Source organism: Primulina eburnea, chromosome 3 (assembly GCF_022965805.1).
Source record: "Primulina eburnea isolate SZY01 chromosome 3, ASM2296580v1, whole genome shotgun sequence".
NCBI classification, from domain to species: domain Eukaryota; kingdom Viridiplantae; phylum Streptophyta; class Magnoliopsida; order Lamiales; family Gesneriaceae; genus Primulina; species Primulina eburnea.
In genome coordinates, this window is record NC_133103.1 from 50,959,258 (window position 1) to 51,031,346 (window position 72,089).

Sequence of the window (72,089 nt, forward strand, 5' to 3'; positions counted from 1 at the left end):
AGATTGACCCGTCTTACAGATAAAAATCCGTAAGACTGTCTCACAAAAACTTACTCTTTGGAAAAAGCCATCTTATATATTTTGGCATATATGTTGGAAGGGAACTTTGTGTAATTTTATAATACTTGTATTTTTGGGGATAATGCCCATTTTCGTCCTTTTCGTTAACCGCTTTTCCCGTTTCAGTCCCTCGTGATTTTTGACTGCTTAATTAATCCTTCATGTTTTCAAAATATTCCCGAATTGGTCCCTACCGTTATCCTGACATTAAGGTTAACGTTGACTTGTGAAAAACGGTAAACATTAGCGACGGTTTTTCAAAAGCCGTCGCTAATTAGCGTCGCTACTATTTCCATAAAATAAATTTTAAGTTTTTTTTAAAAAACGGTGTTAAACACCGTCGCTAAATAGCGACGCTGTTTTAACGCGTCGCTAATTAGCGACGGTTTAATATTTCCATAAAATAAAAAAAATTAATTTTAATAATTTTTTAAAAAAAACTTAGAATCGGACTATGCTAACAATATTAATGATCTTAACTAACACTTAAAAATTTACAAAAAATTAAAGCAAAAAAGTTTACCTTTTCAAATTAAACAATTTAACTTTTAAATAAGTAAATTTATAAACCCACATATATATACATATAAGGATTAAACAATTTAACTTTTAAATAAGTAAATTTATTTATTAATATAAATATTAAAAATTGAATATGTTATATATGTCAATTAATTATTGGTTCAAAAAAATTAATAAAAAATCACATGTTATAGTTAAGTACAAAATTTATAAAATTCTATTAAAAAAAATCTACAAAAGTCTATAAAAGTCTTGCAAAAAAATCTACATAAATCCACATAAATCTGTTTATAAATCTGTGAGATTCCATAAAAGTCAATAAAAATTTATCAAATCCATAAAAGTCTATCATTTAAAAAAGTCATTAAAAGTCATCAAAACTCTGAATTGAATACACCCCACTTAAAATTTTTCTCTCTTATACGATTTTAGTTTCGACTTAGGTTAAACTTTTTCGCTTTAATTTTTTGTAAATTTCTAAGTGTTAGTTAAGATCATTAATATTGTTAGCATAGTCCGATTCTAAGTTTTTTTTTTTACATTATTAAATTTTTTTTTTATTTTATGAAAATATAAACCGTCGCTAATTAGCGACGAAGTTTTGAAAACCCGTCGCAAATTAGCGACGGTTTTATAAAACCGTCGCTAATGTCAAGTCAAACCGTCGCTAATGTCAAGTCAACGTTAGCCTTAACGACAGGATAACGGTAGGGACCAATTCGAGAATATTTTGAAGACATGAAGGATTAATTAATCAGTCAAAAATCATGAGGGACTGAAATGGGAAAAGCGGTTAACGAAAAAGACGAAAATGGGTATTATCCCTGTATTTTTGTCCTTAAAATAAAAATAAAAGTTGTATTTTGGCTAAATATAAATCTCCAAACCCGTTCTTAATTTTCTAATCCTATCCTTTGCACGAAGACTGCGCTCGGGGTTTTGGATCCAAACCCTAAACAACCAGCAATGGCTTCTCTAGCCAGATCAGGCGGCAGAAAAAGCGGCAGCGACGGCGTCATATCCCGAATCTCCAATTCCTCGCTCGCGAAGAAGGGAAAGGCCGCCGCTTCCGATGTGTCCTACGTCACGAAGCGCCTCCTGAAAAGCACGGGCAAGGCGGCTTGGATCGTCGCAACCACCTTCATTGTGCTGGGGCTTCCTCTGATCATTGAGATGGAGCGCGAGGCGCAGTTCAACGAACTTGAGCTCCAGCAAAACTCCCTCCTCGGTGCCCCTCCGGCGCAACCTGCTTTCCCCGGCCCACCGAAGTGATGGATTTTAATTGCTTGTTTGACTTTATAATGTTTTTTGAGATTTAGGATCTTGATAGATAATATTGGATCTTGTCGCTTTGTTTACTTATTTGGGTATAATTGGCGTTTGCTTGAATATCTGCTTAAACCTGATTTTACCTTGTGGAGATGAGGCATTGTAGTTTGATTGCTTTATGGTTTATCATGTGTGCTTCTGATTGGAATTGAGCACAAAAGTTTCATATTTTATTTCTGATTGTTGGGTTTCATTCTCCTAATTATGATGTCTAAAACTTTATGTTTTGCCACGGATATTTTATGCTTTAGTGGTGCTTGTGATTGGAATTGAACGTATAAGTTTCAAAATTTATTGCTAATTGTTGGGTTTTCGTTCTGCCTAAGTGATAATAAGTTTAGAGTTATTTATTGCAACAGACATTTTTAGTTTCAAAAGGTGTTCCATTTTTATTTCTATGAGTATATGATTGCACATGTTCTTGAACCATGTTAATACTTTGTACATAGAAGTCATCCGTCTGTGAATACAATATACAAGACCAGTTTGAAATGTATATTTGGACTCTTATGTGCTTTGTAATGGTTCTTAATTCTGTGGTGTAATTTTCAGTTATGATGCCAATTACTTTCGTGTTCTCGGGTATTATATATTGTTGTATATAGATCGTATGCCTGTGTTTAGACTTAATTACTCCAAGATTAAATTAGGACCCTCTCGTGCAAAGTGATTGTAATTTAGGTTGGAGTTAGTAATTTAAAGGAGTAGTAAGCAAGAAGAGATTGCTACAGTGTGTGTACGTGTAATAGTTTGGTTATGTGTGGTGTTGTTTAAATATATCTGTGTAATACTATGCTTTGTGTTATTCGGTTTTATTTGATGATTAGTTGTCTTAAAATATATCGTTCAAGCTGGGACGCCTATGCTTGTCTTTTAGAAGTAAAATATATCTAGTGTTCAAGCAAGGGGATTGCCTATGCTTTTGTGGTTTATTTCGGTTTTTAGTAGCTTTGTGTGATAGGGATCGAATGATTCAAAACAAAAGATTAGGCAATTTGAGGCTCCTAGCAACTCCAGAGAACTGTGTTGGAGAATAGAATGGAGACACTCTGATCTTGTGGAAAATTGACATTGTTCTGTGGTCTTTATTGCTCTGTTTATAAGTGCTACAATATCATCACAAATGGTACAAATGTACAACTACTTATTACTAACTAGAGAAATCTGGGAGTAGTTCGTGTACTTTTATTGCTTTTATGTTCTTGTATATTCATTTTGTGTCCTGTGGAGAGCCTTCCTTTGTTTGTGTTTAAGCTTGGTTTGTGTAATATTGAATTGGGACCGTCTTGTGCAAAGTTAGTGTAATTAGGGGTGGGATTGGGTCGAGACCCGTCTCGTAGCTTTCCTACAAATCTCCGTTTCGATAAGAATCGGAAATCTTTTTTTCTCCCGATCCCGTACTCGTTAATATCGGGACCCAAAAGTTCAGCATCTTGTCGGGTAGGAAGAGGATATCCCAAAAGTTTGGGACCTCCTCGGGTACTGAGAAGATATCACGATATATATAGGAGTGAGAATAACAATGTGGTCATTTTACTCTTGAGCAAGTTTAGGCTGAAGGGAGGAATTAATGATAATTTTTTATATATAATTAAGCCTTAAATTTGTCATCTATGGGCTAATCCTTTAAAATATGTTAGTCAATTTCTATATAGGATTCAACCTAATATTATTTTATTTAAAATGACAATCTTCAAACCTGTTAATAATATCATAATATTTTTTAAAAAAAAATTAAAAAAATTGAGTCGGATCGAGAATACGTTCGGGAGGATATTAGTTTCTCGATTCCTCTCTCGACACTGATCGGGATGGAAAAATCCCGACAACTGAGGTTGGGAAAAATGCAGGTTGGGATTTTTTTGGGGCGGGATTCGGGTTGTGTTGGGATTTTCAATGTGGGTATTTGTGTAATAGTTTGAATTCTGAGATGTCGATGCCATGTTTTTTAGAAAGTTTCTAGCATTCTAGTAAGTGAATTCCTTTGCCTTTGTGGTTTCCTTTGGTTTTTCATATTTTTGTGTGACAGATTAAATATCAAATCAAACCAAAAAAAGTATTGACAATTTGATACTCCCTAGCTACTCCAGAAGATTGGGTTGGAGAATAAAATGGAGACACGTGTTTTGTGGCAAATTGACATGCTTTCCTGATCTTTTTTGCAATTGCTCAATTCACCAATCATCATCAATTTTAATCCGAGTTGTTCGAGCATGGTGTCATAAATCTTTGTATGTATTCTGTCTTTTTTTTTAGGAGGATGTGTTCTTAAGATTTTATGAGAATAAACTTACAGAGTAATTGAACTCTTTGCATACCCGTGTCTTGTTTATGAAAATTCTATCCCATCCAATGCAGTTGCAACTTGTAAATAAGTGACAGGTTTAGAAAATTGTTTCCTTGATTATGTGTATCTGCACCATTTGGACCTTATGCCCGAAGGGAGATATGTAAAGTTGAGTTGTTAGCTGGGCGGTCCACGTCGTCTTTTGGTAGATCGAAAATTATCAACTCAACTTATCTATATTATCTAGTAGGACCAGTGGGTGGTAATTGGAAATTCTTTCAGACTTGGTGTAACCTTCCCGTGGCTTTCTTCAAAAACCAGGAAATATATTTTTTAGATTTTGGAGTTCGTTGTGATTGAATCATGTCTTCCTGTGTCCGTGTACATAAGAACACAGACAATTGCATAATCCACAAGACTTGGCTCACGCAAGCGTCGATAGAACTGAATCAGGGATGCGATTGATGGCGCCATGGATGAGTTATTGACTGGGGCTGATGGTGAATCCACAGTCTGTGGATTTTATCAAGCTTGGTTGCCGTGAACTTTTATCAATAAGCTTAGTAAGTATTAGTCATTTATCTAACCCTTCGATACATGGTAGAATCGAACATTCGTAGCTTTATTAAAAGTTATAGTTAGTGGTAATGATACAACTCTAATTTGTTCGAACTGTACAATAATATCAGGGTCGTGTTTCCATCTTCATTCTTAACACATGCTATTCCTTTATCAAAACAAGCATGCATTCTGAAAGTTGATTCTGATCTTCATTCAAGTTAACTTCTATTCATTATATTTTTGCCATTTATGTTCTCATTTTACCACATACAAACACATAGTGCTAATGCAATGTTTTTTGCTTTTTCAAAAAAAAAAGTATTTTCATTTTAAAACAAAAACAAAAACAAATATAAATACATTTTTTTTATCCATTCCCCAAAAATACATTTCTAATTGCTTCATCCCCAATGCAAAACTATTCAGGATTCAAATTTTCTACCATTTTCAAAAATAATTATATTTTTATAATAGGGAAAAAAAACTGACTAATCCAGTGTATTATGACATGAAATTGATGTCTACAGCAATAATAAATCTTCCCCTATTTAGGAAAATATATAGTTCACAAATTTCAATTTATTTTTCGTTTAAAAAAAATAAGAAAATTACAATTATAGTCAGTGTATATTTGTTTTTTCATTGCGGTTTTAGTAAATTTATGTCTCATTCATATATATTTCAATTATTTTTCCAATTTTAATATTTTTAATCAATAATGTTGATATGATTCTAAACGTGTCATGGAACATAGCTCTAAATGCCTACATCGGTGTCACATTCAATACCACGTAAAAAATACTAAAATTACTTAAAAAATCTAAAAATAACAAACAAAATTAGAATTTGACAAAAGAGATAATCAAATTTTCAAAAAGATAAATATAGATATGTAAGTTTATGACAATGGAAACAGTGAACCAAACCTTATTTGTGATAGAGCCTTGGATTTTTAAAGAAACCCAATCATATAAATTGAAATAGGATTGTAAAAACAATTTAAAATATAACATCAAAATTTGGTCAATTATTAGTTGTTGTTTTTTTATTGGAGTATGGCCATTTTCACTACACCTATTTTGTTTTAGGGAAAAAAACAGTGTGACATTAATTCCCTCATTTCAAGGTAAAGAAAATAATTTTTTTTTTGGGGTTAGAGTTGAAATTATTGACATTATATTATATACTCATAATCTAAAAGTGACAGATTATAATTTTATCCAAAGTCGTGAGGGTGAGTCTCATGTGAGACCGTCTCACGGATCATAATCTGTGAGACGGGTCAACCCTACCCATATTCACAATAAAAAGTAATACTCTTAGCATAAAAAGTGATACTTTTTCATGGGTGACCCATATAAGAGATCCGTCTCACAAATAATACCCGTGAGACCGTCTCACACAAGTTTTTGCCAAGTCGTGATATATCCCCTTGAAATTAGGCTGCATTTCTTGAAATATGCAAGTGGTTGACGTCAGCATAATTTGAAGAAACTGCATTTGTTTGAACTCAGTCTATCTATATATATATATATAGTTTTGATATTTCATTCACTCATCATGAGCATCTCGATGCTTATCAATGAAGTAATATTTATATGTTGGATGTGATGAAACAAATCCAAATTGTACATCTAATATATGAGTATCACCTCATTGATGGATACGAATTTGGATACGATAGCTGAGCATCATATATATGTATATCATGTCATAATTGATATCGAACTCAAAATCTGACAGGCTCTTCAGACTTCAATGATATTTTAAAATGCTCAAGTAAGAATCTCTTATTTTTCAATACAAAATCTAAACAAAACTCTACAAATCAATTTGCAATAAAATGTAATTTCTATCACTTTATCTAAACAATTTCACATGATATTTCTTTCTTCTTCTTCTTTTTTCTCAATTCAATTTTATCCATTACATATTTAGATTTAATTTCACTATTATATCCTTGCTACTTATCACACTATTCAAGTACATAACGATCATTTATTACTCGAAAAAAAGAAGATAATATCATTTAAAATATTACTTTTCAAGTATATTTCTACACGAAATGAAAAATTAACAATTTTTTTAGGAAAATAAGATGATGAGAAAATTTCAAGGCAAAAAACTTGTGAGAGGATCTCACGTGTCGTATTTGTGAAACGGATCTCTTATTTGGGTCATCCATGAAAAAATATTACTTTTTATGCTAAGAGTATTATTTTTTATTGTGAATATCGGTAGGGTTATCCCGTCTCACAAATTAGGATCTGTGAGATGGTCTCACATGAGACCACTCACTCTTCAAATTATCAGTCTCAACTCAACAAATTTTAAAATTTTGAATATTTACTAAGGTTGTTAATTAGGGGTTGTAGATAATTAATGTTACCCCAATCAATAAAATTCAAAATACAACTACTTCACACTTCATTCATCCCATTTGAGAATAATTTAATAATTTATCAACGAAGCAAACCACTTTAGAATAAAATAAAATTTGGTCCAATTTTAATGTATTTTTTAATATTTGAATTTAAAAAATACCGGGAATATATGTCTGGAAAAGTTATTAAAAAACAAGCAGACAGGACAGAATGCCTGAAAATTGGGATAATATTTTTTTAAAAAAAAATTGTTCAAAGAAAATGGAAAAAAGCATAAATGGACACATAAGATTCAGAAGCTATCTGAATTCGTTTGTCAATGCTTTTGGAGGCAACTTAATATTTAAAATAAATTTGGACTTCCAAATTTTGCAGTATATATATATATATATATATATATATATATACACACACTGATCGAGAGGCTCGTTTTACCATGTTTCTTGTTTAGTTTCATTGTTTGAATTATTATTTATTAAAAATCTATATAATAGATATTACACACACACGAAAATGATGAGACGTATCTCTTAATTGAATCATTTATAAAAAAATATTATTTTTTATGTCAATAATATTACTTAGTAGAGTTGATCTCATGTGAGACTGTCTCACATATCTTAATATGTGAGACGGGTCAACCCTACTCATATTCATAATAAAAAATAATACTCTTAACATAAAAAGTAATAATTTTTCATTGATAACCCAAAAAAGAGATTCGTCTCACGAATACGACCCGTGAGACCGTGTCATACAAGTTTTTGCCTACTTAGTAAATATGAGTAGGGTTGATTCATCTCACGGAAAAATATTTGTCTGATTCGTGAGAAGAGTCAACCATGTTCATATTTCGTGAGACAGGTCAACCATGTTCATATTTAAAACGAAAAAAATAGTGTATATTGTACTATTAATATAACAACAACAATATTTAATGCTAAAGTCCTAGAAATGTTTGTAAAAAGTTTGGTATGTGGCATGAACTTGAATTTGTGCACCTTAAGAAAAGGTTAAATATTTTTTTAATTACAAAAGGATAACTAGTGTTGGATACACTAGAAAAGTGGAACTTTAGATAAAGCACAATGAACCAATTAAAATCTTGAATCATGCACTATATTTGAATATAATGGCCAACCCAAATTTACAACATATGCAAAAAAAAACTTTAAAAAACTGGTACAATGAATTTTGAAATTTTCAATTTAAATATAAATCAAAAAGTTATTTTTTTTTGGGAAATTTTTTTTGATAACATTATCAAATTAGGTGGATAATAAAATGTAACAATTTTTCTAACATTCACATGTTTCTCTAGTTTAGTTTAGATTAGATTCCTCTTCAAATTAGGTGGATAATAAAATGTAACAATTTTTCTAACATTCACATGTTTCTCTAGTTTAGTTTAGATTAGATTCCTCTTCAAATTAGGTGGATACTCAAATTAATGGATAATAATAAACCACATCACAAGGAGACAACTTTATATATATTTCTATTGGCAACAACTTTAATATTCTTTTAGATTTTATTTAATTTGGAGTAATAGTCAATGTGTTTTCCACATGTCATACCTAATTCTATCCAAAAAAACTTAAATTTAATGAAAAAAAACTATTCGCAATCCACAAAAACTATTATGAGATGGTTTCGTGGATCAATTTTATGATATTTATTTACAATCTGATCTGATTCATCAAAAAATATTAGTTTTTATTGTAAAAGTATTATTTTTCATTTTAATTCTGGATCGGATTTTTCTATCTCACTAAAAAAAATCAATGATACCGTGTTACAAAATACATATTCTTCTCAATCACCATCGTCATTTATTTGTATTTATGTGCCCAAACAGTTGATGGGCAATGCATACTTAGGATTTTTTTTAAAAAAAATCCGTAAAGTGAATTAAAATTATATAATTTTCAAATTATTTTCTGGACAACTGTAGTTAGTCGATGTCGCCCTCGCTTCCCTCATTTAAGACAAATACAGAGTTTAAAACATAAATCATGTTCGGGTACGATAATTGTCTATTATAGCCTTCTAGGAAAGAAATTATCATTTGATGTTTGAATTAACATATCATTTAAAATTTTGAGTTGCATCGTTATCATTAACTATAATTTTTAATAAAATAATAAACTTTCAATTGATATCAAAGTCATGGTCAAAAGTTTAATTTTCATGTATTACAAAGAGTGTAACGGTACATTTTGGTAAAATGATAAAAATATATTTGTGAAATATATAATTTTTTTTTTCTTTACTCATGAGAAAATGCCGCAAGGAAAGCGCCTAAGCTAGTTCAGTTACATCGTCTTCCTGTGTTTATGTTTGCGATCCATTTATAGAACTTGCTTCAATGTTCAAATATATTTTTAGTATCTTGGTGTTTTTGAACTTTTTAAAAAAAAACAGAAAATAATTAATTTAACTAAAGTCCAAAAGCAGTACTTTTGAGTTTTGAATTGTCTTCAGCATTTCAACAGTCTCCTAAAACTACTTCAAATTGCTTTTGGATATTAAGTCAAGTATATATATGTTTCAAATATTATTTATAAAACTTAATTAATTTCACTTGAAAACCATGTAATTAATTACTGGTTTAATACAAAGTTAAAATGGCATTTGATAATTAGCAAAAATTATTGGCGCGAGCAGCATTAATTAATCATGAAGCACCTCTAAAAGAAGATTAAAATTTATTTGACTCATTGTTCAGCAATTTTAAAATACAAGCCATGTAGCCTTCAAAATTCGAAAATTTAAATGGACATAAGCAGCTGGTTTGGATGAGTTGTAACAGATAATTTAAGGTCCATTAACAGTCATTATTGAGTGGTAACAACTGCCTATTCAGCTGATCATTTCACCTATAAATAGTGACCAAATGTTGAGGGGAAACACCATCAAAATATCACCAAATCTTTGCAATTTGAAAAGCATCAAAGTGTGCTATATTTCAAACGAGAAGTGCTGCTGGAATTACGATATTTCAGCGGCATCTTGAAGCCAAGTTTATGCCATCTTGAAACTTTGCAAAAAGCCAAGTTCGAGGCAATCCAGCAGCTTTCGTGTTCGACTTTTTAGTTGTTAATCTCTCATTTTTTTGAAGATAATAATTAAGTAAGTGAGCCTTTTTATATTAAGTTTGCACACTTATATTCTTTTTAAGTGGGCTTAAAGTTTTTATAAAAATTCAATTACATATGATTTCGAAAATTCGATCGGCATGACATATCTGTTTCTATTTGATATGCTATCTTTGAAACCCGTTTGTTACTTGCTATTAACTATGATATTCGAAGAATGTTTGAATTATTTGAAATGCACTATAAGGAGTCAAGCTAGAAGTGGCAAAAGAAATTCCGTTGTTTGATTTGATATGACCCTAATGCGGTGTGATATAATAACTGTTTATTTGGCCTCGTCCTTTAGAGGAGTAACATATAGGAGACTGATCCGTAGATCATGGAAAAAATAGATGATTTTCAGTGTTATGTTCGTATTTTGTTTGTATTGGATTCAACATGCTTATTATTAAAATAATGATAATTTATTTGTATATACATCCTTGATAAGTGTTAAGCACGATCGACCCTCATTTATTGAGTATTTCTCCAAATACCTACCCCTTATTTCCTACTATCATATAAGAACAAAGAACAAATTGAGTAAGAAGAACAAGAATACTTTTGGAGATGGTGAAGATGTCAAGTCATAATAAGATCAGTCATGTTAATTCGTTTTATTATTTTTATGCTTCCACATTCTGTTCAAGTTTTGTAAAGACAATGATATGATTTATGTAATAGACTGACCTTTGGCTATTTTATATATTATGTGGCTTGTTGTTATATGATTTTAAATTGTTAAATAACCCTGATGACACGTCTCGATTTCGGGGCGTGACAGTGCTGCCGCACAGGCCTCCGTCGGAGTTAACAATTTTTCATAAACTATTTTTCAACAGATTAATAGACAGAGTTGTTAATATCACACACAAACTAAAAGAAAGTTTAATTAAGTTTCACAAATCTAATGTTCTAAAAAGTAACATGCAGGGTAGCCATTCACCGTGTAACTGATAAAGACTTAAGCAGCAGTCATGACATATTTTTTTACATAAATATCTATTTTTTCTTACATCATATAATAATATCATACTTTCAATATTTTGTACCGATTTTCATATTAAAAGATAAATTTGTCATTAATATCAATACTTGTTATATATATTTAAATACTCAAAAATCATATATCAATATCAAATTTGAAACAGCTGGTACTCAAATATCATATAATAATACCGATATTTTTTTTATCGATTTTCATCAAATAAAAGAGATGTGGGCTCAGAAATGCAAACATTTTGTTTGTGTGCATCAAATAGTACAAACACGTAATTTTTCTGTTAGTGACTGAATGCACGTTTAAGTTAAGTTGGGAGAATTTAAAGCAAATTTACATAATCCATTTTATAACATTGATTTTATTATTATTTTTATATATAATTACAAAGGGCTCAAATTTTTTTTCGCACGGGACCTATAGAACCTAAGATCGGCCCTTATATATACGTATAAAGTTTTGACAGGGCCGGTCTTAGACTTTGAAGGGCCTGATGCAAAAAAAAAAAGTCCTTTGTATTTATATAAAACTAATACTAAAATCAATAATATAAAGAAAATTTCATTATTTGATTAGATAAACTAATATCTATAATAAAAAAACATTATATTCCACATTGTTAATAATCAGTATCGTTACTCTATTTTGGTGGTTCTTTTTAGATGTAAGGATCAACATGAAAATTTGAAGTGTCCGATTGATAAACACACTACCCACTATTAAATTTTAAAATATTTGATTTTAAAAAATTTGAAGATAAAATCCAAAGTCCAAATATTCAACCCAATATACTCATAACCTCAATTTAATTGGGCCCTATTCAGTCCATTCCAGCTGGGGCCCTGTGCGGTGGCCCCATGTTGACCACCCCAGGGCCGCCCCTGAGTTTTGATATATTGTACACTTACTATGCATATTTATTTAAGCACCGTTGATGTGACATTCACCTATTAGATATGTAATTTTTCTATGTTTTATAACATCTAATATGTGCGTGACATATCATTAATACTCACATAAATGTATATTATGGATGTGCATCATATCAAAACTATGTGTGTGTGTGAAGTCTCTCTGAATAATAAGGGCTAAAAATCATATGAAAAATGGATATCAAAGTTAACTTATTAAAAAAATATTTTAAAAAGTGCTTATTTACCAAGCTATGCATGGAATTTCTGTAAAAATTATAAATGAATAAATACTTTATAAAATACAATTTCGTTGTATACAAGATACTGTTAGCAAAATAACTTTTATATAAAAGGTCGTTACAATTATTTTTTTAAAAAAACTATATATTAATCCTTCGACCTACAAATACATAAATATTATTTTTAAAAATTTTAAAATAATTGGAACTTATGCCCGTCGAAGTATCTTTACAAATTATCCGCCCACATGAAACTCAATAATTGAATATATGGCTTTCAATAAATGGTAATTAAATTATATGAAAAGGGCCACCTTTCTTTATTTCGCAAAATAACTAAATAAATAATCTATCAAAGTTTTTTTTTTTTGCCAAAAATAATCATTTAACCCCACCCATCATATATAAAATTTTCAATAAAAAATTTAAAATAAAATTTTATATATATTCTATTTTAAAATTAAAATAATTCCAACTCATGCCCCCTCAAAGTATCTTAAATCTTGGACTTTTTCATATTGCAATCTTTGTGAAATCATTCTCCCACAAACTCAATAATTGAATACTCCATTTGGCTTTCAATCCCCAACCAAGAATGCTATGTTTTTACAAAATAGATTTATTTTCCAAACTTTCAAAAATTGAAGAAACATATACTTTCTTGAAGAGGGATGGGCACAATAAATGCCACCCTTAATCAAATCTATTATTGCAAAAATAATATGAATGAATTAACTTGCCTCTATAGAACACAACATCTCATAAAAAGTTAATGCAAAGCTTCTATTCAACTTTGGAAATATACTTTTACTTTCCCAAAATGAATTAAAGATTGTTTTAGTTCCATTTTCTTTTTTTTTTTGGAATTAAATATTCACCAACTTTCACTGTGTTATGTATAAAAATTAGTATTTTCAATTTAAATTTTCATGGTTTCTAAAAAATAATTTTATTGCGAAATTTATAATCTACCAGCGATTCTATTTATTTTTAAATAAAAAAATATCTCCGAAACATTAAAGAAATTAAAATAGCAAACTAAAAAACTAAACACTAAAATCAATTTATTTTGAAACTATATGTTTTTGTTTAAAAAAAAATCAGACATATCACCCATTGCAAAATGTGTAAATATGCTTTGGTTTTATAACCACAATCTTTAATAAGTTGGCTAGGATCGGAGATTTGTTTAGAGGAGATGAATAAATAATCTAAGCAAATTATCAAAATATTTTAGTTGTGTTAGTAACATTGGAATGTAATTTTTTTCGATTGAATATCAATAATCAATAAGTCAGCAGTTTGTCAATGTGCGAAATTTAGGTCTGAACACTAAATGACTAAAGTGTGTGATCAGCTAGGTTATTAAATAGAAAGTTATGGTAGAATAACTTATAAGTAAATAACATAAGTTTGTTTATGGATGTTTGGAGATTTCAAAAGTCTTATTTTCACTTACAGTGATTTCTCAAATGAAATTAGAAGCACAATCGATCCTTAATGATCATATTGCTGAAAATCAGCACGTGCTTATTATGATAAGTTGGGCTCTTGAAAATTACTTTGAACTCGAAAAACTTTTCTTAGACACACATAAATATTGAAGCGAGAAGGAGAGTTCGTAAATATGCATGAATGATTTATTTATAGGCATCGTCTGCAACAGTCGTCTTTTTTAATCTTGAAATCCGTTAGAAATATAGATGTCGTTGTGCCATGTCATCGTCTTTTTAGACATATAATACACTTAAGAATAGTGCACATGAACTGTGAGATTCAACAGACTAAAAAAGCTGTTACGCGAGATCTTATGCTATTATTAGCTGGGATATGCTCTTTAGGAATGATCAACATATGTTCAGGGAATGTCCGTTGTTTAGACTAACTGATCTACCGAGCTGTACTTTTCTATTAGTTGTTCTTTGGTCATCTCGGCTTTTGTCAGCGACCATCCTTTATATCAATTTGACTTCTATCATTTATCCTTCGCCATTGATTAATACACTAACAATATAGCTTAGACAATCGGTAGGGTTCTGATTAACAATTTTGCTTCCGAAACACATGTACACATGAATAATCAATTTTCTTCGTAAATTCATTTCGACTAGGCTATGTAATTATATGTTGGATCAACAGAATTTTTAAATCTCCAAAACATAAATGTTCTAACAAAGTGTGTTTGATATTTTATAAAACAAAGATGTAAAAGCCTATTATTTTTTTGTATAGAAGATTTTGCGTTCTTTTTTTTTTTACGAGGGTATAAAATGCTATTTTTCTAACATATATATGTAACAATTATTCTTTGAGTAAGTCTTTCATAAGACGGTCTCATTAATCTTTATTCGGGAGACGAATCAATTATGTCCATATTACAATAAAAATTAATATATTTGACATAAAAAATAATACTTTTTTTGTGGATGGCCCATGTAGAATATCTGTTTCACAAAATTGACCCGTGAAAACATCTCATATCAATTTTGTTGTTATTTTGTTTTTTAATCACAAAAAAAATACGTAGCCACACCACATCACGTGTATGAGAAATAACAAAAGGGTCCCATTATTTATTTGTCTCTGTCTTTCCTTTTTATATGTGCTTTGTTTTTCATGGCGTTAGCTTCCCTGTGGCCCCATGAGGCATGTGAATTTTGTACTTCTTATGCGTAACAGCTCATACATCTTTCATCCTTCAACCCCTTTTATTTATTTTATTTCATTAATATCATATTGTAAATTTTTATTACATTTTATAATCATCAAAATATTCAATATAGGACTGTGTCATAAATTAATCTATTAATCCTTTTCATAATCTTATAAAGTACTATAAAAAATTTAATTCAGAAAGCGATATTTGGACTAAACATTGTTCGTTTCAAGATCTTTTGCCTCCCTAAACATTATTTGTATAGAAAAATGTATCAAGAAACACCCCGTCACTTTCACTAACAAATCCCATGTACGCACACAATGCAAGGTGCATATAGCCTATAGGTTTAACCATTTGGTGTATTTTCTAATTTTAATTTTTTTTGCTTTCGATTTGACCATGAAATTTGCAAGAATCGGGCAAGAGGGGGACCTACCATTAAATTTTTTTCCAAGATTAAACGCGGCATAAGTTGATTTATAACCATACTATTCAGTGAAAATTTTTCTTTCCATTTCCTCAAATCTTATGTTCTTGCAGTCTTTTGGTTTCTGTGCTTGGATTTTTTTTTTTGTTTATAGAAGAATCAGAGTCTATATTCTGTGTAAAATCAGTAATTTCTTTCTAGTTGTGGGTTTAATAGATTCGAGTGGTGCAGCTCATGCTCTGGTTCTTTCATGTGAAGATCGGTAAAGTTTTTTCCTTTGAAACCCATATTTTTTTCCTATGTGAAATTGCATTTTGAGCTTAAATGATGCGTTTTCTTGATAATAATGACGTTTTAGTTTGTGGGTATGGTTTGAAATTGAGTTTTGTATGGTTTTTGTTTAGTTTTTTTCACTGTTTTTGAGGATGGATTGGAAGAAGATTGCTCAAGCCTTAAATCTAGTTCTTTTGGTGAAGAACTTACTTCACATGAATCGTGATATATGATGCATGAAATATGATTTTACTGTTGTTTTTTGGTATAAAGTTTGCAACTTTATTGTGGGTTGTGTTTCTTAAATTATCTTATTTAGCTATGTTGACATATAATTTATGTGATAGTTTCTCCATATATGGTTATTGAAATGATTTAGTCTTTTTTCTTTTGATTTAAAGGAAATTTACTAAAAATATTGGTATTTTGTTGGCAAGATTCTGGATTTAAGCAGGTTTAATTTTGGTGATTAGGTTTGATCTAGATTTTTTTTTATTTTGTTGATAAACAAGAACCTGCTGGAGAGAAATTTGTCAAAAGTCAGTTTCTGTATTTAATTATCTTTTTGTTATCTAAGAGAGGTTATGTTTTTATAAATTTCAAATTGTTTGTCACGCATATAATAATCATTTTCATCAGAAGCAGGTGCATGGAAATTCATCAGCTAGAGTTTATTGACTATATTTTGAAACATGAATCGAGTCCGGTCGCTCTAATCGAGATTCAAACATATTTCTTAGCTGTTTTGTTTTGATTTCTTTCAAACCGAATAAAACCAACTGATTTTGTTGTTTTGTTTCCAGATTGGTTCAGGGATGAGTAATGTATTAGGTTGCTTGGATCTAAATTTTACATCAGTATATAGTAGAAGCTACGAGTGAAAAGAGCACTTTTTATTTGATTTTGAGTGATTACCTCTCCCTTGAAGCTATAAGACAGAGCATGAGTATCGAACCGAGAGACAATGGGGAAAACAAAGAAAATACTATGATTTGTACTACAGAAGATCTTGAATTAGAAGAAGGGGGGATTCTTGTATCGCGAAAATGCTGTAGAAAACCAGAGCCTGAGCAAACTCTGATATTAAACATTCAAAGTTCATGTGTATATGCAACACCTAGTAAGTTCTTCTTTCAAAACTTTCATGGATTACATAATAGTATTCCTAAGCATATTACAAACTTTGATGAGAAGTATGCTCTTCGTTGCCTCGAGTCAATACGTAAGTTTGCTGCTTGGAATATCGCCTCAAAAGTGGATACATTGTCCTGTGATGCAAGTAATTTGACCAAAAGTATGGGTAGATTAACTGTTGAATCTCCGTCTTTTGCGTTTGGAACGGATGTTGTGGTAAACTCAAGTGGTGAATGGACGTTTAACCCTGTTACCCGTAGCTCAAGTATGATCAACATCATGAAAAGCCCTTTGCTTCAACGATTTGGGTCGTTAGATAATGGTGTCGAAGATGGGAAAGTAAGTTTACATGTTGATACTGAATCGGTTAATCCTTATCTACTCGCCTCTACTAATGATTTAAACAACAAATCATCTCATAAAGTAACAGTTCCCGATGAAAAATATGTATCTGAACCTGTGCACAAAAGGGCTGTTTCTACATCAAGCACAAACTCAAGTAGCTCAGATCAGTCGTCTTGTTCCACGTCCGCTACCATGTATCAAGGAATGCTAACATGTGCATGGAAAAATGGGCTACCGCACTATGTTTACACCGTGGATGATAGGCCAGAGGTCTATGTAGCCGACTTGTCCAAGGTCGAATCTTTAGATGATAAAGTTTTGGATTGTGTTTACACTTTCCATTCAAGGAAAGGGGGCAAGAAAGGAAACAATTCCTGTGAAATTTATTTGGAAAAAGTTGGCACTATGCGAGTTTCTAATTCAATCACATTATGTTCAGATAACTCAGACGTCATTGAAACTCGGTTTGTTCTTTCTGTTTCCAACCACGATGATCATGGGAAGATACAAACCTCGAATCACACCCTTAAGAAGAACAAGATGCTGGCTAAGAGAGTTGTGGACGTTTTTAGGTCTAGTCGCTCGTATAAGCACAGAGCATTCTACAAGAATGAGGCACCTCGTGCTATTCTTGAAGATGCATCTTCAAACCCTTCTCGAGAAACACAGGAAAGTTTAGATCAATACGAGGATGGTGCAGAAAGTAAGCATGTGCAAGATATTGAGTCAGCTGCCATTGTCGTGAAAGATCATGTCTTTGGCAATAGTAAGGTGGCTGATTTTGGAGGATGGGGAATGAAGTTTCTCAAGAAACCCGGAAATAATACGTCTTTAGAGACCTCTTTAGAGAACTCGATGCCCTCCAAATGTACTCAAAATTCTGTGCAACGCTCCACAACAATCGACGTTCTTATTCCTGCTGGTTTTCATGGTGGACCGAGAACAATAAACAGTGGCCCTTCGTGTCTTATCGAGCGTTGGATCAATGGTGGCCGGTGTGACTGTGGGGGATGGGATATTGGCTGCCCGCTGACAATTCTCAACACCAAGTCGAGCTGCACGGATTTATCCCGCTTAGATGATGATTCACAAGAATGCAACTCAACTGATCTCTTCATACAGGTATGCTAACTCTTCCATCTATTATCTTCTTTCATGAAATATCCAAAAAATTTGAATGTCACTGAGTTGGTCATTCTTGCAAAACGAAAATAGACACATAGTATTTCATAGTTAAATTCAGTTAAGCTTCATTTATTTGCTGCTTATCCTATGGATCAAAGAGATACATGATATCAATTCGACTCCGGCTTACCATTGGAGCAAATGGTCCGAGTGAAGAGGTGTAATGGGTTGGTTCAAATATGTAAAGGAGCCTTACATGACATTATGTTTCTCACCATATTACTTCGGAATCCATGTTGATCTGTATAAGAAGTTCGAATGGCTTCATAAGAACTTTACTATCGACTACGTGCCTCATTTATTTTGTTACTTTTTTTGCGAGATGATTACTTTCGTCAACTATTTCGAGTCCTTTATATGCATCAATCAGCAGTTCTCATGCAGTAAAGCACAGAGCTAACCATTCGGCATCCTTTTACAGGGTTCAAAACAGACCATTCCCGTCATGAAAATGGTGAATATACATGACGGCTTGTTTTACATCAATTTTCAGTCGAATCTCTCAGTTTTGCAGTCGTTCGCCATTGCTGCTGCGATCATTCATTCGCGAAGTCCGATTCCTCAATCCAAACTGCACAGGAGTTGAAGTGTGTGTTGGCTTGTTGGAGAATGTATGTATAAGCACAGGCGACCAAAAAAAAATGGTTAAAATTCATAGTACAGTATACATTTGTTCAAGGAATATATTCCCTTTGAGTTGGATTTGCCATAGCTTTGCTCACTTGAGCATATTAATTAGGATAAGATATGTTAATTAAAGTACCGATGTATGCTTTTTTACGAAAGTGAATATTACAAGTTTTCTTGGCTTTTTTTGCTTATTATATAATAGTGAATCGGTTCACAAAATAGGCAGTTCTACTCTCCTTTCTTATTTAGCAAAACATGCTAACTACCATTTCTTCCATTATATGAAATCAGCTCATAAACTCTTTTATAAGCTTTTTGTTTGATCTCCATCAAACTATAATCGTCAAATTCTAACTCCTTGAAATTTGACTATCTCAACGGGAACAAAGAATCCGATACTTGTGTGACTTTCAATGGTTAAGGAATATAGCTAGCTGTGGGTTCACATCTCCGTGTGATTCAAAATAACATTTATTATTATTCGGGTTTATTCTAGTTAACCTCATTCTTCTCATCGACTCTTTGATCAAGAATGTCAGAAATTATTTTTGATTGCAACCATCGGATCATGGCAAGAGCGTCTAGTAGTATCACCTTATGATCCTCTAGGTATTACTGATAGTGCTTGCAAGAATCTTTAGTCATGGTTAGCAAGAATCTTTAGTCATGGTTAGCGTACAATATGATCCCTTCAACACATATATCTTAATTGAATCTGTAACAATTGGTATATCGAGAGTTACATATGAATTCGATAACAATGTGATTTATCTTTGAAAACTAATAGTGGCATGGTATTGCAACTAGGAAAACACATTTCCCTAAAGCACATCTAGCCAGAAACTCCTTGCACTATTAACTCATCAGATCACATAGGATATCGTCACCCATAGGCGAACGATGAATCTCCAACTACAATGCATTTGTTCCTACGTATTTCAAACCCACACCCAATCTCACCACCTGATAACCCTCGATGGAGTCGGTAAACAGATCAAAGTGCATGCTAGTACGTATAGTCACTACATTGTCCCGGGTTAAAGGACTAATAATATACAACCATAACCGCAGACTATTACACTTGATAAGTGAGAACCACTTGGACAGTGTGATGGAGGGTTGTTAAGTTCATCATCATATATCACTCATCCATGTGAATGGACATCTTCATGTCATTACCAATGAAGCATGCCGTTTACATCACATATGCTAGTCTCGAGCTCGAGCGACATTTAGCCTTGTTTTAGGCGGCTGATTCGACTAAGAACTTGTTTAGAATATATGGTACACTTCCTAATGAGTTTCATAATTTACGTTGTGACGCAGACCTCATGGTACTTATTGTATATTCAAAGACTTTATCTATGCAGCCTGCATAGATATACAGATAAAATATAATGGCATAATATAATAGTATCGTAAAATATTATTATAATAAAGATTTTTTTATATTAAAGTCAATAAAAGCCCGAGCCACACGTTGGCTTGTCGGAGACCTACTCTTACAGTAATATCATAATTATTAAAAATAATGAAAAACTTTACTATAATTTTGAAATTATTATATTTTAAAGTGGTCACTCTATAACTGTAAAAATTAATAAGTGATTAATTGTAATTTGAAGCAATGAAATAAAAAAAAAGAAGAAATCACAAAAAAATCAGGACATGACATATTTTTTGTCTGCATCGTAACATTATTCTTAATAATGTGTGTGCACCATAAAATATCATGTAATAAAAATTATTTGTAAACTCCCCAATCCTGCCATATGATGAAAGCAAACTATTTGTGAATGTACCTTTTTTTTTTAATATATAAACAATGTTAATGTACTAATAATAAATAATTTTGTATTGTTGAATTTGTTAGTTATTTATTATTGTTGATTAAATAGCATTAATAGATTTTTAATAGTCTTCATGTCCCCTTGGTCCATCTTGGACCTTGACCAAGTTTCAAAATTTGGATGAATTGGTTAATGAATGGCATTTTGTTTAATTAATTTCGAGATGAATAATCAAACTATTGTTTTTTATTTCAATTTTAATTTAATGAAAAGTTGAATTGGATGGATGTGTTAAAGAGTTGCATTGAATGAGTGCTTTAAATATCGTTTTGAAAAACCTCTTTTGAAGAAGTTCACTCTCCAAAAAAACAACAATTTTAAGTGCTGTCTATCATAGACATGAGAAGTTTGCTATAGCTAAGATCTTAAATTCAATGTTTCCACAAAATATCCGAGCACCCACCTGAATGTTTTGCCCAAGAAAAGGGTTTCCAACAGTACCGTGCATGGGAGAATTGCCATAGCTTAGTCATCTGGTCAAGTAATAAAAGTACACCTTTAAGTCAGCAGCAAGAATGCAACAGCTCAGGGTTGAAAGAATGCAACAGCTCAGGGTTGAAAGAATGCAACAGCTCATGAGGGTTGAACCTGTTGGTAAAGAAACATAAACAAGAAAATTTTACCTGATCATAAAAACCAACAGAACTGAAACCTAAGCTGAGATTTAACAATCCAATCGAAATTCCATTTAGAACGCCGAATCCAATCACGGTTTGTGAATCTATCGGTTTGTGCTCAAAAAGCTTCATCCATTGTGCCACATGAAGAGAACAAAAAGTAACCAGTAGATGCCAGCTTGTCAAGATTGTAGCTGTATTGGGGGAAAATAGAAGCAAATATTAACCATTTCTTTTTGTTGGTAGAGGGATTGTTTTTCCATCAATCCAAAGCTCCAAAAGGGTTTTATGAGAGTTAAAACGTAAAGTTGTCAGAGTACGATTAACCTATGTTATCTCATAAGTCATAAATGTGCTTAATTGTATCTTTTCTAATGCATCCTGACACTCACAAAACCTATTTATAATGAAAAGTGACTCCCTTTCCTTTCTACTACTTCCATAAGGCGTGGTCAGACTAAAACAACATTCATACATCTTTACAAGCAACCAGTCGGATAACCAAGTTTAATCAGTCGAGCCCTCGTAAAAACTTGATCCCATAAATAGTCCATGCTTGTAAGTACACAAACCATTCCTTGTGCCAAGATTTATATGAAAATTTTTCAGGATATCATGTACGATTGATGGGAATATATATATATGATGTAGATCTTAAGGGGTGTGAGATTTGTTTTTCCCGACTCTTTTGAAGCATTCAGATTCATGCACAAAAACAAAATGCTCACTTCCTCGATCAAGCTAGTTCAACTGCTTCAAAGCTTTACCACAGATTAGCAACGGAAATAAACAACAGAACATTCGACTTTGAAGCACTGATCAATCCTACATTTCTCACAAAGTTCACCCGAAATTAAAATAACATGATTAATAACCAAAAATGAAGTGCAATGAACTCATAAGAGCTTTTTTACAAATCACGATGGAAACTATGGGTGTTCATCGGTCGGTTCGGTTCGATTTTCGATTTTTTATTTAGGTTTTTTCGGTTTCGATTTTACAAATATATAATCCGATATCTGAACTATCTTTCTTCGATTCGATTTTCTATCGAAATGGTTCGGTTATTTCAGTTTTGATATAATTATTTAAATTAATAAGATAAATTTATTATAAAATATAATATGTTATCTTTTTATATAATTTCTTAGTAAAATATTTAAATATAAAGTCTAAATGAATTATATAAACAACAATCAACTAAATATTATTCAAAATAATTCATCATTCATTGATATCATCTCAAAAACTATATAATAAAAATAAAATTATTACTTTAATGAAATTTCAGTTTTTTCGGTCAGTTCGGTTTTGACATATATAATCTGAAATCAGACCAAATAAATTTCGATTTTAACATTTATATCCGAATTATAAAATTCGATTTTCGGTTCGATTCAGTGTTCGATTTTTCGGTTTGGATTTTCGATTTTTTCGATTTTATCTGAAGTTTGAACACTCTTAATGAAAGCCAACGAAACCACCAACAGAGTCAACGCGTCAATCGTCCCCAGCTGATCATTAATTTGCTGTGTACTTTAATTATATTTTGTGATATTAATAAATATTATATGAAGTTCAACCGTAAATGTATCAAACTAAACATAGAATATAAATTTGGTTTATATTGTAAAGATTTATAAACTTTGAAAATTAATATAATATATCGATATTTACAACAAATGAGTTGAGCCCGTTTGGATTGCGGGTCAAGACGGATAGGGCCAAAACGGAGCGGGCTGGCCCGCCAAATTAAGATAAAATTTTATATTTTTAAGTTTTAAGTTTTATATAAAAATTGGATTAAGTTTCATGCGCCCCATGTTGTAGAACAAATATATTGATAATTTACTTTTAGAACAAATATACATAAGGAAAATAAAAAGAGAGAAATTTACAAATATACATAACGAAAACAAAAGAGAAGAAATTCTTGTAAATTTTATTCATGAATCTTAAAATAATTATTAAGCGTAGCAGTTGTTTCTGAACCCAAGAGCGGTTTCGTTTGAAGTCCGACGAATTATAGTGAAATTTTGTGGGCCCGACGGAGGTTTGCTAAATATATGTATTGTTGAATACATAATATTTTTTAAAATTTACAGCCGTCTATTTTCTCGACTTTATGTTCTCTTCCATATCTTAATCTTCATGTTTGGTTTAAACACTTTACTTTTTATGGATTATGTTGTATGATTTCTTAATTTCTTAGTTCAATGTTTTTAAGTATTCTATGAAACTATTTGACAGAAATATATTTTTCTTCTATGTTTACTGTGATACTCTTTAGTATTTTTTTTAAAAAAATAAGCGGGCCGACCCGCCTAACCCGTGGCCCAAGGTGGGTTGGGCTGGGTTGACCGCCCCGCCTAATGGTGGGTTGCGGGCTGACCCGTCCCGTCAACCTGTTTTGACATGTCTAGATCTGTAAAGCGGACTCATATGAAACCCATTCTTCGATTTTTCGATTTTTTTCTGTTTTGGAAATATTTACCCAAAAGCCAAAAAAACCCATTTTTGTTCCAAGAAAAACCGTGATTGTGCCTAGGAAAGCCCATGCTTCAAAGTTAAAACCCTAATTCTTAAACTCTCAGTCACTTCTCCTTTATATACAACGCAATCTCTGAAGATGGAAAATTGGATCTCGCAAGGATTTTGAGGTACTCTCTAGAACTCGACGACTTTTTTTAAATTTTTTTTATTGTTATGTTTCTTCGTTAAATTCTGTGCAATTATCTGCTTTTTTGGAGCCTGGATATTTTTGTTCATATATTGTGACATTCTGATGCTGGTTCAGGAAATTTTTCAATCGATAGATGAAACGATTGATTCCTCAAACCAGCTACATAAACCGTGGAATCGGATAATTTATCGAGTGGGATCTCTCTTTCGGAATCGCACTTTTCGCAATTCGATACATTGCTCTATCTTTGATATTGGAATCTGTGTATTTATTGGGTTGAACCCATGGAATTCAACGAGGAAGGTGATGTAGGAGTGTAATTTTGAAGCTGAATCTGGAAAATTGTCCAAAAATTTGTTCTTTTTTGTTTTTATCATACAACAAATTAGAAAGCGTCGGGGTCTTGCGTGTTTTTGAATCGTTACCAGGCATAAGTCATGTATCCGTTTATGTATATATAAAGATGTTGATACAGTTACATGCCTGGGATATCGAAAAAGGGTTCATCGTTACAGATGCGATTGCTTCTTTGTGCTCACATCTGCTCCATTAGGACCATATATATCAAATTACTTTCAAAATTCTTGTTTGATCATCTATACCTGATCGAAAAAAGACCACCAAGCTCTCGAAATCTTTACCATAAATTTTGGCATGGATGATACATATATGACAGGCGGTGAAAGAAGCTCTTATTGGAAAACAATATTTTGATTCATATTTATATTATGCTATGCATTAGTGTGTTAATTGTTGGTTGATTCGAAGCGACTATTGTTGTATGATCATCATGTTTAGTTTAACTTTTGAATGGTACCAGTAAATGTTGTATTTTTTGTGCACTCGTTGATTTTCAAATTTTAAATCATTTTATATAGCTGCAAATGTAGCGAATAATGATTTTTTTGTGATACCATGTGTTTTCTTAAATTATAAGCTCCGCTGACTTGCTAGAGTCTCGGTTAATTAAATATGTACATAGTAATGCATTCATGTGTGTTTTAAAAGGGTTGCAAACCTCCTGTTCGTTCGATTGCCTGAACTGAGTAGCATCGGGCTCGTTTCATCTCCATCAAACTGCTTTGTGCATTTGCGTTTGTGCGATAGATGGATCAACCCCGCTAACCTCAAAGCGATCAGAACATATGATGGAGCAAGAAACAACTCTCCAGCTTCTGAAGAACATCGTGCCAGCAGCGCAAAACAACATAAGCACCAAATTCATTGTCTTGGACAAAGGAACAGTGGTACTGGAAGGACAGCAAAAAACTTGCCTTGCCCTGGTAGCAGACGAAACAGCTTCAGTGCACTTCCAATTTTGGGGAGACGAGTGCGATGCTTTTGAGGGAGGCGACATCCTAATCCTTGTGAATGGCATCTTTTCATACAGTCGGAGCAATTTGGTGTTGAGGGCTGGTAAGAGAGGGAAGGTGGAGAAAGTGGGGGAGTTCACCATGGCTTATGTAGAGACACCCAACATGAGCGAGATACAGTGGGTGCCTTGTCCCAATGATCCGAAGAGATACGTTCAGCAAGCCATCATCTCTTCTCATTCCCGTTTGTTCCCTCCGCCACGTTGAACAGCCTTGTCCCCTTGTACCTTTTTTTTTCATATGAGAATCCATCACATTTGTCTTGGTGCATGTGGTTGGCTATTTGTTAACATTTGGATTCACGTGTTTCTGTTGCTGTGATCAACATACCAATTTTTTTTTTGTATTTTAGGAGTTAGTCCTGCGTATTTGTAGTTTAGACGAGAATCACTGATTATAAAATGGGACAAATATTCTATTGATCTTTCTACATTTGGTTGCTGTGTTTATGATGTTATTGCATAGCCAAAGGGAGGAATGAAATTCGAAATCTATACCACTTTACTTGCATCTGCATTCTTTTCTGATCTCGTCTTAATTTGAACATACAAAGAAGGCGAATTCACTAAGCAACAAGCATTATAATTTTTGAGACAGATTGTGAGATTTAGTACTTGTCAAGAATTTGATCCATGAATCGGGTTTTTCGTTTAACAGTTGTTCTGGAATTAAGTTCGAAATTAGTAAGTCTCTTAAACTGTGAACCGAATTGAAACCTTTTGAATTTCACAATCATGTGGATGGAACTTTGAGTTGATTCAACAAGAGCTTAAACTCGAAGATGGAAATATAAGCAGTACATTTTAGTTCCACAACTAATTATGAATGTTAAACAAAACAAATTCAATCAATCAAATACTCCTTGTTTGTTAATTATATAATTGACAATTGCTATATCAAAATCTGCAGTCCCGATCCATGTGAACACCGATGAAGTGTCACTCATTTATTGGATGTGTAATTTTTCTATATTTCATCACATTCAATAGGTGAGTGACACCTCATCGGTGATCACAAAGATGTGTACGGTAGGTGTGCAGGATATCAAAACTATATATATATATATATATATATATATATAGTATGTATGTATGTATGTATGTATAGTATAACGATAAAATGATACATAAAAATAAAAACCCGATTTTTGCAGGCTGGTGATTTTGTTACTTCGAGGGAAGCTCTGATTGCGCCTACGGCTATGCGGGCGTGCGATAATACAAGTCAACCGTTCACCCACCCTCCAACAATTCGAAGCTCTTCAAGGGATCAAATTGAAAATGGATTCATTCAATTCCCTCTGAAAAAGGTCTCAATTCCTCTTTCGAAACTTATTTAGCTTTAGCTTTGTACGAGGAAAACAAACAGTCTCAAGAAAATGGCATCCATTGCAACCCACTTTACAGCAGCGCTCTTCTTGTGCCCACTGGGAATACGCCGTTTATTCTGTTCTTCGTCTCTTTATCTTAACAACCCATCGCTCTACAGATCTCGAATTTGGTATTTTGCAGAAGCCAGGTGGAAGAATCTTGATTTGTACGCTCTTCTTGTAGCCCTCCCAATTGCCTCTTTATCTCAAATTTTCATCTTTTTAGCATTTTCAGGCAGCCCCACTTTTAGATTCTCGTTCTTGCAGCAGTCTTTCGTGATTTTCATCTTTTGGGCTCTCTTGGGTTTGATCATTCTGAGAGAAATTTCGGATCTTTATTCAGTTCCTGAGGATTTTGTCTTTTTATATGCTGCCATTGCATTTCTTATTGAGTTTTACATGAATGGTAGGGGGATCGTTGGCCTCGGAGGTGTGATGTATGGAATTTTGGGTGGTTTGACTATTTTTTGTGCTGGATGTTTCATTTATTTGTTTGTCAATCCCACTGCTTTTTTTGCTGAGTTCTTGCTGTCCTGTGGCTTGGTTTTGAAGGGGAGTTGGGTTTTGCAAGTGGGGCTATCATTGTACACTGATGTGTTTTCTGTAAAAGGGTGTGCCAAGATTTCGGGGGTAGCATTGCCCGATGGGGGTATTGATGTAAAATGTGAACTCGAGGATGATCGGTTGAGGGGCGTGGCATTGGTGAATTCGTTATTCGTTGGGCATGTAATTGTTATAATGATCTTTAGCATGGTGTTGTTTAGCTTGTTGCATCGATGTAGAAACATGAGGTGCAGTGAGGCAGGTGGATCTTTGCTTCATGAGCTGAGATCGGAATCAATGCTGATGCATCCGCTTCCTGAATTTGAGATTGAATGAGTGGTTTTGGTTGTTTTCCTGTTCAAGTTCTGACACTAAACTTTGATGCTTGATCCTTGTAAGTTTTGAGTAACAAAGACAAGAGTTTTATTTCTACTGCAGGTAGATACTGTTAGTTTTTTATTGGTGGCGGATTAGAGAATTTAGCTTAGCGTTTTTTTCTGGAGTGAAACGAAGTTCTTGTTATTCTTTCTTGGCACCATGTTGCTAAACGACTTCATCCTTGTCAGCTTTAAGTAACACAGAAAAGCGTTGTTTTTCTGCTGCATGAAGATAGTTTTATTGTTTTTTTTTGCTGAATAGGGAATTTAGCTTAATATATTTCCTAGTGTAAAACAAAGTTCATATTACTGTTCTGTCTTGGAATCATGTTGCGAAATCACTTTATATATCATACTGGTAAGCACAATTGCATCATGAATTTTTTATCGGTGATCGATCACTTCAACATGTTGCAAGCCTTTTCAGGGGACTAGAATCAGGGTAAGACTTACAACAGTGGGGTGCAAGTTTCCAACTACAGAAAACACATTAAATTGCCCTTGTAAATCCTTGAGTCGTTTCTGATTGGAACTCTGATCTAGATTTGAAAATTCAATCTCATCACACCAGTCCCATCTCTTGTATGGTATTCAGGAGTAACTATAAAACAATAACCTTGAAAACTCGATTGTGTTTTAGCTTGGACATGTAATTACTTAGCAGTATACCTTACTTTCTAATTCTAACGTTTCGGGAGGAAATTTCAAGTGGATTGGTCACCGAAATCTGAATGGAAACTGTATGCTTTTGAGTTTGAGGTTCATCAGTTTCTTCTACTAAAGTCTTTCAGGTATAGTTTCAAATATTTGAGATATAGTTTTATTGTCACATATCAGTTTTAACTAACCATTTTTAGAACCTCAGTCCCAGAGAGTATGCTGCTTGAACTTAATGTTTTGTAATTCATTGTCTGTAGCGTTATGCATCACGTCATTATATTAAGGTCATCTCCAACCCATAAATCTATTTCGGTGCAGTTTCTGCACCAAAATATAACATTCATCTCCAACCCATTTAGTCCAAATTGGCGCAGAGGTTCCCTCCGCGCCAAATATGGCGCAGAGGGAATGGGAGGTGCGCTATTTTGAAGATAGAATAGCGCACCTCCCATTGGAGCTTCTCCCTTGCGCCAAAATGCCGTTTTCAGGGTTGGAGATGTCCTAATACTCTCCTAGAAATTTGGTGGAACAGTTGCTCAACGAGCCAGGTTGTGGTCATTGGATTTATGTCATCATTATATGAAACATCCTTTATTCAACTAGAGAGAATTTTATTTGGAGACTTTTTTTCCTGTATATACATATTGTATAGATAAAAGACCTCAAGGTTATAATTTATGAGTTTATATTGGTTGAAAAACCATGAAATACATTTCTTAGTGCCTATAGTTCTTAAATTATGTTTCTCCTAATCGATATGTTGTCTAATGATATTTATGCAGTGAAAAATAATATTTAGATACAAGAAATAATAATTTTCATTGATCGAGTCGAAGATTCGTTTCACATAAATTTTTGCGCAAAGAGAAATAAAACATGTGAGATGATTTCACCAGAGTTTCTGTAAAGAGAAATGATACGTAATTTACATGAAAATCAATATATGCTATGTTTTGTTAAAACTTTATGAAATAGCATAATTGTGATTTTATATCAGGCTTCACCCAATTAGCTTTCAAGGCACTTTCTATAGTGTGCTCTAATATAATAAATTAACTAGTTACTCTCTACAAGCGATGCGTGTGTGTACAATCTTTTTTATCATTATCGATGAACTAAAGTGAAATTTGAAAAATTATGGAGGCACTACATTGATATTTGAATTGTTGAAATAAAAAAAAATTAAAAATAAAAGTGTCTTGAAATGTTTTAAAAAAAACAAAAACAAAAATGTAATATTAGTATCATATAAAGATAAAATTGAAAAAAAAGTTAATGTCCGAAGTAGTTATTATTATGTCTTCAACCTTAATAAAATAATATATATATATATATATATATATATATATATATATATAATATTAAAAGATATATACAATATCTTCAACGAGAACGACATTAACTAATCGAAGCTGACTGTCAGATTTCAGCCGTTGGATTTCATAACATGCGTAATGCGTTTACGCCAATCTTAAATCAATGCGTCTTAAATGCATGTCTTCATCAATAAAGAAACTCTGTTCTTCAAATCTAATCCCTCGATTTCAGGGTTTTTTTCCATTATGAGAAAAAATTACCTGTGCCTTACCAAAAATTGCCTAAGCAATCCATGATCCACCATCCCTTTTCAGAGGAAAAAACCCATAAATTTTTATGTGATTATCCTGTTACATTTGTTGTTATTCTTGCAATCTCAGGATCTTTACTCTTTTCGTTTCAAGAATCGTTTTCATTGTCGGTCATCGAAAGCTAAGGAATTTCCACCCTTCGTATTGATCGATAGGCTGTATTGGCATCTTGTTGTTGCCTTGGTTAAAACCATGCGTTGAGCTTTCTTGGTTTAGTGGGAACAGCCAATTGTTTTCCTGCAATTCTGCTGGAAAGATCAGATTTTTTTGTTAATTGGGACGCAGAATTACTGTTATTTGACGATTGGGTTTCGATAAATTTTGTGAATCTGTAATTGTTCGGCCATAAAATCTCTCTCTATATATGCATTGAAATCTTTGGGATTTTGATCGTGTAGTTCTCTTTTCCTCAATGGATGTGAATCTTAAAGGTGTGGAGAGTGAATCAAATGGCAAGATTTTGAGTAGTTTGGAGTGTCCAAAGGCTGTTTTGAATGCGGCGGAGTGTGACGGGGATGACGAAACTCAGACATTGTTGCCATCTAAGAAATGTGAAAAGCCTAGGAGGAAAGTACAGTGGCTAGATAGGAATGGATCCAAACTTGCAGAAATCTTTGTGTTTCAACCAAGGTAATATGGTCTTTCTGCCCTTTCCGAGTAGTACGATTGTGAAATTTGTTGAATTTTGATTGTCATGTTTGAATTTATTGCTGTGGTCATGTTGTCATATTCATACATAAAATTGTGTTGTAATGCGTGTTATGGGCTTTAGGAGGCATAAGGTCTTGGCCTAGTCCCCTCCCTTGTATATCGCTATCGCTTTCAATAAAAGTATGCTGCATGCGATCTTTTAAAATCCGAAATCTTCTAATTATTCAATGACTCATTTTCTTCTAAGCAGTTCTGTTAGTTTATTCAATATTGTTATTCACTAATTGGTAGTTGAATTCTATTTAGGAATGTGTTAGATGTGTCATTTGACTAAATAGATCCTCATCCAGGGAGCTTGTATCCGAAGAACAATTGGACATGCTAGAAGCCTAGAATGTAGACTGATTATTTGTTCTGTTGGGAGGGAGTATAATACCCTACTCTGTTTTAAATGATATTTAGTTTCAGAGTTTTTATGTAATTAGGGGGTTTATTGTCGAAAACCGAATCACGACCAGTGCAAATACCCCTCCTTAAACTGAAGATAAATCCCACCCCTATGGTTAACTTCATTGCATTGAACGATAGACCTTTGTAAACATGTGTATCTGAATGGTGCTAGTTTCAACTTTCAATACTAGTTATACACGGGAAACTGCAGTTACATGATTTAATATCCAGCTCACATAAATTGATGAAAGGCTTCAATCAAGGATTCTGAATTCTTGGGGTTTTATTTAAAAGATGACACCAATGTCACTTAGATGAACTAAACCAAAGACATGTAAAGAATATGTTCTTATTTCGCATCAAACGAGCTACAGTTTGCTCAAACTGGGACTAGACAAGAAATTCCCGCCCTTATCGATAATTTCTGAAAATTTTGATCTTGCTGATTCAGATGAATGAACAAATTTGTGGGCTGCGCTGATCTTTAAATGTTCCTCTTGTTTTGTTTTTCCTTAGAAGAAACAATGTTTGGATCTGATGTTAAACTGCTGTAATCGAGGGTCTGCATATTGTTAAAGTGTTAATAATAATTTATGTTAGTGTCATATGTGCTGCAATTTAATTTTCCTCTGACACATCAAAATATTTCTTATCAGTGACAATTTGCTAGAGTTGGTGAATAATAATCGACTGAATAGCTCTTAACCACAGACTCTTATTATATTTAATCTTCTAATGTATGGTAGATCTTTGATTCTTGCAGTGACACGAGCGACTCGGATGACGAAGAATTCGATACATGCATATGTAGAATAATGTGAATCACATTCATCAGACCATTTAACACCTACCTTTATGTTGAATCAATGAAAGCTTAATTCTCTTACACTGGAGCCGATATTTCCCCAAGACTTGCTGCTTCTTCGACCCTCCATGTCTTCTGCAAAAAGTCACATCTTTGAGGAATCTTCTGAAAGGTCTCGTGACTATAAATGATATCATCGATCTCATTCTTATACAAAAATCGTGTGGATTGTTTTCTGCATAAAAAGTTGATGACTGAGATGCCATTTTTTTGTAGAAATGGTATTCTTTCGTGGTTCAACCGTCTTGTGCAGGGTAGTTACCTACAACAGTGTTTTACTCATACTTTTCAGGTTACTCAGGGTTCATCCAGTGACTTACAATATGCCATGTATGATTTTTCATGTTGTCCAATGCATAACACCACATGAAAAATGAGACATGGCCCATTGTATGTAATTGAATGAACACTAGAGCATCACCCTAAGAGTAGCATCGAATTTACCATCTTTTCATTTCTTTGTATGAGAGCATGATAGTATGCATAGGATTAAATTTCTTCAGCTCCCTATTTCTTTCATGCCTTGTTCTACTCAGAAAAATTAGGACCTGAGACAAGTCATGGTGACCATCAACTGATAGGCAAATTGAGAATTGGACGAGCAATTTTAACATGTGTAATTTTATTACAAATTTAATTGTATTTGCTTCTTCAAGCAGTGTTCTAGAAAACTCTCGTAAGCATACTTAAGCATTCTTAATGCTCGATTAAGTATCCACGTTTTATTTTCAATGACGAAGCCCTGGAAAAATTGGGTGACTCAACTCGGGTGGACAATTTTCTGGGCAGAGAAATGTTTCTTCTCTGTGAGCGCTAGCGGCCGGGTGGAGGGAGCGTGAGCTTGATGATTCACATACTTGAAAAACAAGGAACGTTAGTGTAGCGTTGTCACTCCGACGTTCAGGTTAGTCAAGTATTCATGCAAAGGAAAGAACGGTGCTATATAGTGAGTATATAGTGTGTGCTAGTGAATCATGAAAAATGAACTCCCTGATTTTACACCGGCTCGAGATATTTATAGTGTACTAGAGTCGATGTACACTTCGAGATGCTCAGACAGTGACCACGATGTGAGGATATGGCCCATGTTTTGGCTTCACCTACCTGACTCGATTTTTCATCTTCCTGGATGACCCGGTTCAACTTCCGAAATACATTTTGTCCGTCCATCTATCCCACTATCGACGGTCCGGGTTACTTTTTCCACGCCTATAAATATCGACCTCCTTCCTCCCTTCCACATTTTTGTACCCTTAGCTTTCTGTTCTTCTCCTGCAATTCTGACGTACTGTGTTTTCTCCGGCGAGTTTACTCCGACCTACTTATTACTTTTCCCCAGTCTTGTAAGTTTTTTCGTCTTTTTTTACTTTGAAACATGTCCTCCTCTTCTTCTTCCACCTTCTGAGCAAATGACTGCGACTCGTCAAAGTATGAGTCTGCAATGCTGCACTCTGATTCATATCCTGTTAAAAAATCTGTTGCCACCTCCAAAAATCTCTTTCTCATCATTTCTCCTCGAGAACCAGCTCAAACCTTCCCCAAAAAATTCAAAAAGACCAAAACTGTCCATCAGGCTGTTGATCATTCCAGTGCCCGGGAGAAAGGTAAGGGCAAAGTCCGAACTCCCACCAAAGCAAGTACCGAGGCCCCATGTGCCCCATGGTTCTCCACCATGGCTAGTACCCTATGATCTCGGGCCGACGAGGACCTCCGAGTCCTCGGGTCCATCTTTTCTACCTATTCCCTTATCATTCCTAGTCCTTCGGACTGGACTGATCAGCCCCAAGAGGGATTCTATACTTTCTTCCGGGAACAAGTTCGTGGTGGTCTCCAGTTCCCCATTCCTCCTTTATACCTCAAGGTGACTCGCTTTCTCGGGGTCCCTCAAAATCAACTTTACTCTGACTCTTTTCGCATAATGGCTTCGACCTTAGTACTATTTAAAATGAACATCATCTTGATTAACCACTTCATTCTCTACTAATACTTCGTCTGTCGTTTCAACAATAGTGCCTCCTCTCCGACTGCTCGAGTTAACAACCGGTTCCTTGATGACATCCCATCATTCTTGAAGGGATGGAAAGACCGGTATTTTTTGTTAATTAGCCTCCCCTCTTCTCCCAATTGCTCGATTGGCTTTCTGTCCAAGCTACTTGCCCAATCCGAGCTCCCTAGCAACTATAAGACCAAGAACCCTATGTTCGGAGCCCACGAGCTCGTGGAAGGGCATAAATTCTCTTATTCCCTTTGATTTCAGAGGAGAATTTGGTACCTTACGACTTGAGTACCCGGGATGAAGATCCCGTGGATCGACTGATTGACGAGTTTGATGCCTCAGATTCTCAACCCAGTACATCTTCCTCTCACGCCCCCTTTATTTTATTTTTCCTTAATTCTTTACATGTTGCTTTTGACACTTGTCTATATCTTTGCAAATAATACCGAGATTAAATAAGCTTTTCTTGAGAGGCAGGGGTCTGAGAAGACAGCCAATGAGAAGAAACATGTAGCTCAGAAGGCTGTTGCTGGAAAAAAAAAACTTGGTGAAGAAGGCGGCTGAGGAAGCCAGGGCAATTGCTAAGGCCCAGGAGCCCAAAGAAGAATTGGTTGCCAAGGCTTGGGAAAGGGCCAATGCTGAGCAGGTGATTGGGGAAGGGATGACCATGACCCAGGTTGTGGAACGAAGCCCCGAAAAAACAACCTTTCCTTGAGGAGTCAGAAGATCAGGTTCCCCCTCATTCACCGAAAGAGGAAAGCCATAGTTGACCTCAAGAAAGTTCTCCTAAGTGATACCGATGAGGGGGCTCAGGATTCTACCCAAACCAGTTCTCCTAAGTGATACCTATCTCCTCTTCCTCCTCCAAAATGGCTATCATGGAACCAAACCAGTCCAATCCCTCAGCAGTCTGTGGCAATATTTTTCTGGATGAGATTTTCTCGGCTGAGGTTCGGCCCGTGAAGAGCTTGACTTCCCCCGGCGAGGAAACTCATCTTCTGGGCCGGAAACCTAATAATAATTTATTTGAAGGCACCACCCAGACACTCTCAGTAAGTCTTCTTGCCTTGTATCTTATTCATATTTCAACAAAAATTTCTCCGACATCTTTTTATTTATGTAGGGCCTCCAAATGCTAATAGCTACTTACGAGGAGGTCGCTTTCTTGGCCAATCGAGAAGCGGGTGGGACTCGAGTCGCCAGCGAGCTTCATAATCATGTCAAGAGGGAGCTCGACTATTGAACGAGGAGATTGTGATTGGGTTGAGGACGACTTCAGAGGTAGCCTATCAGCAGGTGTAGGTGGCTCAGACGGGCCTGAAGAAAGCCTAGGTGGAGGTTGAGGCTTTTTGTGTGAGGGCGGATGTCTTGAGGACTGATCTTGAGGCTTTAGAGGCATGGGCTTGAGCAATGACTGAGGAAGCAGATACTTCACGAGCCTGGGCTGCTGAAGCAGTATCTGGCCCGAAGGCCTGACACCAGTCCGAGGAAGAGTGGCATGCTTCCTTTCTCCTGTTGTCGGAGTTTAAACATGTCATGTATGATAGGCCTATTCTTACTCCGTGACCGGCTTTGAGAAATGTCAAGAACAGTTTGAAGAGCCAATCTCCTTCCAGAGGGCATGGAGAACTTTCCGGATTAAACAGGGCCATTGCCTCCCTCCTAGCCGAAATGGAAGAGAAGGCATGGGAGGAGAATACTAATGATGAAGGGCCGAAATATATTAGGTTTAATATAGATTTTTGTATTCCTGGTCTCGGGCCTTGCCTTGTACTTTTTCTTTTGTATCAATGGAACCACTATTCATTTATCATGCTTTTCTTTCCTTTGCTTCTTTTGATTTAACATGATAAGTAGACCGGGCTAAACCAGACATCTCCTCATAAGTAAAAAATATCCTAATTGTTAGGAAGTAATCGGGCTTTCAGGGTTGAGCTGATATAATCCTGGAACTTGATCAATGAATGTTCAGAAAACTTTACAAACTTGTAAAAATTTCTAATTTTTAGAAACTAACAGGCCGACCTGGCTTATGTTGAACACTTGGTAAGAACTAACCACAAAACCTTACACTTTGTGACCCGGCTAGACAGAATTCTCGGAACTCGGATCTTGGATAAGGATGGCCTTTGGGTCTAGATAAGATGTTGATGCTTTGTATCTTCCAGACTTAGATAGGATGAAGTGCTAGGACCTCGTATCTCTCAAACTTAGATAGGAGGTCGAGACCTCAAGCCTCCCGGGCCTAGAGAAGATAAGGTGTCGAGGCCTCGTACCTCCTGAGCTGAGATAGGGAGTCGGAACCTCATGTCTCTCGAGTCTAGACAAAATAAAGAGCGGAGGTCTCGTACTTCCTAGGCTTAGATAAGAAGCCAGATCCTCATGACGCCTTGGCCTAGACGAGATAAGGTGTTAGGACCTCGTATCCCGACTTAGATTGAAAGACGGGGTCTCACGCCTCTTGGCCTAGACAAGAATCCAGGACTTCATGCCTCCCGGGCTTAGACAAGATAATCTGCCAGAGACTCGTACCTCCTGAACCTAAATAAGATGAACACACATATTATAAAAAATGAATTTTATTTCATGATCGAATTGTAAATACAACCTAAGTGTAATATTTCTTTAAATGAAAAGGCTCTAGGGCCTTTTGAGAGCTCGACCCTGGTCATCCTCAAGATCTAAGTCTCCCGAGCTGATTTTTCTTTCCATCTTATACGGACCTTCCCTCCATGCTTCTTGCTTTCCACGTCTCCTGCTGAATTAGTTTTCTTTAGGATCAAGTCATCGACCTGAAAATCCCGAGGTCGGATCCACTTGTTTTAGGCCCACATGACCCAGTCTCGATATGTTTCCATCCGAATAGTAGCTCTTTTTTTTCTTCCACAAGATCCAACTCTTGAGCCCGATCTTCATTATTTCCTTCTTGATAGGCGTCTACCCAGGGTGAAGTTTGCCCTATCTCGGTCGGTAACACAACCTCAGAACCATATACCAAGCTAAAACGTATTTTCACAATGGCAGTACGAAGAGTAGTTCAATAGGCCCACAGAACACTTGGTATTTCTTCTACCCAGTCTTTCAGGACTCCTTATAGCAGGTGTCTTAAAACCCGAACAATGGTGTGATATGTGACCTCGATCTGTCCGTTAGCTGGCCAATAGGCAAGTAAGATGAAGGACTATGCAATCTTAATTTCTTTGCATCATGTTGTCACTTTGCATCCCTGAAACCGTCGGTCCTTTTCATATATCAATCGCTTTGATAACTCAAACTGGCATACTATGTTATTCCACAAGAACTTTAATACCTCATCTTCTGTGATTAGCCAGGGGCTCAGCCTTCCCCCACTTATAAAATAATCCACCGTTACCAATAAAAAATTCTTTGTGCCCTGGCTATTGGGAAACGTCCCACATTATCTAGGTTCCATTGATCAAAAGGACATGATACTCAGTTATGTTTTATGACTGAAGTCGAGCTATGTTGGAAGTTCCCATGACGTTGGCATCTTCGCAAGCTCGAACTAATAGGACCAAGTCCGAGTTCATAGTAGGCCACCAGAATCCTGCTTAGTAATGCTTTTCGGGACAACATCATGGGCCCAACATGGTCCCCACAACACCCGTCGTGAATTGTTCGAGTATATACTTGATCTCTTCTCTGGCTAAGCATTTGAGCATTAAGCCTTGATAAGATCGTCGATACAATACCACATTCAACACCACAAATCTAGAGGCCCGAATTATGATCTTCTGAGTTCGACCAAGATCCTAAGGTAATCTGGTGGTTAGGATGCATTCAAAAATAGGAGTCATCCAGGTGTCTTCCTGAGGAACCGGTGACCAGATTCAGTTGTGGATACCAAATCTATATGGAATAAGATTTCTCGTTCATTTACCTCAGTTAAGGATGCTGTCATTTTTACCAAGACGTTAGTCTCTACGTTTTCTTCTTGGGGAATCTGATTCACGCTCCAGTCGGTGAAACTTTTAGATAACTTTTTGGATGGCTTTTAAATACTTCATCAATCTTTCGTCCTGGGTCTCATAAGATCCCCTTATTTTTCTAAGTAACCAGCTGTGAGTCCGAGTAAATGGTGACTCGAGTTGCTCCAGCTGCCTGAGGTTGCTCTCATCCCGATCAAGACAAATTCATATTCGGCCTCGTTGTTAGAAACCCTAAAATTTAATCTTACGATCATTTTATTTTTCCCCGGGTGGGAGATCAGGACGACCCCCACACCTCATCATTCCTTATTAGATGCACCATCTACAAATATCCTTCATATTTTTTTTCTGCCCGAAGTTGGCAATCTCAGTTAAGAAGTCTGACAGGGCATGAGCTTTGATTATATTTGGGTGGGTCATAATCCTTTCGAGCGGAATGTTAGTGAGGACAATAATAGAATGAGACAAGAAGTAGGGTCTCAACTTTCTTGCAGTAATTACCAACTCTAGGGCCACTTTCTCTACATCGATGTATATCAACTCGGGCCCCTTGAGGGCGTGACCGTGAACTGACCCCCGTGAACTATGCTTCAAGCCACTTACCTATTCCTTAACCTATTTGAACCCTAGCATTTAATTCAAGCCCAGCGCCTAATTCCATCGAGCCTCCCCCCGAGCCACCTAGGACCATACCCTCATCAGCACCCCTCCTGATCTAGCCTAGACCAGTACACCAGCCCTAGCCCACTCGAGAAGTCCCTGTGCATGAGTCCTCTTAGCCGCAGGCCCCTTTCCTTGCATGACTAGGAGTCTAGACATGCTAGGACTCCTCGTAATATCTACACACCGACTCCACACACACCTAGCCATCTCTGAACACCCTATAGACACTATTGGACCAGCCTAGCCAGCCCCGATCGAGCCACACGCCCGCCCCCACGAATTGCACCAACTGCGCGCCCCTCCAAGTCGAGGGCCCTAGTGCCTCGTGTTTCCTTGTGCAGCCTAGAGTTCAGCCATGCTAGGACTCTTCCTAGCCATGTCCCTGAGCCGCGCACCCAGCATTGGACCAGCCCTGGTGCGTCTCCCTCATGGTTGTGCCTCCTTGCCCCATGCGTCTATGCTAGACCTTAGCTTTTGATCCCTTCCATGCACAGCCCCTCCTCGCTACTCTCCAGCCCTCATTTCCACCTTACACCACCCTTGTTCCATCCCTTAAACATTATATGTTGGCAGCCTAACCCTTGGGAATCATAACACGTTCATATACGCATGAGAATCGTCAAAACTTTCAAAATAAAATTCATATGTTAAACGATTTGTACCTAAATATTTTTCATGCAAAAATACGTAAAACAAGCATAATACGAGTTGAACGGTGCGTCAAAGAAGTTTTAGAAACGTGTCTTTGCATTTAAAACGCTCGAATATACGATCATTGGCGTGTGTTGCGAAGGAAGACGAACGAGCGACGAAAACTTCGATTTTTTTGTGTGTGTGTGTGTAGTGTGTGAGGTGCAGCTGCTATGGGGTGTGTAAAATCCTAGCTTTGCTATATATAAATTTCGAAATTCAAGTGTTTAATGGGTTAGGTTTTTGGGCTTTATGTTTATGAGTAATTAGGCCCACTAATCTTAGGTAAATTAAGCCCATTAGGATCTATTTAATTCAAAAATAAGTTTACAAAAATTTGTTTTCAGAAATAATATTTTTGGTCCTTCAGAAGTCTTTCGTTTGACCAAAACCGGCTCCCTGGATAAAATCGAGCTCGGCTCGTAAAATAATTTGAACTCCAGAATTTTTTAAAATATTAATCATATTAACAAGCATTAAAAATATTTATCGAAAAATATTTTTATTTTGATCGTCACCGGTCTCTTTTCCCCAACTTATTATCGAATATTCGTATAAAATCTTCAGTTTTCATGAAATCATCCAATTAGACCCTCAATCATATATTATGTATCATTTAAGAATTTAAAGTCAATTAAATAAAAAAAATTAAACAATTTAAATCATTTGCATGCATGCATGCGGTTTATGTGAGTTGACTTTTGGACCTTACAGTAGATCTGCCTGAAATCATTTTAATTACGTCCAAGGTGGGAAAAGCTCTCCCGTGCCTTTTCTTCTCGGGCTCGATTTCCTCATGAGGAACTATCCCGACCTCCCACCCAGGGGCTAAAAGCCCTGGGTGCTAAAAGGTATGATGAAATAGGAATCCTTTCCCCATACTCTTTTAACAGATGTATCGACTTCGGTCGGGTTCGGCAAAGAACAAGCTCGCTTCAATTGCCTGCACTCACTAGTATCATTAGCACATTCCTGCCTTTTACTCGGGGGCACATGATAGTACTTACAGGGCAGCTTTGTTAAACCTACAGATGTATGCCTGCAAGGATTTTCTCCACTCTGTTTCACTTCAAATAGATACTCGTGTATTGGCCATGATGTGAGGACGTGGCCCTTGTTTTGGCTTTAGCCAATCTGAGAACGTGGAGGGGAACTTGCCCCTTGATTATTGGTGGATAGGGTCAATGATTCATTGACTTGGTATTTCTGCGTCACCCTGTTGATGTTTGGGTATAAGCTTATGCTTATGGTGTTGATACATATACAAGATGATTTAGAAACATGATACTCTTTCTTTGTTCGAGCAAAAGGAGACACTTGTACAGAGCTAGACAATTTACTATATGCGTGGTTACTGTTGAAGGTTGGGGTGTCAAAATGGGATCAACTCGCTGAGTCGACACAATTTGATCGGAAAAAATCGGGTTTGAGTTTGCTGTTTTTGGGTGAGGTCGGGTTGAACCCAATATTTGATACGAAAATATAAACGTGTTCGGATCAACTTGGGTCGACCTAAATTTTTTAAATATTTTTTAAAATGATTTTGTTTCAAACTAATATCAGATTTCTTGGTCATAGGATTGAAAAAGGGAAAATTATTCCTATTCAAAGAAGTATAGAATTTGGATCAAAATTTCCTGATATAATAACTGATAAAACTCAGTTGCAAAGATTTTTAGGAAGTTTAAATTATATTTCTCCTTATATTCAAAATCTTACTAAAGATTCTGCTATCTTATATGATAGACTAAAGAAAAATCCTTTACCTTGGACAGATAAGCATACTAGAGCTGTTCAGATTATTAAAGATAAAGTTAAAAATCTTCCTTGTCTTATGCTGGCTAATCCCTTATGGGATAAGATTGTAGAAACAGATGCTTCTGATATAGGTTTTGGTGGAATTTTGAAACAAAAAGATCCCCAAACTAAACAAGAATATCTTATAAGATTTTATTCTGGGAAATGGAATAATGCCCAGAAAAATTACTCTATAGTAGCAAAAGAAATCTTAGCTATTGTTAGATGTATTTTAAAATTTCAAGATGATTTATACAATCAAAAGTTTATTATAAAAACTGACTGCAAATCTGCAAAATTTATGTTTAATAAAGATTTTAAACATGATGTGTCTAAGCAAATGTTTGCTAGATGGCAGGCTCATTTAGCCCCTTTTGATTTTGAAATTATTTATAAAAAAGGTGAAGATACTCGAGAATATTTATCTTAATGAATTTTTTCACAGATATGTACTCTCGAGGCAGAGGAGAGTCCTCTTATAGAGGGCGAGGTGGCAGGGGAAAACCTCCTAATATAATAGCATCAGCTAGTAATACTGAGCAGGATGAGTTATACAATGAATTTCAAGAATTCAAAAATATTTATTATATTTATATTATAAATTTTTATAATTTAATATTTATTTTGTATATTTTTTAATAATTATTTATTTGATTTAGTAAATGTATTTTAATTTTCTATGATTAGACTTTCAAATTTAAATAATATATAAGTGAGATTTTGTTATTATGTGTTTAAATTAAAATATTATTTTTATTTTTTTGAATTTTATTTAATTTTAAAAAAAATCAAAATCGAGTTGAGTCCGGTTCGGTATAATGTTTGATATTTTTTTAAAAAAATAACAGTAAATATTATTTTGTCATATAATATAAGAAAATTGATGGTAAAACAAGCTAGGCTTAATTGAGTATTATAAAAATTTAAAAAAAATTTAAATTTATTGATTCAAAACATATATTCCCAAGAAGAACCTATTTTTCCAAGATACACCCGACACTATATTTATTTATAATTTTAATTTTCTTCTATATTCTAGCATTAAATCTTTTCGGATAATTTTTCTAGGTCTAAAATTTATCAAGAACTAGAAAGAAATCAAGCAAAAACTCCTTACTCCCAATTCAATGTGGTGTATTGGTTCTACATTTGTAATAACTTTTGTGCGGTTTAAAAGTCTATAAATATTCAATCTAAACTTTTATATATTTAATGTAAACTTTTTAAAAGATTTAAAAAGTTATGTACTATTTAAATTGACTTTTAAAAACTCAACAAAAATCTAGATGTATTTAAAAAAATATAAAAAAATTATATTTGATTCAATCTAAAAAGTTGATTAACATTTAACTAGAAAATATCTCAAACTCTTATATTCACTTTCATTTTTATTTAAAAAAACCTATACAAATACTAGTTAACTTATTTTTTCTCTTACATATAATATTTTTCCTTTTCTTTGGTTTTTTTTAAAAAACATATATATTTTTTTTTATTGCTAACAATAGTTTAACATTATTCATTTTATTTTTCAAGTTGTAACCTGGCAAAATTTAAAATCATATTTATTAAATAGTTGTTTTGTTTATTTTGTTACACTAATTTCAAATATTTTAACATATTTATTTTATAATTCAGGTACAAATAATTGTTTTGTTTATTGTGATTAGACATATTATCAAAAATAAAATTAATATACTTTTCATAAAAAATTTGCTGAAAAATGAAATTATTTTAAGTTTGATTATTTATTAATATTAATTATTTTTATATATTAAAAAATATTAATTAGTTAACTAAATATGTTGAATTGACTTGAATAATTGAACTTTAATCGTAATAAGTTTAGTAGTGACTTATTTATCATTTTTTTGTAAATCAAATCACAAGTAAAAAAAATTATATTGATAAATGAAATTATTTTAAATAAATAAAAGTTATTCACATGAATGACTAGTTCAAAGAAATAGATAAAAAGTACTAACTATAAATTACAAATTTATGTAGGTTTCCACAAAATTTTTACAAATATCTATAAAAAGTCGTACAAAATAAATCTAAAAAATTAAGTGAAATCTTTAGAATTATTTGAGATTATGTAAAAGCCAGTAGAAATCAGTTTTGTTCTTGTTACCCACGTGGATAATGTCATTATCCGCTCATTACATGACATATATGCTGAGTAGATAAATCATGATCACTCATTCAAACATGATGTATGGATGAATGATCATTTAGTAAATGTATCACGTACTTGGTGGATGAGATCACTAACCATATGGATAGCATCTATCAAACTGCAGAAATCTATCAATTTCAAAAAAGGACATCATTTTAAAAAAAGCATCAAATCTCTGCAATAAACATACAATTGAGATTTCTCTAAATTCCTATTTAAATCACGCACCTTTCCATGTAAAATTATATCAAATATTAATTACCAACGCAACTGTTCCGTATAAATAATAATAATTTTGACAACTTGAATCTTGAAACATTTTCTCAATGAAAACAAAACTGAATTGACATAAAAATGAACACTAATAGATGGGAGACCACATCACAATCAATCAAGCAATGCTGCAACGACGAGATTGCTCTAGAAAAAGATGAAATCCAAACTCACGTAAAATCAAAACAAAACAATTCACCTCACCCATGTTAAAAAAAAGTTAGTATTCAATCTTTTCATGTTTTTTTATTTCAACTTTGAGTCTATCACATAAAATTTATCTAACGTGGTTTACTTGATCAACGTAGTTTGTAGAATACTGTGTTGAGCGTTTGAATTTACTCGGAACATATAAAAAATAGTTAAGTTCTTTTTCTCTCGAATGTACCATTTTGACAAGGAAATTGTACCAAGTTTCCCACAACATGCCAGCCAAAGTTTTGTCTTAAAATATTTGCTACGAGCGATTATAAACTTAAATTAAGTGTATCATATTCTAAAATAAATAGTCATCTTCACTAATAAATTATGCATAGCAATAATATCGTTGGCCAACTTCACTAGAATCTTAATTAATATTTTCATACATGTGATGCATGAAGTATTGTTTTATATAAGTAATTATTAAAATTAGTAAAATATGACCGTTCGAATAATCATTTTAAATATACTGATCTTATGTAATGAATATGATAAAATTTTAAGTATCATTATAAATAATTATTATATAAAAATATTTATATCATTTCAGATAACAATACGAAGATAATAATCTTCTGTCATCAAATCAATCTTATTTAGAAACCTACATATATTGTAAAAAATATTTATATCACATATTATTTTATAGTATTATATATTGTAATTCTGTAAAAAAATGCATCAAATATTATTTAAATTTTTGAAATAGGCAAAAACTTGTGTAAGATATTGGTCTCAGGGATCGTATTTTGTGTGACATGTCGCTTATTTGAGTCATCCATGAAAAATTATTATTTTTTATGCTAAACGTATTACTTTTTATTGTGAATATCGGTAGAGTTGACTCGTCTTATAGATAAAGATTCGTGAGACTGTCTCATAACAAACCTACTCTTTGAAATATGTACGGTATTTAAGATAAAATATAATATTATAATTTGAAAAGTAAAGAAAACTTTAAATTAAAAGAATGATTATTTTTCAGTTTTGATTGAATTTGAAAAGATAAAACAATTAATCTACCTAACTATTATCACAGAAGGGCAAAATAAAATAAAATAAAAAACTTAGATTTGGTGGCTCCGTGAATGCTACTCGTTCTTTTTTATATAATAATAATAAGTAGTGCAAATATGTCTGTGTTTGTTTGTTTGTTTTTTCTAAATAATTATTTTTTCAGTGTATTTATTTATTTTATATAAAATTACTACAAATATGCAAATATAATTATAAACGTGCTACACATTTATTAAAATAAGTTTTCATGATTTAATTATTATTATTAAATGAGAATATAATATATACATATAGTTTTATTACATTGTCCATAACCGTGTCAATTTTTTCTATATTGATCAATGAAGTGACTCATATATTGGATATATAATTTTGAGATGCATCACCTCTAATAGAAGAATGTCTTCTTATTAGTTGTACAAAAATAAACATAGTTATTGGACAACATAAAAAACTATGTTTGCTATTTGTCAGTTATTTTTGCATATAAAAAATTATCTCGTCTTAGTCCAACATGTTTTATATATAATTTTCGACAAAAACTTGTGTGAGACGGTCTTACGGGTCGTATTTGGCGAGATATATCTCTTATTTGGGTCATCCATGAAAAAATATTACTTTTTATGCTAACAATATTACTTTTTATTGTGAATATCGATAGAGTTGATCCGTCTCACTGATAAAGATTCGTGAGACCGTCTCACAAGAGACCTACTCATAATTTTGGTATTAATATATATATATATATATATATATATATATATATATATATATATATGTCGGACACCTGTATCAAATTATTTGGATAACCATACTTTTTCTCAAAGTTATTGCGAATTATTTTTAATATTATCTTTCTCAAGTTACACTATGATTTCACACTAATTAGTATCAATTATTATTAAATTAAATATAAAAGTAAGTATTTAATAAAATTTATTTTTTTTTATATAAATTAAGATTATAAATTTATTGCTTAATTTACTGATATAAAAAAAAAATATTTTCGTTCAAACTTCTCACAAATTTCTATTGTTGGTGGTGTTGACGAAGACCCCCTGAAAAACCAAAGAATTAAGCCCTTAGTTCCCAAGATTAGTCAACGCCACCCCTTTCATCTCCCCCAGAAAAGAAAAAAGAGCCTCCATGATACCCCTTCTGTCTTGCTTGTCGAAATGGGGGTTGATTTTGTTTTCCTTTTTGTTTTTCTTGTTGAAATGGGTTTTTATTTTGTTTTTTCTTTTTGTTCTTTCAGTAATATGCATGATATGTTTAGTAAGATGCATAATATTCATATTGCTACGCCCATCTAAGGATGAGTTGTTGCATCATCAAGTGAAAAATGGAAACATCGAAGGCATCAAAGCTTTGCGAAGTAAAGGCGCTGGACTTGAGGTATATAATTTCATATAGAAATTCTTGATATTTTTTTGGGTGTTTTCTGATTGCTTATTTCTCACTTTGCGGCCCACCTCTGATTCCCAGTGTTTGTGAAGTATTTGGTAAAATTGAGAACTTGGGTTTGAATTATGTAGAGAAAGTATAGTGTCGATTATATGTGCAAATTCTTGCCGGCTTTTGTGCTTGATTCATTGCGTTACATGCAATGGAAAGACGTGATTTTCGATATATCAAGACCGGAACTTAGTTCGACATACCGTTTTGCACGCTTGAAATTATATGTTCTTGTCATTTTAGAGTGATTAGTAGTTACGATCTTTGATTTTTTTGGGCTTTATCCAGTCATATATGTAGTAGCGAGTATGAGAAACATTGTTAGCAGGGAAAATGTGAATGAAAGACCCAAATGATTTGGTTCAGTGATCTAATTATTATGTACTGGGACTTGACATATTTGTGCTAAGATGTTGATTGTGGTGGCAGTGGGTTGATATTGAAGGAAAGACTCCATTGATTTTAGCTTGTACAAATCCGAATCTTTATGATGTTGCAAAATTTTTGATCGAATTGGGTGCCAATGTCAATGCTTATCGTCCAGGTATATAATTTTCAATTTTAATATCTGCAGCATTTATTTTTTTGTTGGATTTAATGTTCAAATTAATATCGTTATGCTTGAAGATGTTACTCTTTTTGGTTTAGACTTATCATGATGCTTCATATTGCTCTTGATAACTTATATAATGAAACACATTCAGAGCCCGAATCTACTGGCCGTTGCTTAGTTCCTTTTTCTTTTCTTTATATTAAAGGTGTGGTGACTTGTGATCACACATGAACAAAAATGGTCCATTATTATTAATATTATTTCTTTTTTCCCTGTATGTTACGTAACTCTGATCTGATAAACCACATTGTTATAGTGCTTGCTAGCACCTTTTACTACAAGTTAAGTGTCTGATTATTTTCTGAATTCTCTTTCAAGGATTACTTGCTGGAACTCCTCTACATCATGCTGCAAGAAAAGGCCTTGAAAAGACTGTGAAGTTGCTTCTTTCACATGGAGGTTTGTGCTCTTTATTTTCATTTTTATGACGAGACTTTTGTGCCACAAAATATGGAATACCATTCGTGATTTTCTTATTTGTTTGATCGATGATTTCGGAAACCTCAGCAAATGCACTAATAATAAATGACAATAGCCAAACACCTCTGGAAGTTGCCAGATCAGAAGGATATATCAATGTTGTCCGAGGAATCGAGGTACTACATTGAATTTATCTGGTTCAGTTTGGTTTCATTTAATAACAATTTAATGTTGATTTTTGTGTTGTGCTACTCAGGGTCACTTGTGTTTATTCTCTGGTTGGCTGAGGAGAATTAAAGTGCCGGGGTTTTTGGACCTTCTGGCGCCTCAATTGTTTTCAAGAAAAGTGTGAGTACCATACATACCCATATTAGAAATTTGTAGTTTGGAACTTCCATTATTAGATTAATCTTCTCGTACATTAGTTAGTGAGAACATGTGATTTTGTGGTTAAAATGGGCTTCTGTTTCCCAAACAACACACATTTTTTTTCCGGCGATTTCCTTTTGCATTATTGTTTATTTTCAAGAAACTCAAGTTCTCATTGTTATTTCAAATACTGTACAGATGGGTGGTAGTTTTACCTTGTTCCCACAATCTTAGAGAACCTTTCAACTTGGAGGTTGTTATATATGCTGGTGACCAGGTGCCCTTTCGCTTTTCATTTCATTTTTCAAATTTTACCTGCACTTTGATGTAAAGTTAGTCGCCTTGCATCCGCTGATATCACATTCATGCTCATTGAAAATGAAAAATTCTACATTGGGCTATTTGGCTAGTAAGATTCCTTGCGAGAGTTGGTTACATACATGATATTGTTTCTTCTGTTGAAAATACACACTATGTAAATAATTCTTCCCATCTTGGGGTATTTACACCCCCTTGATCATTTGAAGATCGTTTCCTTGTCTTGAACTTTTTACCTTATTGATAGGATGCCCAACCTCAGAAGATTATTTCACTTTGGAATGCCGATCTTCAGGAGCCAAATTTTGATCAGCCTGGTCCTGTAGCAATTATAGTCGACCTTTCAAAAAGTAAGTAGTCGACTTTATTATTCATCATTTTCTCAACTGTGTATGTATCTGCTAGATAGGTAGCAATCTTGACCTTTATGCATAGTTCTGTGACGCTGGAAGCCTTTACAAGAGGGATGACATATGTGTCTTTTATTTCATGAAGTTCAGATACTAAAAAAGGGCTCTTGTGCTTCTTTGTTAATTTTTCAGTTGCTAATATTGGATCAAAGTGGAAATTTTTAACATGCTATTAAATAAGCAAATAAAAGTAATGGTCATTATAGAAATACTGCTCTAGTTTTATTCAATGACAAAAGACAATTTAGACGGTGTTGATTGTAATTTATTCCTACATGGCAGGCCAACAAACTAAACTGGGACCTGTGCAAGAAAGCGAAAAACAGCAACTGCAGCGGTTTTGCAATGCTTGCAAAGGAATTCCTCAGGTTGAACATACTTTGCAAACTTGACTTTCATGTAGTACTTTGTGTCAACATCTTTGAGCTTATGGTTTTCTTTTTCCAGTAAAAAATGAGTATTGTGCAATTAGCATTCAAGGACATTAGAACAGAATTGTAATCGAAGAAAATGGGTTTCTAGATGTTGCTCTATACCATAAGATTATAGGGGTCTCACATGGGACGTAGTTATTGCCCATGGTCTATCTCACTTGTATACCATAGAAAAGATTTTCGCAGAAGTGCAATCATATTTGTGGCTAAAATGACTGGCTTGATTTATGTCTGAATGCGTAAGCCTTCACATTTGGCCATTCCCTCTCTTTTACCGGATCAGTTTACCATATTTGAACGTGGCTGTTGATGTTGTCAGAAACTAAATTATTTGCTATTGCTTTGGTTTGCATCTCTCGCTGTCATAGATGTTTTTAAAATTTCCCTACAATGATCAGGTCCCGAATGTTCAAGCAACTCCACCTTTAGATGATGGTCAGCTCACTATGGCAATTCACACTTCTCTTCAGTCAGCTGAACACGAGAGATATGCATCACAAGTCGACTCGACCTCAGGTTCATTCAACTCTACTGACGAGAGTTACACAACTGATACCTCAACCAGCCACAATGCCTGCACAGCCATTGTTGAACGAACCCCAACTGATTTATCTGTAGGGGACATTTCTGTTCATGGCGTTGAAAAGAAAAAAGATGGTAGTGCTTCAACTTGTACGATTTGCCTGGATGCCCCAATCGAAGGAGCTTGCGTTCCGTGTGGCCACATGGCAGGGTGTATGTCTTGTTTGAAGAAGATTAAGGCCAGGAAATGGGTTTGCCCCATATGTCGCACCAAAATCAATCAGGTTATACGTTTGTATGCTGTTTAGTCTCGTCCGATGAGTGTTATAAAGGAAAACACCCATCACATGTACATATATGTATGTATACATGCATGCATAGAGACTTACCACACGTATTTAAACGACGTTTAGTAATGTCGTTAATCTTTCACATCATCTGGTAAATGTATATTTGTTACAAGCAAAGACATGAGGCTACAAAGTGTATTCTTTTTTAGGTCGGGTTTTCGATTGGATGATGTATAAACTGAGATGAGTGATTTGTTAAAAAATGTATATAAATGTTAAAAGGAATAAAGGTTGTGTAAACTTGATGGTAAAATGTGTGATGTGTGAATAGAAAATGTTATCATTCAAAAAAATTATTTTTAAAAAAAATCGAATAAAATAAAATGGTAGAGAATATTTTCTTTTAATAGTTGATGGGTAGGAGTTGAATTTTGATTTGTTGCAAATATTACATTATTTTAAGGTTGAAGTTGCACTAGATAACCAGAGTACAATTCCTTAGACCATCTGTGACCAAATTTTCGATAGCTGTAAGAAACTTTGAGTATAATTTCACCGTCTTCCCCAAGCATCACGACACTAGATGTATATCCATGCAACTCTATTATTTCAAGTGTCGGAATATCTCGGATTCCGCATGGGATTGCCTCCAGTGCTTCGCAGTCCCGAAGCAAAAGGTGATGGAGACGTGGAAAATGGCAATCTTCGGCTCACCACTCCTTTGGATCCCATGAACTTTCGATTGATAGGAACTTCAGTTGTCTGAATTCGTCTTCATTCGACTCCCATAACGATCCTACAAAAGCTCCATCTTTCAGCTTGAGAACTTCAAGATTGTGCAACATACCAATAATGGTCATCTTTCCCATGGGATCCTGGAGCCCTTGAAACCAACTTTTTTAACGAAGGCGCGAAGATGATGTTTTGCGCAAGAGTTTCGTTTGGCTTGTCATAGAACACGCAGCGGATAAGATTCGAGTTCACACAGATGGGCAAGATTGTTTAGACAGTAAAATGACCAATCAGTAGTGTCATCCTCAAAATTAATTTTCAGTTCTTCGAGATACAAGATTCTTGGAAGGACCACCTTCTCTGTGAAAGTGTTTGAAGGCCTGTAAAACCCGTTGTGTCTGTCTCTCTAACTTGAAAATCAAGAACTTCTGGCAGATAACAGTGGTAAATCTGGAGATGTCTTTAACTGTGGCATCTCCAAGACTTCTAGCGACAGAGGAATTTCGACTGAGGACCAAATTATTAAGGTCTGCAGATTCCGTAGTATAGATATAGAGGGAGGGAATTGATTAACAAACCCGAGCCGAAGGTATCTCAAGTTAACTAGCTCTAGAACTTGATCTGGGAACTCATTGGTCTCTATCCTACCAACAGACAATAACTTGAGCAATCCTGAGATTAATCTAACGAATGATGTAGTAACACAAGCATCATGGACAAAAGAACCGATAAGTGGCATTGCTCGAATAATATCGCAAATATATTAATCATCGTTCTCCCAATTATCATTACCTGAATCATCATCATCTGAAGCACAATCGCGCTCCGAACCAGCGTCGTTCATCCCATTTTCATGATCTGAACCTGGAGAAGCTTCATCATATGATATAGCACAATCTTCCTCCAAATCATTATTCTCATCTCCTTGAATAGTTGGATTAATAATTAGTCGTAGTTGGTTATTTGATTCTTCAATGAAAAGGTCTCCAATCTATTTTTTTTTTTGTTGAAAATCTCTCCAGGCTAAGACCCCTCGATATCTAAAAACTCAACTGGTTTGTAGAGTCCTCAAAATACGAATTTTAATTAGCTAGAGTTTTATTAATCCTTCGATAATAAATGTTATAAACTCCTAGTTCTATCAAAATACTGATCATTTTGCTTCCGATTGAAGATGTGACACCGCACGCTTTAGCATTTTTTGATGGCACATCGAAAATGATATTTTCAGTGTCACGCAAGTATTTATCGATGACGCATAAGCATTCCGACGAAAAAGACAACCAATTAGAAAAAAAATACAAGTCAATAGACTAAAACAGTGAATTGATCGATAACAAGACAGAAAACAAAAGATACCCAAAATACCTTACAAAAATAAAATGGTCCCACATACTAAGAGTTACTTCATATTTTCACACATGGAATAGTAATAAATCATTGGCATTGCAAAACTAATAATGTAGTGCTATACCTCAGACCCATCTACAATCAGAAACTTTGAGTTGAATTTCAGAGTCTTCCCCAAGCATGTTCTTCACCGAAGACACGACACTACGCCTGCATGCTTCCAACTCGATTATTTCAAGTGTCGGAATTTCTCCGATTCCGCATGGGATTGCCTTCAGAGCTTCACAGTCTCGAAGCAAAAGATGGCGGAGACGTGGAAAATGGTCATTTTCGGCACGCCATTCCTTTAGATCATGTGAACCTTCGATTAATAGGAACTTTAGTTGTCTGAATTCGTCGTCATTCGCCTCCCACAGGGATCCTTCAAAGGCTCCATCTTTTAGCTTGAGAATTTCAAGATTGGGCAACATACCTATAATGGTCATCTTTTCCCACGGGATCCTGGAGCCCAGTAAAACCAACTTTTTTAACGAAGACGGGAATATGATGTTTTGCGCGATAGTTTTGTTTGGGCCCCGCCAGAACTCGCAGCGTAAAGATTTGAGTTCACACAGATGGGCAAGATTGTTTAGACAGTAAAACGACCAATCAGTAGTGTCACGAGAGAACTTGATTCCCAGCTCTTTGAGATACAAGATTCTTGTAAGGACCTCCTCTGTGCACCTGAAATTTATTACATTTGAGAGTGTTTGAAGGCCTTCAAAACACGACGTGCCTGTCTCTCTACCTTGAAAATTAAGAACTTCTGGCAGATAAAAATCGTAAATATGGAGATGTCTCAACTGCGGCATCTCCCAGATTTCGAGAGGTAGAGTTGTATCGTCAAAGGACCTAACTATTAAGGTCTGCAGATTCCATAGTCTAGATATAGAGGGAGGAACTTGATTAACAAACCCGAGCTCAAGGTATCTCAAGTTAACTAGCTCTAGAACTGGGAACTCATTGGTATCTATCCCATCGACAGACAATACCTTGAGCAATCCTGAGATTAATCTAACGAATGACGTAGAAACACAAGCATCATGGACAAAAGAACGGAGAAGTGGCATTGCTCTAATAATATCACAAAGATAATTCGGATAGTCCGAATCACGACGCAAAGAAACTTTACTTTGATTAATAATTAATCGTCGTTGGTTTTTTGATTCATCAATAAAAAAGGTCTCCGGGCTATTCATGACGCAAAGAAACTTTTCTTTCTGAGCTTCCTTGGTGCATACATCCATCAAAAGATCATGCATTCCACAATACTTTGGGGCCTCTCGTGAATTATGTTGGTGGACGAAGATCAGATTTCTATCAATAAGATCTTTCAAGTACTCCATTGCAAGCACCTCCACACAATTAGACCCACTTGGTTTCATAAATCCCTCAGCAACCCATAGCTTGATCACAGTAGCTACTGGTATGCCAACAAAATGTCGCAGAAAAAAGCCGATATAAAGAAAACATGCTTTCAAATGATGGGGCAAGTAATCATAACTTAAAGATAATATCTCTAAGATTAGATCATCGGCAGTCTTCAAGACCGAGTTCAAGTTTTCAGCCACATATTTCCAATATTCTTTACTCATGCTCTCCTTTCTTAGATGTCCAGCGATAACTGATATGGCTAAAGGAAGTACCTTGGCAACGTATTGCTATCACCTTTCCAATTTCAACCAGATCAGGCGGACAATCGTTATGCAAAAATATCTCCTTACAAAGTAGACGCCAACTCGAATCGTCATCTAAAAGTTTCATATCATGATAAGAGCGACAAGAGTTGGCATATGTGGCCACTTTCGATTGCCTGGTCGTTAAAATGATTCGACTATTGTTATCATTTTCTGGAAAAGATTTCTTTATATCATCCAATGCCTGTGTACTCCAAACATCATCCAATACAATTAAATACTTTCTACCATATAAAGTTTGATATAGACGCTGCTCACCGTTCTTTTGCCCATCCAAGGGTACTCCAATGTCTTTTAGAATGGCTAAAACTATTTCTTGGGCATTATACGTTTGAGATATTGTGACCCACCCACGAATGTCAAAAGTTTCCTTGATCAGCTGACTATTAAACAAGATCGAAGCGAGAGTTGTCTTACCAACGCCACCCATACCGACTATCGGTACGATGTCGAGTGTCGATCGTCCTCCCACTAGTTGTTCCAGTATTCTTGTCTCCAGATCATTGTCTAATGCCATCATGGATTTACTGCCCCTCGAAGCTGGCCCCGACGGACCAGCAATGGTAGAAATCACCCGCTCGTGCAAGCCACTTCCATCCTGCTGAATCTTCTTCGCTTTTTTTGCAACGGATTCGATATTCTTTATCACTTCTTCCAAGCCTCGGGGGAATTTTTCGAATCTCTCATGCCTATCACTACCATACTTCTGCAGAAAGTGAGTGGCGATGAGAGATTCGAGGACGTCTTCTGCTTCATAAGCTGCATCTCTGATCTTTGTTATCAAGTCATGGGTTGCTGCGGTGCAAATAGGGGAGCAATCATCGAGAAAAGAAATCAGGGAAGTAATACTCTCTCGAAAAGATTCGAAATTATTCCTAGTACAAGGGAGGAAGTATGGATCAAATTCAAGAATCCGCTCCGAAGTTTGCAACAGAGACATAAGAGCAGCATACGCCATTGCTGAAACGAAGTAATGGAATCTTACAAAAACAGAAAATCGCCATGTCTTAAAAGGTGAACAGGCTGTTTCTACCAACCCCACAAGTAAAATACACACCACACATTTACTAGATAATAGCATAAAAGTCCCGAACCCATATTCTAAATAATTAGAAATTAAATTAATAAAAAAAATATTCCGAACCCATATTCTAAGTAATTACTTGTGAAAAAGTAAAAATTTATGGTAAAAAGTAAAAATCTCAAACTCTCAAAATTATCAAACTACACACTTTATAATATTTTTCTCTCAACTCAAATTGTTATTTTCTTCACAAATGAGTGCTCTATTTATAGAGTTTCATATACAAATATTCCAAAATAAATTACCTCATTACATACATCATCACACACTAATTTTCAATATTCAACACCTAATTTTACCTAATTTTCAACATTCAACATTCAACATACACATTTTAATATTATATTTTCAACACTCCCCCTTGTGATGATGATCATAATGATTGTCTTCATTACGTGTTTTTATACTGCCTCGTTAAAAACCTTACTTGGAAAAACCCATTGGGATAAAAACCATAGTAAGGGAAAAAGAGTGCAGTCACGTAAACTCCCCCTGATGTTGACATGAACAATTCTTCACAAATTTCGTAGATTGCGCATCCCAATATTATATATGTGCTTTCTGAATATTGACGTAGGAAGTGCCTTTGTGAAGAGATCTGATGAGTTTTCACTTGATCGAATGTGACGAACATCAATACATTTATTCTTCTCAAGCTCCTTGGTGAATGCGAAGAACTTAGGAGGAATATGTTTAGTTCTGTCGCTTTTTATGTATCCTTCTTTCATTTGAGCAACACATGCAGCATTATCTTCATATAGTATCACAGGTTTCTCGTCGAATGATAATCCGCATGAGATTTGGATATGTTGGGTCATTGATTTTAACCACACACATTCACGGCTTGCTTCATGTAGTGCAATAATCTCGGCATGATTTGATGAAGTTGTTACTAGTGTTTGTTTCTGTGAACGCCAAGAAATTGCAGTGCCTCCACGAGTAAATACATATCCAGTTTGGGAACGTGCCTTGTGTGGATCAGATAAGTATCCAGCATCGGCAAAACCAATTATACTTGGATTAGCATCTTTTGAATACAAAACTCCCAAGTCTGTCGTTCCTCGTAGATAACGGAATATATGTTTAATTCCGTTCCAGTGTCTCTTTGTTGGATATGAGCTAAATCTTGCCAACAGATTCACGGCAAAAGATATATCAGGCCTTGTACAATTTGTAAGGTACATAAGGGCACCGATGGCACTTAGATATGGTACTTCTGGACCAAGAATATCTTCATCATCTTCACATGGACGGAATGGATCTTTTTCTATGTTTAATGATCTAACAACCATTGGAGTACTTAAAGGATTTGCTTTATCCATATTAAAACGTTTAAGAATCTTTTCTGTATAATTTGTCTGGTGAACAAACATTCCACATTCTTTTTGTTCGATTTGCAAACCCAGACAATACTTGGTTTTTCCAAGATCCTTCATTTCAAATTCTTCCTTCAAGTATGACACAACTTCTTGAATTTCCTTACTCGTTCCAATGATATTTAAATCGTCAACATATACAGCAATAATTACGCATCCGGATGTTGTTTTCTTAATGAAAACACAAGGGCATATTGAATTGTTTACATATCCCTTTTTCATCAAATGATCACTTAGTCGATTATACCACATTCGACCTGATTGCTTTAACCCATATAACGATCTTTGTAATTTCACAGAATAACATTCTCTGGGTTTTGAACTTTGTGCTTCAGGCATCTTAAATCCTTCAGGGATTTTCATATATATATTACTATCAAGTGATCCATATAAGTAAGCTGTAACAACATCCATAAGACGCATTTCTAAATTTTCAGATACCGCCAAGCTAATCAAATACCGAAACGTAATTGCATCCATCACAGGAGAATACGTTTCTTCATAATCAATTCCAGGCCTTTGAGAAAAACCTTGTGCAACAAGTCGAGCTTTATATCTTACTATTTCATTTTTCTCATTTCGCTTTCGAATAAAAACCCATTTGTATCCAACAGGTTTTACACCTTCAGGTGTAAGGACTATAGGTCCAAAAACATTACGTTTATTTAGCGAATCTAATTCAACCTGGATGGCATCTTTCCATTTTATCCAATCCTGCCGATTTTTACATTCACCAAAAGATTTTGGTTCATGATCTTCGTTATCATTTATGATGTCGATTGCCACATTATAAGAAAATATATCATCAATTTCATCTATATCTTTTCGGTTCCATATTTTTCCAGTATTAATGTAATTGATAGAGATTTCATGATTCTCGTCAGTTTGTGGTTCTGACAGAACATTTTCATCATCATGTGTTTCTTCAGGAACACCATTCTCTATTTTGTGATCATCATGTGTTTCTTCAGAAACATCATTCTTTATTTTGTGATCATCGTGTTTCTCTATGAATTTTCTTTTTCGAGGATTTTTATCCTTGGAACCGACTGGCCTTCCACGCTTCAGGCGTTTAATGACATCATGAGTATCTTCCATTTGTTTCTTTGGAATTTCAATTCGAGCAGGGGCATTTGCAGCATGTATATATGATTTAGTTACCCCTTTTGTGTCTGCAAATGCATCTGGTATTTGATTTGCTATTCTTTGCAAGTGCACAATTTGCTGTACATCCTTTTCACATTGTTTTGTTCTTGGATCCATATGTAACAATGATGATACATACCACGTAATTTCCTTTTCGGTATGTTTCTGTTCTCCCCCTAACATTGGGAAGATTTCCTCATTAAAATGACAATCAGCAAAACGTGCTGTGAACACGTCTCCTGTCTGAGGTTCAAGATATCGAATGATTGATGGACTATCATAACCGATATAAATTCCAACCTTTCTTTGAGGTCCCATTTTCTTTCGTTGCGGTGGTGCAATAGGCACATACACCATACATCCAAAAATTCTCAGATGAGAAATGTCTGGTTCTTGACCAAATGCAAGCTGTAATGGGGAGTATTTATGATATGCACTTGGTCTGATGCGAATTAATGCAGCGGCATGTAAAATTGCATGTCCCCATATAGAAATAGGGAGTTTTATTTTCATAATCATTGGTCTAGCAATCATTTGCAGACGTTTAATCAATGATTCAGCCAATCCATTCTGTGTATGTACATGAGCAACAGGATGCTCAACAATGATTCCCATAGACATACAATAATCATTGAAAGTCTGGGAAGTAAATTCACCAGCATTATCAAGTCTAATTTTCTTGATTGTATAATCGGGAAATTGATTCTTCAATTTTATTATTTGAGCAAGTAATCTTGCAAATGCAACATTTCGAGTTGACAATAAACATACATGTGACCATCTGCTGGAGGCATCAATCAATACCATAAAGTATCTGAATGGTCCACATGGTGGATGGATTGGTCCACAAATATCACCCTGAATACGTTCAAGAAACATTGGTGATTCAGTTTGGATTTTGCCTGGTGATGGTCTTATAATAAGTTTTCCGAGAGAACAAGCTTTACATTGAAACTTATTATTCTGAAAGATCTTCTGGTCTTTCAACGGATGACCATGTGTATTTTCTATAATTCTTCGCATCATTGTTGAACCAGGATGTCCCAATCGATCATGCCAATTGGTTAATATCAAAGAATTATCAACTACCATGTTTGATTCAATGGGACTTATATGTGTATAATGCAATCCAGTATGGAGCATTGCTAGTTTTTTAATCACATATTTCTTTCCTGATTTATATGTGATAAGACACATATATTTCTCATTCCCTTCATTCATTATTTGAGTATCATACCCATGGGAATATATATCATTAAAACTCAACAAATTTCTTTCCGATTTTGGTGAATATAAAGCATCATTGATCAAAAATTTTGTACCATTAGGTAACAAAAATTGTGCTTTACCACATCCTTTAATCAAGTCTACAGGACCTGATATTGTATTCACCGTTGTTTTTGTTGGTTTTAGTTCCAAGAAATATCTTTTATCTCGGAGGATAGTGTGAGTTGTACCACTATCAGGTATGCAAACTTCAGCTTTGCTCATAGCATTTTCCATATTTGAACTTCAAAAAAATATGCAATGAAATAAATTACTGACAATATATATTTAAATATAACACATTTCATAATTATACAATAAAACATTATTCTATGAATACATGAAAAATAAATTATTGTACATTTATATTCTACCATTATATTGTTCATTTTCAGAGAAATCGTTGAGAAAATCTGCAGCATCAATGTTGTTCATTTCTATCCCACCAACATATTGATCATTTCCAGAGAAATCATTCATAAAATCACCAGCATCAAGATGAGTTGAATCACTCAAACGGTCACTGCGTTCAGTGAAGTTGGTCTCCTTTTCTTTCCCCTTTAATGATTCTTTATAAAGTTTACAAAGGTGCTCAGGGGCTCGACAAACTTTGGACCAATGTCCTGGAGTACCACATCTGTAACAAGAACTTTCATATCTTTTTGAGTGATTTTCATTAACACTTGTATTTTCATGATGCCTTTTCTGTGGATGGTTTGGGACGCTCTTTTGAGATGAGTTATAAAAATAACTATCTCTATTATTTTCAAAACCACGGCCGCGTCCACGACCACGACCAATTCCACGTCCACGTCCACGTCCACGTCCACGACCTCGACCTCGACCAAAACCTTGTCTTTGAAATTGATTTTGGTTTCCAGGTTTAAATTCATTTTTACTTACAGCATTTACTTCTGGAAATGCTGTTGATCCAGTGGGTCGGGACTGATGATTTCTCACTAGAAGCTCGTTGTTCTTTTCCGCCACAAGAAGACAGGCGATGAGTTCAGAATATCTGGCAAATCCACGTACTCTATATTGTTGCTGTAGAGTAATATTTGATGCATGAAATGTGGAAAATGTTTTTTCAAGCATCTCAGATTCAGTAATCTCATGGCCACAAAATTTCAATTGCGAGATTATTCTATACATCGCCGAATTGTAATCACTGACTTTTTTAAAATCTTGGAATCTCAACGTATTCCATTCATCCCGGGCGGTCGGAAGTATAACTTCCCTTATATGTTCAAATCTCTCTTTTAATCCCTTCCACAAAGCCATGGGATTTTTTTCAGTCAGATATTCACATTTCAATCCATCGTCGAGATGTCGACGTAAAAATATTATGGCTCTTGCCTTTTCTTGTGACGTGCATATGCCATTTTCTTTAATGGTCTCGCTTAGACCTAATGACTCAAGATGCATTTCTACATCTAGAGTCCATGGCATATAATTTTTCCCAGTAATGTCAAGAGCGATGAATTCGAGCTTTGTCAAGTTTGCCATGGTGGTACTAAAAATCACGATGCATTTTATTAGTTAATGAATATTGCAATACAAAGTAATGGATAAACAACAAGTACAAGTATTCGTAAAAATAAAGAAAACACACGAGGAGGATATTCTCCGATAAATACAAGACTCATGAGTATGATAACTAAAATAATTAAAAATAACCTTGCGAAAGCCATCTTCTTTTTTTTCTTCGAAAATTTGATGAAGAATAATTTTTAGAGAAGAAGAGAAAATTGGAGTGATTGAATGTGTTTGTGAGATCATATTTATAGGGCAAAAACTAGCCGTTTTTTACCATTTATGACCGTTGGTGTACAAAAAAATAAAGATATGTATTTGTATAATTTTATGGTAATAATATGGTATAGATAATATTAGACATGTTTAAATAATTATGTATATCATATCATAATATTATAATGAGTGTCATAATTTATTTTGTTTAAAAACCTTATAGGCTTTTATACTTGTCGTATCCCTTACCGGGAGTGTGGGATGTCGTCCTCCCAGGATTTATAACAAGTTTATGAAAAATTTATTTTATTATTTCTAATAATAACATTATATTATATATTAAATAAATACACAATAAATAAATAACAGTAAAATAAATATAATTACTTTTGTTACCTTTTTCTTCTGTTTGGAGCTTGGAAAAGTATGTAGGACTTTTAAAGCTTCGTGCTGATAACGTGTTGTGAAAAAGTAAAAATTTACGGTAAAAAGTAAAAATCTCAAACTCTCAAAATTATCAAACTACACACTTTATAATATTTTTCTCTCAACTCAAATTGTTATTTTCTTCACAAATGAGTGCTCTATTTATAGAGTTTCATATACAAATATTCCAAAATAAATTACCTCATTACATACATCATCACACACTAATTTTCAATATTCAACACCTAATTTTACCTAATTTTCAACATTCAACATTCAACATACACATTTTAATATTATATTTTCAACAAAAATAAAATTAATAAAAAGATATTTTTTTTATCAAAGGTGAGGTCCAGTTACTATAATTACAATTAATTATCATACAAAGTTGATTTAATTAAATCTGCGACGAAAAAATAGTTTAAAATATTTTAAAACGAATCTCAGAGTTTAAAAAAATTGGCATGACCATCCTGTAAATAAGACATATAAAAAATTTAAAGTACTTGTAAAAGAAAAAATGCCTCAAAAACGACGTTGTGGTATTCATAAATATTCACACCCAAGTGCCGACCAAAGTACAAAACAACAATTCACAGGCATCAATTCATATATAGCCGGCGAGCCGCACAACAACATAGAATAAGGCCCAATACATCATAACAATTGCAATTCACCATGCGAATACACGGGGCATCTCTCTGATCAATAGACTCTGACATAAAAATGACTGGACTCAAAAATAATGAAAGTGGACTAAATGAGAGACTTCAATTTTGATATTGAGTAATCCTATCTTAGTCACGTGCTTCACGGCACAACCTCCACCTGATACTGCAAAACTACTTGGTGACCTACCACAGCAGCCACAGTAGCCCCCCAAGTATAAACACCGAGGTTAGAATTATGGTATGACACAGTTCAACAATAACAATAATAAAGATAAATCATGCATAAATGTCACGCCCCGAGACCGGGGTTAGTTGACATCGGCGTTGTTCATCAATCACAAAATCGAAAAACAACCAGCCTCGTAGCACAGTATAAACCGAAACCAGTTTATTTCATAATTCGCAATTTAAACATTGTCTTTACAACCGAAATAATAAACAAATGCGGAAACGTTTTACAAATAAAAATAAGAAAATTCTAAATTCGAATACTACAATTCTCGAAATTTATCACCAGCCCCAGAATTGTTCTGACTCTTCTTCCTCAACCTGCTCTTCGGATTTATCTGGGGAGGGGAGTAAGGGGTGAGTATTTTGGGAAATACTCAGCAAGTGGGGGCCGTTCGAGTACACAACATGCATACAAAATTTCGAAATACATACACACACACACACCATGCATATTTTGACTCATACCACATTCATATCCTTGACCTGACACTGAGATTCCTCTACTTTCAATGGTTTACTGAATTCAGTCCCTAATTTTTATTCCTCTAAGGGGGCGAGGCCGAATCGGTTATATCCCCACCGTATGAGGGTCATATTATAGTTGGGATTCCCTCCCATATCAAGTTGAATACTCACAGTGTCAACATAAAACCCATGGAGCAATCATAACCAGAAGGGGGTAGAAGAAAAATTGTACTCGACCGAAATTTAAAAAATAAATGAAAATGCATACACCGAAATTACACATTTAAAACAAGCCCACTTACCTTAAATTCTTGCTGAAAAACTTGAAAAGCTAGGGTTGCTTGCACAGGAAATTTCGAAAATTTCCTCTCCGACGACTGGACGGCAGCGCTTCGCTACTCGGCTGAGCAAAACTCGAAAATACCTATGGGAACTAGGGAGAGAAACTCGAAAATTTGGAGGAGTTTGAGGTGTGTGATAGGCTCATAATAGTTGGCATTTTTTGTTGTCATATCTCTCATTGTTACCACTTTCAACGTGCGTAATTGACACATTTTTGTGTGATTTTATTGTAGGACAAAGTTTCCTGTTCATGCGAAAAATATGAGCTAAAAATGGTGATTTTATATCATAATTAAAGTTGTCGATATGATCTTAGTGGAAGACTTGAACAGAAAAATTCAGAAGTGGTTTTTGGATAAGGCATGGTCACGCCTTGTGACAGCTCCTCTGCTGCTTAGTGAGAATTGAGGAATTTTCTTATCAAGGAATAATTATGAGATAGAGTTTTTATGGGAAAAACTCTATATTCATGGAGGATATTTTTTAAGTATCTTTTAGATTTTAGTGATTAGATTTTATTTTAGATTATTGAACTTTTATATTTTTGGACCCAATTTTACTTTATTGGTTGCCTACACAAAACCCACGTGGAAGGGAGAGGAGCACCAGAAAAAAGATTTCACAATAAAATAGAAGAATTCCCCCCACAAAAAGGAGATCTCACGCAAGGCAAGAAGGAAAAAAAAGAATTCTTCCTCCAATACTCAACGTGAAGTGAAGAAAAGAAGAAAAGGACTCAAGGGATTTTTCTCTTCAATTCTCTCCACAACTTTATGCTAAGTTTTATTTTTGATTCAAGAGATATTTTTACTATTTCGATTTATCACTGTGAGACTTTTTGTACTTTAATTTAATATTCGTGTTTTGTTCAAGTATTTGTTGATTTGTGATTTATTTATATGAAAGTTGTGTGTCGATTAATCTGACGATTTAATTCGATATATAATTTTCTACTGCTATCCATGAATTCAGTGATCCGTAATTGTCATGAATGATTGGTACATGAGTAGCGATAGATTATGCGTGTTGTGCTATCATAGCATATTTAATCTAAATAAATCAGCGAAACTTGATCTATCAATTGCAGCTATCTCGGTTGTTAGATTTAGGATTAACTGTTTTCACAAAACGAAAATGCTATTTTTAATTAATATGGAACGTTATCGTGCCCAGTTAATTATTAATAAGTTTTGACTGGATGCTGGGTTCGGTCAATTAAATCAGGAAAACGCAAGAATTTTAGCGGCTATCCCTATAATTCTAAGGTCAATTGATTGTATCTGCGTGAATAAATATATGTTAGCCGATGAACAGTGATACAATTGAATAATAGAAATCCCTTGAATCGAGTTGGGTAATATTAATTTACATTTCATTAGTTTTCATCTTAATTAATTATTTCTTCTTGCATGTTAAATTAGTTATAGTATTTTATTAGTTTTTATTAAACAAATCCCCCCTTTATTTGCATTTTGCTCGAAAGAAATCATCCCCCGTTCCCTGTGGATTCGACCCTGCTCATCATTACGCTAATTTTATTTAGAGAGTAGGAATTTAAGTTTGGTGGCACAACGACAGCACACCATGTGAATTTTCGAGTTATAGGCCCTCTTATTTATAGGGGTTGGCTGATATCTCGATCGAGTTTATCCGCGCGTTTGAATTGAATCAAATCTTCATCTAGAATCGTGATCTAATCTAAATATTTATCCTTGATCCTGGATGATAAATTTCGAAATCTTGATATCCTTCCCTTGGATAAATTTCGAAATTATTTCATGTCTAGCCTGCAAAATTTCGACTTTTGTGTCTAATTTCCAATATTCGGTAGACTTTTTATTTCCCAATAAAATTATATTTCTTAAATCCCAAACATTTCCATACCTAAATTCGAAATGTAGTGGTATTTTCCAAAAATAAGATTTTTATTTTTCTCCAAAAATCCTGGTAGCTAAACTCTTAAATTTTCCCAAGCCTGTATTTTATATCGTATAGATAGACTTCCCTGTATCTCATCAATTTCGAAAATCCTCCCTAAATCCATCAATATTTTCGAAAATCCTATGATATCTACTTCAAGATTTGTAATCCAAGATTGAGTTATCTTCCTGCTTAAATCTTTATCCAGGTATATCAAATCTTAGACATATATCCGGTATAATTCTGCATATCTCAAATTCCGAAAAATATACACGATATTATTTAAATTCTTGAGTTCCAAATAATGCTCAAGATAAAATTATCCATTCCATTTTCGAAAATCTTGCAAATCTTGGTACAAAATATTATCATGATAAAATCTAAAATCCGGGATTTTACAATAAACATATAAAAGAATGAAATATGCAATGCATTAACATGTCTCAATCACAACATGAGAATAGGAGCCAATAAACGATATGATAATAAATGAGTAATACTCGAGCAAGCAACAACACACGGATAAAGTTACATCGTCATGCAGCCAAATCGCCCTGCCAAATATACGAGGTATACCATGTTGTGTCCAATAAACACACAAAACTCGTCCTCCATACAACTGATAACGGTACAACAGGAAGGCACAATAGCGAACAACGATGATGTCAATATTTCAAGTGCATATCACACATAAAATGCATCAAGAAATAGACAATCATAATTTCAGTATCAGGGATAACTAGGCTCAAAAGCCGTCAACTGGTTCCGAAATAACCACGTGTGCCAGGAATACAATACAACATTTAAACGGATAAAAAGAATGGTAGGGCTCAACATGAATGCTATAATATCATGCCCTATACCAAATGCAATAAAATATGTCAAATAATTGAACATATATTAAACTAGGTATTTAATTAACATAATTAACATAAATCACATAAATACGAGTAATACATAATCAATTTTTCGTCAAAAAGTTTATATTTTTCTAATTCAATAATCGTATTTAAAGTCTAAGAAATTCTGTATAATCAATTTTTCGTCAGAAGTTTATATTTTACCATTTTCAGCTTATACGTAGGCTCGGTTATAAGGCCATAACTCATCACATACTTATCCAAAATATACTTACAATATATGGTTGGAATCCTGACCGCAACAAAAACCATGAGCCGCAGGTTCTGATACAGATTTTGGGTTTAACACTTGATAAAATAAAATTCATATCTCATTCATTGCTTACTCAAAACGGGTTCCGTCAATGGAAATGAAAGCTAACTTAATTATCCCAGTTTCTCCAGTTGAAACAAAATTCCAAATCTCATTCGTTTACTTCCATAATTTAATTGAATACACTGGATTCATTCTGTTCGTGGACAGATTTTTTTTCGGCAGAAGAGTAGCTTCAGGAAACAATGTGTAACAATCTCGATGCTTGATGGAATATTCAACGATTCTGATCTCATTTCGAAGATAACTTATAGTTCTATAACTTTCATTCGAACCACAACTCCAGAATCCTTGTGAACATAGCTCATACCACCGAAATAAAGTAGGTTTGCTTCTTATCTAAATCACACAATACAGATTTTGACACCTTTTGGTAGAAAATTCATATCAAATAGGTTACTAACTGAAATCTATTATTCCAGTGACCAAGAAAAGATAACACGGAGCACTACAAGTTCTATTTATATCATACCAACAAATTCGCAGTGTACATATCGCAACAACAAGAAGAACATCTCACCTAACTGAATCTCGAGAAGGACTTGGATCGAGTTGTTCCGAAGGGAAAAAAGCTGAACGCAGCTTGGTATAACCAGATCATGCGAGCAATATTTATGCAAAATTATCTCCTTAAAAAGTAGACGCCAACTCGAATCGTCATTTAAAAGTTTTATCTCATGATAAGAGCGACAAGAGTTGGCATATGTGGCCACTTCCGAATGCCTGGTCGTTAAAACGATTCGACTATTATTTTCGTTTTCGGGAAAAGATTTCTTTATATCATCCAATGCCTGTGTACTCCAAACATCATCCAACAAATAAATACTTTCTACCATATAAAGTTTGATATAGACGCTGCTCACCGTTCTTTTGCCCATTCACGGGTACCTCAATGTCTTTTAGAATGGCTAAAACAATTTCTTGGGCATTATACGTTTGAGATATTGTAACCCACCCACGAATGTCAAAAGTTTCCTTGATCAGCTGACTATTAAACAAGATGGAAGCGAGAATTGTCTTACCAACGCCACCCATACCGACTATCAATACGATGTTGAGCGCCATTCGTCCTCCCACTAGTTGTTCGAGTATTCTTGTCTCCAGATCATTGTCTAATGCCACCATCGATTTACTGCCCCTTGAAGCTGACCCCGACGAACCGGCAATAGTAGAAATCACCTGCTCATGTAAGCCGCTTCCATCCTTCTGAAACCTCTTCACCACTTTTGCAACAGATTCGATAGTCTTGATCATTTCTTCCAAGCTTCGGGGGAATTTTTGGAATCTCTCATGCCTCTCACTCTCATACTTGTGCAGAAAGTGAGTGGCGATGAGAGATTCGAGGACGTCTTCAGCTTCATAAACTGCATCTCTGATCTTCGTTATCAAGTCATTGGTTGCTCGGGTGCAAGTAGGCGAGCCATCATCGAGAAAAGGTATCAGGGAAGTAATACTCTGTCGAAAAGATTCGAAATTATTCCTAGTACAAGGGAGGAAGTATGGATCAAATTCAAGAATCCGCTCCGAAGTTTGCAATAGAGACACAAGAGCAGCATACGCCATTGCTGAAACAAAGTAATGGAATCTTACATAAACAGAAAGTCGCAATGTCTTAAATGGGTAAACAGGCTGTTTCTTTATCCAAACGAGTCACAACTCACTCACACTATATATATCTACTTACTATAAAGCGCGAATAAGTTTGTGATGGCCAGTTTTCTGCCGGTTGCCAGTCAGGAGCCATAACACGTGTTGGGGGGGTTCTTGCACCATATTCACTTGTGTGTGCTGTCATTGCGAGATTCATCCTCCTACCACGCGGCATGTGAGCATCTTCCTTCCTCCCCGATTTTTTCCTGCTTCCCTGTCCTTCTCTGTTGGTTGTATTTGTTGCTCGGCTTCCCCCAACTTTTCAGCCTTTTGTGCTCCTTCCTCCTTCAAGACTTCGTTTTCTGCCCCATCTTCACGTCCAACAGGTAGGCAACGACAACCTGTGAGTTATTTCTTTCCTTCTCTTTGGCCTTGATTATTTTATGATATTTTGCTCCGCCGAAGTTGTTCGACTTGTTTTTTTGCCTTCTTTCAGCGTTGTGTTAGCATCCGCCTTCCTCCCCGATTTCTTCCTGCTTTCCTCTGTTGGTTTCATTTGTTGTTCGCTTTTCCCCAACTCCCCAAATTTTTGTGCTCCTTCCTCCTTTAAGCCTTCGTTTTCCGCCCGACCTTCACGCCCAGCGGGAAAAAAACGATAACCGGTGAGTTACCTCTTTCTATCTCTTCGGCCTCAATTATTTTGTGATTTCCTGCTCTGAATATGTTGTTCTCCCTGGTTTTTGGCCTTCTTTCAGCTATATTGATCCCTTTGGTACACGTTCGCTTAGTTTATGATTTCCCCCATGTTTTCCTCCCTTTCTGTATAGATTTTAGCAAGCTTGGTACGTGTTGTTAAGTGACCCGTAATGCCTCATTTCTGCTTCAGCTCCACAACTTCTTTGTAGAGCTTCTTTGGCTGTCCCCCCTTCTCACGCGGACAGCGCTGGCTTCTCTTTTATTGTATATCAGCTGTGTTATCTTCTCGATTATGTTCGTTAGTATGTGTTTTAATACTTGTTGTCATGCCCCGGGATGGGGGTTGGTTGACACCGGTGTTGCTCTCAAATTTATATTCGAAAACAACAAGCCTCAGAAGTACAAAATTTCAGAAAAACCAGTCTTTTATTCATAATACTGAATATTCATTGTCTGATACAACTCAATAATAAAGTTTTACAGCGGAAATGTAAAACCAATTACAACATCGTCTTAACAAATGCAGCGAAATAAACCTAAATAAGAACTGATAACAACGATCTTTATCACCAGCCCCAAAACTGACGTTGCTCCTCTTCTTCTATCAACTCTTCCTCGTTTTTATCTGAGATGGGTTTGGTGGGTGAGTGATATGATTGTCACTCAGTAAGCGGGGCGGGAATAACTCCCAGTTTCGAAATCATTTTCAACAGAAACAGTAATTCGATAATATAAAGAGAACTCTTGTTTTCAGAACAGTAATCAGAATTCAGAAATTACAGAACAGAATTCAGAATTAGTAAGCACTGAGCACGTTAGTGAATTTCATGGCTAAACTGATATCAGTCCCCTATATGTTCTCTCCTCTAAGGGGTGAGGCCAGAATCAGAATTAGAATCAGAATTCAGAAATGTTCAGAATATATATTCCTACCATTAGTTCACTAGGGAGTTTCAGTGCTTCAAAATCAGAAATCAAACATACAGACACTGAACTTTAAAATAGAATTATCAAACGGATTTCAAGATATTTACATATAAGCCAACTTACCGTAAATTGCTAGAGTTTCGGTTGAAGTCTACTGAAATCTGCTTTCCTCGCTACTGGATTTTACAGCTTCGAAAATGCACTCTCTTAGCTCTAATTTCAGGTGATAACTCAAGGTTTTGGTAAACCAATTCAGGTGTTTGAGAGTGATATTTATAGGTGAAATTCTGACTGTTAGCCTCCCAATTAAAGGCCATAATCTGACATTAACAATCTTTATTTCGTGTTAAATGCTTCAGTTACAAGTTCAAGCTGAATCAGTAACTGTCTGCTGGAATTTCGTGCTGCTGTTGCTGCTGGATTTTATCTGTTGTCTGCTGCTGGATTCCAATCTGTTGGAAAAATACCAGCTTCTGAAATATTAGCTTCTGCATGAATTTTAGCTTATGCTGAAATTTTCTAGCTGCTGGAATTTCAGGTTCTCACACTTGTGTTCTCTTAAACTGGGCTTACTGTTTTTTGTTTATTATCCAAGTGCTAATATTTTGCCTGAAAACTTACCTACTAATTGTTGGTTGAAGCTCTGCCTACTTTCCAATTATGCATATGCACATCTTCTCTTTAATGTTAGTTTTTTAACGGCCTATTCAAATTGCTAAAATAAATTGTCTATTTCCAGTAAACCTCCTTTCTGCAGCACATCGGTTTCGACTTCACTGCGCTTCTTGTCCAGCTCCTCTACGTCACCTCTATTGTGCGCTTCCTCTATTTCTGCAGATCGGTTGGCTTTTTGCGACTCTTAGGTTCGTTCTCTTATCCTCCTTCTCTTGTGTGCCGGTCTTTTAGAGTTGTTTCTTCTTTAATACTTCTTTTAGATTTCTAACTGGCGAACATCGATTTGTGGTAGTCCGAACTTTGCTTGTACCATTTCTTCTTGTTCAGTTGGTCGGAGGGACCCCTGCCAATTCATCAGAACTAAATTATCAGAAGTTTTAGACAAAATATGCACACTGAAGAGAGAAGCCAGATTTCAGGCCCAACAGAACTTGTCTATTTGCTGCCACAACAAAACACAAGAATTATTGTTGATTTAAGATCGCTAAAGCAAGGAAATAAAAACTTAAATTTCTACACAGCCATACAAATCCAGATGGAACTAGCAGGAAAGCAAAATTTAATGTTGGTTTGCAAAATGATGATCAATTAGCTTATTTTTCTTGCTTAAAAGTTCCTGAATTTTAGCAAAGCAATTGTATATAGTAGAAAAAAAATCAAATAAATCATTTCCTAATTTTGAGACAAACGGATGATTAGGTAAGAAAGAAAAATAAAAATAATGTACTGGATACATGAAATACAAGGAAATCTAGAAGATTAATCAATACCGATGAATTTTGCAATTATATTTATCGAGGCCTCATTCCCGAGCGTTACCTCATTGGTTTGGCACTCAAAAGTGTTGATGAATCAATTTTCTTTCTTTGTTTTTTTCTTCTCGGAGCTTCGTTTTGCCTCAGTTAGTCTTGTCATTGTTATTCTTCTATGTTTCTTTAGATTTTGCTTCCTTATTTACTTTTGTCAACACATTTGATTGGCACGACCCGTGGAATCAGTCGCTTGACGACAAAATCCCCCTGGTTGTACGGTCTTTGTCCGTTAAATGTGAATTTGTGTGTTAGTCTGCTGAAAAATACATGAAATAATGAATGCTCGAAATGCTTTAAAATATAACAGTTCTTAGATTGAAAATCTGCGTATGAGTGAAAATTTTTTTGTACTTTGTATTTTTTTTAATATAACTTCCCCTGTACAATTTTGTGGACCCTATTGCAGCCAAATAAAGGTTCGGCACGCCCTCATTAAAGAGTTGCAAACAGAAAAAAAAAGCTAGGTTTTTCAGCCCAAGTAGGATACATGTTTGGTTCTCGGTTATAAATTTTTACTTCATCGGGTTTATTTATACATGTTTGTGATGCATCAGTTCCCTGTTTGGCTTGCAACATTTTAAAAATTATTTACCTGGAATCTGTGTCATATTGCGCTTTAATTTGTTTTTTTAAACTACATAAATGTTTGCCCTATTTACACTACTACTGCTAACCATGCCTTACATGTTATTGGAGAATGTTCTCTTATTTATGTTAGAGACTACAGTTATTTCCACATTATTCATCCTTGTAACTCGGAGTTGATAAATACCATAACCGTCTTGCTACGCAGTTCAAGTAGGGATGTAAATGAGCCGAGCCGAGCCGAGCAGTAGCTGGCTCGGGCTCGGCTCGTTTCATTATTTTCTCGGCTCGGGCTCGGGCTCGGCTCTAGCTGGTTACGAGCCTCGGGTTTGAAGCTCGGGCTCGGCTCGTTCGGAATTTATGAAGCTCGGGCTCGGCTCGAGCTCGGCTCGTTAATAGCTCGTTTATCTTGTTTAATGAGCCTGGCTCGGTTCGCTAATAGCGACGGGTTTTGATTAAAAGCGTCGCTAATAGCGACGGGTATTGACACAAACGTCGCTAATAGCGACGGGTATCTACAAAAACGTCGCCGATTTGGATCGACGACGTTCCAACAGCGACGGTTATGCATAACCGTCACCGATCTGATCGGCGACGTTTTTCTACAACTGTCGCAAATAGCGCTAGTTACAGAAATCATCGCCAAAAAGCGACGGTTATTTTAGACCGTCGCTATTATAACGACAGTATGTCAAACCTGTCGTCATTAGCGACGGGTTTTATAAAACCCGTCGCTAATGTCGCGATGGTTTGAACAAAAAAACCGCCGCTAAATGTTTTTTTAAATGTTATAATTATTTAAATCTGAAATAAAATTATATTGTGCTGTATAATCGAAAAAAAATTAACAAAATTTGAGAAATGTAATCATATTATTAATCTGCAAATAATAATACAAGTGTTTCATACAAAATGAATCAGCCATGTAGCGCTACATCTCCTCCTGTGATGTTGATTTAAAATGAATCAAATTGAATTTTCTTAATGTAACGTTGATGAGAATAACGAAATTTAATAAACTTACGTGGAGCAGGCGAATCGCGTGTCAACGAAAGATCCATCTGCATGTCGATGTGTGTGAACGTATAGCTCCCATGACGTTGGATCTCTGTCATGTCTTGCTCGCTAAAATAAATTCAATAATTGTAAAACATTAACATTTATAATTAATGAAATATATATTTTTTTCAAAGTACAATTCAATAAATGTCACGAACATCGTCGCTCGAATATTGAACCTCTTCTATTTCACTTTCAGTTCAAATCAATTTCGTTGTCGTACATAACATTAACATCGACTAGATTTTGAGACGATAAAAGAAATT

General features: G+C 34.7%; 5 protein-coding genes and 3 long non-coding RNA genes across 11 annotated transcripts in view; 7 read left to right on the plus strand and 1 right to left on the minus strand.

Moving 5' to 3' along the window:
* The first annotated feature begins 1,462 nt into the window (after positions 1-1,462).
* LOC140828555 (mitochondrial import receptor subunit TOM9-2) lies at positions 1,463-2,084 on the plus strand. Its single transcript, XM_073191488.1, has one exon. The coding sequence runs from the start codon at positions 1,549-1,551 to the stop codon at positions 1,852-1,854; it is 306 nt and encodes a 101-aa protein (XP_073047589.1). The 5' UTR covers positions 1,463-1,548; the 3' UTR covers positions 1,855-2,084.
* Positions 2,085-15,473: 13,389 nt separating this feature from the next.
* Positions 15,474-19,259, plus strand: LOC140827831 (uncharacterized). Of its 2 annotated transcripts, none has more exons than XM_073190688.1 (3): positions 15,474-15,786; positions 16,606-18,393; positions 18,878-19,259. In XM_073190688.1, the coding sequence occupies exons 2-3, from the start codon at positions 16,735-16,737 to the stop codon at positions 19,040-19,042; spliced, it is 1,824 nt and encodes a 607-aa protein (XP_073046789.1). In that variant the 5' UTR covers positions 15,474-15,786; positions 16,606-16,734; the 3' UTR covers positions 19,043-19,259. The 2 variants fall into 2 exon arrangements, with proteins under 2 accessions (XP_073046789.1, XP_073046788.1); XM_073190687.1 differs by having other exon boundaries at positions 15,474-15,781; positions 16,596-18,393.
* Positions 19,260-24,085: 4,826 nt separating this feature from the next.
* Positions 24,086-26,056, plus strand: LOC140827832 (uncharacterized). 2 transcript variants are annotated; one of them, XM_073190689.1, is made up of 2 exons: positions 24,086-24,213; positions 25,245-26,056. In XM_073190689.1, the coding sequence occupies exon 2, from the start codon at positions 25,382-25,384 to the stop codon at positions 25,814-25,816; it is 435 nt and encodes a 144-aa protein (XP_073046790.1). In that variant the 5' UTR covers positions 24,086-24,213; positions 25,245-25,381; the 3' UTR covers positions 25,817-26,056. The 2 variants fall into 2 exon arrangements, with proteins under 2 accessions (XP_073046790.1, XP_073046791.1); XM_073190690.1 differs by having other exon boundaries at positions 24,119-24,213; positions 25,344-26,056.
* A 692-nt stretch (positions 26,057-26,748) lies between these two features.
* LOC140827833 (uncharacterized) lies at positions 26,749-28,239 on the plus strand. The gene is made up of 2 exons (XR_012117032.1): positions 26,749-27,866; positions 27,974-28,239. It is a non-coding gene; the product is annotated as an uncharacterized lncRNA (long non-coding RNA).
* Positions 28,240-29,938: 1,699 nt separating this feature from the next.
* On the plus strand, positions 29,939-35,924 carry LOC140827835 (uncharacterized). 2 transcript variants are annotated; one of them, XR_012117033.1, is made up of 3 exons: positions 29,950-30,816; positions 32,051-35,200; positions 35,272-35,924. It is a non-coding gene; the product is annotated as an uncharacterized lncRNA (long non-coding RNA). The 2 variants fall into 2 exon arrangements; XR_012117034.1 differs by lacking the exon at positions 35,272-35,924 and having other exon boundaries at positions 29,939-30,816; positions 32,051-34,676.
* Positions 35,925-45,939: 10,015 nt separating this feature from the next.
* Positions 45,940-50,038, plus strand: LOC140827836 (putative E3 ubiquitin-protein ligase XBAT35). Its single transcript, XM_073190691.1, has 9 exons — positions 45,940-46,313; positions 46,803-46,917; positions 47,305-47,385; positions 47,494-47,582; positions 47,663-47,754; positions 47,974-48,052; positions 48,341-48,443; positions 48,786-48,871; positions 49,336-50,038. The coding sequence occupies exons 1-9, from the start codon at positions 46,065-46,067 to the stop codon at positions 49,765-49,767; spliced, it is 1,326 nt and encodes a 441-aa protein (XP_073046792.1). The 5' UTR covers positions 45,940-46,064; the 3' UTR covers positions 49,768-50,038.
* Positions 50,039-51,786: 1,748 nt separating this feature from the next.
* On the minus strand, positions 51,787-54,593 carry LOC140827837 (putative late blight resistance protein homolog R1B-17). Its single transcript, XM_073190692.1, is given in 2 exon segments — positions 51,787-53,460; positions 53,462-54,593. Coding segments are annotated over 2 exon segments (2,568 nt in total). The 5' UTR covers positions 54,526-54,593; the 3' UTR covers positions 51,787-51,956.
* Positions 54,594-70,629: 16,036 nt separating this feature from the next.
* Positions 70,630-72,089, plus strand: part of LOC140828556 (uncharacterized) — a 3,450-nt gene continuing 1,990 nt past the window's right edge. Inside the window, exon 1 of the long non-coding RNA XR_012117266.1 lies at positions 70,630-70,668. This is a non-coding gene — a long non-coding RNA (uncharacterized lncRNA). The remainder of the gene's footprint in view (positions 70,669-72,089) is intronic.

Bases quoted from the DNA above. Each gene is read 5' to 3' on its own strand.
- LOC140827836 (XM_073190691.1), top strand. From the start codon at position 46,065: ATGATACCCCTTCTGTCTTGCTTGTCGAAATGGGGGTTGATTTTGTTT. The intron at 48,053-48,340 runs GTGCCCTTTCGC...CCTTATTGATAG, and splicing joins TTATATATGCTGGTGACCAG to GATGCCCAACCTCAGAAGAT. The intron at 48,444-48,785 runs GTAAGTAGTCGA...CCTACATGGCAG, and splicing joins TATAGTCGACCTTTCAAAAA to GCCAACAAACTAAACTGGGA.
- LOC140827831 (XM_073190688.1), top strand. From the start codon at position 16,735: ATGAGTATCGAACCGAGAGACAATGGGGAAAACAAAGAAAATACTATG. The intron at 18,394-18,877 runs GTATGCTAACTC...ATCCTTTTACAG, and splicing joins CAACTGATCTCTTCATACAG to GGTTCAAAACAGACCATTCC.
- LOC140828555 (XM_073191488.1), top strand. From the start codon at position 1,549: ATGGCTTCTCTAGCCAGATCAGGCGGCAGAAAAAGCGGCAGCGACGGC.
- LOC140827832 (XM_073190689.1), top strand. From the start codon at position 25,382: ATGATGGAGCAAGAAACAACTCTCCAGCTTCTGAAGAACATCGTGCCA.